We start from the raw sequence: 70,794 nt of genomic DNA, 5'->3' as shown, positions 1-70,794 counted from the left end.
ATATGTATATATATATGTATATATATATCCCATTGAATGGCTCTCCACGTTTTGTTTATCCCTTCACCAGTGGATGAACACAGGGGTCTATCCATTTTATGGTGATTAGGAATAATGCCACTATGAACACTCATGTACACAACTTTCTGTGAATGTATGTTTTTGTCTCTGTTGTGAATATTCCTAGGGTGGAACTGAAACTTCTGAAGTGGCTGCACTGTTAAAGAGTCTGCATTTCTAACAAGCACCCAGGTGATGTAGCAAAGTCTGGCCAGGGACACAAAAGCAGGATGTTTTAGCCTTCCCAGGGCCTTGGTGCCCCAAATCTAATACTAACCTGTATTGCACCCATACTTACTCTTCTAGCCTTTAAATTCCTTGGGCAAATGGATACACCAGACACCCAAAGGAAGGAAAAGAGTAGCCATGTTCAGCTGAATCAGGCAGCTCTACACTGGAAATCCCCTTACTGGCAGCGTGTGAATGGAGGTTTTTGATAGTGTTCTGCCAACATCTTCCTCCTTCATAGGTGCCTTCAGAGAACGAAGGGGATGCTGGGGAAGCATGCACACAAGTACACGCTGCACCCTGCAGTGAATGTTGGGATAGAGCGGGGAGACGCCAGGAAGACTTCAGGAGACTGTGACTCCTGAACTCGTTCCCCTTATGCAGCTAAGATTTGGCCTAGTGTGGGAGACCTTGGTTCTGTGCCCCAGTCAGGGTTTGATAAGGAAGACCAGGTGGGCAAAAGCAAGTATAATGCCAGAAAGGGTGGTAGGGGTTCAGGTGATGTAGAGGCTTCTTGTGTTTGTATGAGTAAGGGTAGAGGAAGGTAAACATTAGGATTTTTTTTAAAAGATTTTCTTTCTTTATTTGGAAGAGTTACAGAGAGGCAGCGGCAGAGAGAGAGAAGTCTTCTGTCCACTGGTTCACTCCCCAGGTGACTTCCAAAGCTGGAGCTGTGCTGCTCTGAAACCAGGAGCTTCTTTCAGGTCTCCCACACGGGTGCAGGGACCCAAGGACTTGGGCCATCTCCTACTGCTTTCATAACAGAGAGCTGGATTGGAAGTGTGAAATAAGCCAGGATTTCAGAAAGGGGTCCATGAGAAGGATGTATTCCAAGACAGTGGGGCAGAAGGAATTAAAATTCTGAGGCCATGGGATGGCAGGACATGGATCACCGTCCTTAATTGAATTGCTACCTGCTGCCCAGGTGCTGTGCTAAGCCTTTGGTATACAAAAGAGAATGTTATAAACATTAGCATTCAAAAATATTTTAAGTATACTACAATGTGATCTACCTTAGAAGGTGTGTTAGGAGGTATAAAAGTGTTTTTTAGGAAAATAGAGTTTTCCTGACCAGCCTTTGATTTGTTGGCCTTCACACAGTGGTGCCTGGAGTGAGAGGAGTAGGATTCGTGAGTGTAAAGGTAGATTGGGGTGCTATTTACTGCCGTCCCCCTGGGCAGAAGTGGTCTGAAACCCTAAGCATGGCTAGTAATGAGGAAAGGAAGAGAGCAGGAGTCTGGATTTTAGGTCTTTTCTTCCCTTAGTGCCTGTGTGACACTCACTTGTGGTTGAAGTCTTTAGTGGAGGTGCAAGGTACTTCATCTGGTCTTCAATGTTTATAGATAAATTATCTCGGCCGGTGCTGTGGCTCACTAGGCTAATCCTCTGCCTGTGGCGCCGGCACAGTGGGGTTCTAGTCCCGATTGCTCCTCTTCCAGTCCAGCTCTCTGCTGTGGCCTGGGAGTGCAGTGGAGGATGGTCCAAGTGCTTGGGCCCTGCACCCACATGGGAGACTGGGAGGAAGTACCCGGCTCCTGGCTTCGGATTGGCGTAGTGCATCAGCCGTAGTGGCCATTAGGGGAGTGAACCAACGGAATGAAGACCTTTCTCTCTGTCTCTCTCTCTCACTGTCTAACTCTGCCTGGCAATAAATAAATAAATGAATAATCTCATATACTCTTAAGGGCCCAATTTTCTTAACCGTAATTGGACATTGTCAGCTCTCCTAATGTTTGATTTACAGTTCATGGTTGTTCACAATGATGAATCATTTTAAAACTACTGAGATTTTTTCAGTTGATTTAAAGGGAAGACAAAAAAACTCCCAGCTGCTGATTCATTCCCCCAAATGCCTGGTAACAGCTGGGCTGGGCCAGGCTGAAACTGGGAACCAGGAACCCACTCCAAGTTCCCCCTGCGTGAGAGGCGGGGACTCACCCATTGGGCCATCATATGCTGCCTCCTCGAGTGCACATTGGCAGGAGACTGGGCCTTGAAGCAGGCACTCCTGTATGGGATGCAAGCCCAGGGGTCATTACCAACTAGAATGTCAAGTGCACACACCACCGGGAGACCTGGATTGTTTTCTCCATCCCAGTAGATAACATTACCGGACAAATTGTCTATGAGTGACATTGAACAGGCTTTGATGTGCCTCAGGAACTCTGTGTGCCTATTGCTGTATAACAAGTTACTCGCCAAAATGTAGCTTCCAACAAACATTGCGTATAGTTAATCTGGATCAGAATCCAGCAGTGGCTTAGCTGAATGATTCTGCCCATTCTCCCAGGAGGCTGCAGTTATCTGAAGGCCTGACAGAGGGTTTGATGTGGAGGTGGCTTGGTCGCATGCCCTGGCAGTTAGTGCTGGCTGTTGGCAGGAAGCTGCAGTTCCAATCAAGAGAACCTCTTCACAGACTGTTCTTGTACCATGCAGCTAGCTGCCCCCAGCCAAGGCACATAACCTAGGAAGCCACCATCATGTCTGTAGTATCCCGCGTCACATGGCTCAACCCTATGCAGTGTGGGAGGGGTTACACAGGGCCAGAATACCAGGAGCTCAGAACTACGGGGGCCATCTTGGAGGTTGGCTGCTGAAACTTGGAATGAGTTTGGCACTATTAAATCCAAGTTTATAAGCCTGACCCTTGACACTCAGTAATGTCTACTTATAGTTCCTGCCATATATTTTCTTGAGATTTATTTGAGTGACAGAGGGAGAGGCAAATTTTTCATCCACTGATTGACTCCCCAAGTACCCACAACAGCCTGGGTTGGGCTAGGCCAAAGCCAAGAGCCAGAAACTCTTATCCAGATTTCCAAGAGGGGTAGCAGGGACTCCAGTGCTCGGACCATCATCTACTGCCTCCCAGCCACATTGGCAGGAAGATCAACTGGAATAGGAGAAGCCAGGATTCACACTGGCACTCCCACACGGGATGCAGGCATCCAAAGCTGGGGCTCAGCCCACTGTGCCACGGTGCACACCCCTAGGAACAGGCATCTCCCTAAGACACAGGTGAGTCCACCCAGGGGAGTTCTAGTATGTTTCAAGTGTTTATGAGGTGCTCGGTCAGTCCTTGCTCAACCAAACTCCCAGAGTGAGGCTGCTTTTCCTCCTCTTTAGGGCTGATTTGCTAGGGTAAAGGCAGGAATTGGGAGTGATCTAGAGAGGGAAAAGTGGAGTCCAGCATCACACCCAGGTTTTCTGGTTCCATTATCTGAGAGGTAGTAGCTGTTTTCCAAGATAAGGAATGCCTGGGTTCAAGCACACTGAGAAATTCGAATACAATTTCACATTATCTCCGGAGATGCCAGAAACCTAGGGCTTGGTCCAGGCACCCTTAGTCTGGAGTTGAAGTGAGAGATTGGGTCTGTGGGTAAAACTCCAGGGAAACGGGGGCAGCACTAAACCCGTGGGACAGGAATTTCAAAGAGGCAAATAGCCAACTACCAAATATGGCCGAGAATTGCAAGAAAGGTGGTGGTGTGTGCGCAGTAACTGGTATTGTTATGGACTTTCCATAGGCACCTTCAGAGAGACCGTGGGAAGGAAAGCAAACTGCTAATGAATTGAAGACTGTGGGGTAAGAAAGCAGAGTAGTGAAAACTATTATTTTAGATTGATTTATTTGAAAGAGTTACACAGAGCAGAAAGAGAGAGGACTTCCATTCGTTGGTTCACTCCCCAGTTGACTGCAATGGCCAGAGCTGCACCAATCTGAAGCCAGGAGCTTCTTCCAGGTCTCCCATGTGGGTGCCAAGGACTTGGGCCATCTTCTGCTTTCCCAGGCCATAGCAGAGAGCTGGATCAGAAGTGGAGCAGCTGGACTTGAACTGGCACCCATATGGGATACCAGCACTGCAGGTGGCGGCTTTACCCACTATGCCACAGCACTGGCCCCAAGAACTACTCTTAAGCTTACCAAGAAAGGGAAGAGGAACTGAGTATCACGGGAGGGCCTTAGTTTGACTTGGCAAAGGCTGACTGATAGTGGGAAGGAAGGCTGAAGATGGAAAAGATGGTGCCGGCGTCGTGGCGTAGCGGGTTAAGCCAATGCCCGTGACACCAGCATCCCACATGAGCACCAGCTGGAGTCCACGGCTGCTCTGTTTCCGACCCAAGTCCTTGCTGATGTGCCAGGGAAAGCAGCAGAAGATGGCCTGAGTGCTTGGAAGTTCTTGGCCCCTACCTCCCACATGGGAGATCCTGATGGAGTTCCAGGCTTCTGGTTTTGGCCTGGCCCAGCCTTGTCGTATTTGGGGAGTAAACCAGCAGATGGAAGAAATCTGTCTCTCTCTCTCTCTCTCTCTCTCTCTCTCTCTCTCTCTCTCTCTAACTCTGCCTTTTAAATAAATAAATCTTAAAAAAAAAAAAAAAAAAAAAAAAGGAAATGACCACTGAATCGAGGCTCCAGAGAAGACGGGGTGAATGGAACAAAACCCATCTGAGGCTGGAGGTAAGAATATGTCAGTGTGCAAGGTGAGAAGGGGATGTCTAAAAGCTCTTGAAGTTTTGAATGCTTTACATACTGCATTTTTCAGGAACTAACAGTTCCTTTGAAGTCTGGAAGGAGAAACACTAAGTTTCCAAAATTGATTTTATTAATTGGAGAGACAGAGAAAGTTTCCTAGATAGTTCACTTCCCAAATGCCCAAAACAGCCAGGCAAAGGCTGGGAGCCCAGAACTCAATCTGTCTCCCACGTGGGAGAACCCAATTACTTGAGCCATGGTTTGCAGGACCTTGGAGTGGGGAGCCAGAGCTGGATATCACAGCCAGGTACTCCAGTGTCAGACATGGGCACCTTAACTACTAGGCTGAACGCCCACACTGTGGATTGTTTTAGCACAGGTGTCAGGAAGTCCTGTTCTACTGAGCAGAGTAAATCGCTGTCTTCCAGCTCATGAGACTAACGTGAGGCCTTGGGCACACCCTCCGCCTCTCTGCTCTCGCCTCTAGAAACAGTGCTCCGGTGTTCTCGGAGGCTCCTTCTGCCTCCGTGTTACCATGACTGCTCCATTGAAATCACGCCTCTGAATAACTCTGCTCCAGGCATTCAGTGCGGCCCGGGAATGGACAACTTCCACGTCTGCAGTGGCAATGCCTTTGAGTTACTCCTTCGTGTAAAGTGTGCTCACATAGGCTCTGTGTATATTTGGCAAAGCATGAGTCTCAGCTCTGCTCTGTGACTAGGAAGTCAGCTAACCCGGCTGAGCCTGACGCCTCTAGAGTGAGAAGGGGCTAGTAATGATTAGTCCTGTGTGTCTGTGAAACCTTTCCCTGTGGTGCTGCAAACTGCAAGACTTCACTACCGGGAGAGCCGGAATCCTGTGTTCAGTGTCCTTGTGGCCACATGTGGTCATGAGTTCAGAAACTCAGCTTCCAGGAGATATCACACTTCCACGTGTGTGATCCCCCAGCGTCCGCGAACAGAAAAAAACCACAGGTAGCCCCATGTTAGTTCAGGTTTTGCCTCAAGTGACTTTTATACCAAATACAGAAATGTTATTTTGGTTCTCAGGAACTGCTGGGTTTGGGCTGGTGCTCATCAATCAGCTGTGTGTATTAAGCCCTACTGTGGGCAGCTGTTTCACACTCTGGCTGCGGCAAACAACATAAACCTGGAGTCTGTCTGACTGCTCTAGTCTGTGCTGTTTGGGCCATTTGTTAAGAATCCCTCATGAGACCCGGATGGAGTTCCTGGCTCCTAGCTTTGGCTTGACCCAGCCCCAGTCATTGTGGCCATTTGGGGAGTAAGCTTGTTGATGGGAAACCTCTTTGTTTTTCCTTTTCTCTCTGTGTAACACTGCCTTTCAAGTAACTTAAAATAAAATGTAAAGAACCCCTCGGGGCTGGCGCTGGTAAAGCTGCCACCAGCATCCCATATGGGCACCAGTCTGTGTCCCAGCTGCTCCACTTGCAATCCAACTCTCTGCTATGACCTGGGAAAGCAGTGGAGGATGGCCCAAGTCATTGGGCCCCTGCACCCATGTGGGAGACCAGGAGGAAGCTCCAGGCTCTGGGCTTCTGATCAGCTCAGCTCTGGTCATTGAGACCATTTGGGGAGTGAACCAGGAGATGGAAGACATGCCCCCCGCTGCTGCCGCTACTGCCTCTCTGTAACTGTGCCTTTCAAATAAATAAATAAATATTAAAAAGAGAGAGAGAGAGAGAACCCCTCCTGAGGCACAAATTGGAAGAAAGCCTGGGTAACTCACCTGGGGGAAGACATGGCTGTGGCATACCGTGCGTGGTGATAGTCCAGTGGTTTCCAGACATGGAAGATGCTGACCTCATTAGTCATTCAGGGAGCTGTCCGTGAAATGCTGCTCTGTGCGGTGGGGCAGCTGAGAGCGCAGAGCAGTGGGGACCCTCCCGCGTTGCTGGTAGCACAGCAAATCAGAACAGCTATTTGGCAAAGCAGTTTACCTGGTAAACTTGGAGAGGCGTGCTCAGTATTGTGTGACATTCTCCCATGTGTCAGGATGCATAAGAATGTTGGCTGCATCTGTACATGTCCAAAGCTAAAAACAAATCATACGCCAGGAGTAGATGCATTGTATTTTCACGTAGAGAACCTCTGCTACGTACTTACAATGTTGACCAGAGAGGCTGAACAAGAGGAACAGAATGGGTCCACATGGGAACACAGCTATAAAGAAAAGCTAGGAAGGGACTGTCACCCACATTAGGCCAGTGGCTACCTCTGGGGAGAGAGAGCCGGAGGAGCGCGATGTGGATGGGAAACTCACAAGACCTCCAGAGTTCTATTTTTGGCCAATGTGGTGATTCCATAGGTTTTAGTTATTTGTTACTTTGTGCCTTTCATGCACTTTTCTGTATTGGTATTGCTTCACAAAAAGGTCTTTTTAAAAATTTATAGGGCTTTGGAGTCAAGTTTATGTCAGAAATTAACTTTGTGATTTTTAAAATTTTCTGTATTTAGTTGAAAGACAGAGACAGACATCTTCCATCTGCTGGTTCATTCCCCCAAATGTCTGCACCAGCCAGGGCCCAGGCTGAAGCCAGGAGCCGGAAGTGCATCCTATTGGTTTCTGCTGCACCTCCTGGCTGCTGCCCGAGGGCGGAGTTGAGGCGGAGTCCTCCACTGGGGAGGAGACCGGCAAGGGCTTTTGCTCCCAGAAGTGGGTGTTACTGGGGGACCTGCGAGCCACAAACAGCCCTCCGGAGGAGGGGCACGGATGACCTGTAAGCAAAGCAGATTTAAAGGGAGCGATTTCTCCAAATCATAATTAACAAACTCACAGCAGATATCAGAACTGGGGCCTTTGTCATTTAAGGCATCACTCCTCCCGTCAGCATTTCCTGCTTATATTTCAGTTAGAAGACTGTGGGGATGGAGAACCTTCCAGAACCCAAGGATGGAATTGTTTAATGCGTATTCCGCATGAAATGACCAAGATGTTTCCAGTCATCCTAAATCTATAAAGGCCTTGGATGAAAGGCGGTTTGGTCTCTGGGCCTTCTGCACAATTCATTCTGTGAGAACCTGTGTTTAGAACTAGTCCTAGACACGTGGGGAATATACCGAAGTACAAGCATGCTGATCAGTTCTCCTGGCTCCAAGTCCTTCGCTCTGTTTTGTAAAATGTGCTTTTGGGACTGATGTTGTGGCATAACAGTTTAAGCCACCACCTGCAGTGCCAGCATCCCATATGGGCGCGGGTTCAAGTCCCAGCTGTGCTACTTCCTGTTCAGCTCCCTGCTAATGTGCCTGAGAAGGCAGCGGGAAATGGCCCAAGAGCTTGGGCCCCTGCACCCATGTGGGAGACCCAGAGGAAGCTCCTGGCTCCTGGCTTCAGCCCAGCCCAGCCCCAGCCACTGGGGCCATTTGGGAAGTGAATCAGCGGATGAAAGATCTCTCTGTCTCTCCATCTCCCTCTGTAACTCTTGTCTTTCAAGTAATAAAATATTTTTAAAAAGTGTTTTCACTTTTTTATTTGAAAGAGATTTTCCATCTACTGGTTCACTCTCCAAATGCCTACAGCAGCCCGGGCTGGGCCAAGCCAAAGTCAGGAACCTGGGACTGAATCCTGGTCTCCACATGGGTGGCAAGGGCTCAGATAGGTGCCTTTACTTTTTCTAGTATGCCAGACATTCCTTATAAGTGTTTGTTGACAGTGGGAAAAATACAAATCTTTAAAGGCGAGGGGACAGAAAAAGCTACAGTAAAGATGTGAATTTAGACCATTGCCTATGCTGACCACCAGGTGGCCCTGTTCTCACGGGTAATAGGCCCTGTTTAATTTCTAGAACAGTTAAAACCACTGGTGCAGTCTATTTATGAAACTGTCAGACTAAGTAGCCCATAAACATTTTCTGTCTACACATTCTGAAGATTAAAATTTTGTTTTTACTTTGATATTCGCTGTTTTGAACACTGTGTAAAGGAATGAGCATCAAACTCGAAACTTTCCAGCTACATGCTCCGCCGCCAGGCTTGACTGATAGTTCCTAGCATTCAGAAGCCGCCAGCTTTCCCTTCCAATTTGGGGCTATTGGAATTTCTTACCAAAAGACAATTTTTGTTGAAATCTACCCTGTTGTAAATGCTTATGACATTTACAATATCAATAACCAGTTCTAACTATCAAGTCGCATGAGTCTGGTATTTTTCAGAAGATTCCTTTAACAATTTTTTTGGTTTGAGAAAGAGACAGAAAGAATTCTCATCCCCACGTGCCTGCGGGGCAAGGGCTGGCAGGACCCAGACCGCAATCCGGGTCTCACACATGGGAGGCAGGAATCCAATTACTCAAGCCATCACTGCTGCCTCCTAGGGTCTGCACTGGTGAGAAGCCGGAGCATGGATTCGGGGCCAGGAACCCAAACCACACACCTCAATGTGGGGTGCAGGCATCTTCAGCTCTAGGCCAAGCACCTGCTCCCCACCTTTGGGTTCCTTTAGACGCCAAGACACATTTCAATAATTTCAACCCGATGCAATCAAGCCTTGCTGTAAGCTCCCAAGGCCAGAAGAAAGAAAGGGGACCTGCTGGGGGAAGGCAGTGTAGACTTTTTCACTTGCTCTCTTCTCTCTCCCCTCCTCTCCCTTTCTGCTTCTCTCTCTCCCTCCTTTCCATACCACCTTTTTTTCACATTTCTCCTCTTCCCTGTTAGAGTGTGATATACCTTTAAGTTTATTCCCACATTTTATTGTAAAATTTTCTAACTTAAAGAGTTTTCAGGCTGGCGCCATGGCTTACTAGGCTAATCCTCCGCCTGCGGCGCCGGCACACCAGGTTCTAGTCCCAGTTGAGGCACTGGATTCTGTCCCGGTTGCCCCTCTTCCAGGCCAGCTCTCTGCTGTGGCCCGGGAAGGCAGTGGAGGATGGCCCAAGTGCTTGGGCCCTGCACCCGCATGGGAGACCAGGAGAAGCACCTGGCTCCTGGCTTCGGATCAGCGTGGTGCGCCAGCCGCGGCAGCCATTGGGGGGTGAACCAACAGCAAAGGAAGACCTTTCTCTCTGTCTCACTGTCCACTCTGCCTGTCAAAAAAAAAAAAAAAAAGTTTTCAGTAACTATCCCTATACCAACCACTTAGATTCTGCACTCAGTATTTCACTACACCTGCTGTAGTTTGTGTCGTCCATCCCTCCATAAAGCAACTCACCACATTCATGTGGTCAGTTAGTACCGTATGAGACAAATCTTTGTGCTTTTTTCCTGGGTTCCTGCCACAGAACTCCTAAAGCCCTTGGAGTTTCCTGAGTGATAGGAGTGTCTTTTGTTTTTCGTAAGGTACACAACCTTCCTGTTTATTTATTTATTTATTTTTAAGGTTATTTATTTATTTGAAAGGCACTTCCATCTGCTGGTTCATTCCTCAGATGGCTGCCTTGGCTGGACTAGGCCAGGCCAAAGCCAGGAGCCGGAAACTCCATCTGAGTCTCCCACACGGGTGGCAGGAGCCCGAGTACTTGGGCATCTTCTGTTGCTTTCTCAGGCACATTAGCAGGGAGCTGGATCAGAAGTGGAGCAGCTGAGAACAGACGCAGGTGTCACAGTCAGTGGCTTAATCTGCTACACCACAACGCTGGCCCCCACCCCCCTCATTTTTAAAGGTTTATTTATCTGTTTATTTGAAAGGCAGAGAGAGAGATGTCTTTCATCCACAGGTTTACTCCCTAAGTGGCCTCAATAGCTGCGGTAGGTCAGGCGGAATCCAGGAGCCAGGAACTCCAGCCAGGTTTCCCACATGGATGGCAGGGGCCCAAGTACCATCATCCACTGTTTCCCAGGCACATTGGCAGGGAGCTGGATGGAAGTGGAGCAGCCAAGGGCGCTCTGTTATGGGATGTGTGTATTCCAAGTGGACCCCCCCAAGGTACCTCTTTTTGTCACACCTGAGTTTATGCTAATGAGGTGAGTTACAGGAGGGCCCCTGCCTACCCTCAGGGTGGGACTGGCCCCCAGAAAGACCTGTGGCTAGAGGACTGGAACCTCAGGCCCAACCCCAGTCTCCAGGAAGGGTCAAGGGTTGGAGATTAAGCTCTGAAACTAATCTTCGGCAACGTACTTTGGTTCCTGCCACCCATGTGAGACCTGAATGGGGTTTCCGGCTCCTGGCTTTTCAGCCTGGCCCAGCCCGGGCTGTTGTGGACATTTGAAAGGGGAACCTGTGGATAAAAGATACCTCTCTGTCATCCCACCTTTCAAGTAAATACATTTAAAAAAAAATGAGATTTGGTGACCCCTGGGTTTGTGGGCAGCACACTAAGCAAATTAGTAAACCCCTTAGTGGCTGCTCAAGGGGGTGGGGGCTGTGGTGCAGCAGGTGAAGCCGCTGCTTAGGATGCAGGCATCCCCTCTCAGAGTGCCAGTTCCAGTTCTACCTCCACTTTTCTTTCTTTCTTTGTTTCATTTTTAAAAGTGTATTTATTTATTTATTTATTTGAAAGAGTTACAGAGAAAGAAGGGAAGGCAGAGAAAGAGATCTTCCATTTGCTGGGTCGCCCCCCAGATGGCCTCAATGGGCTGGGCCAGGCTGGAACCTGGAGCCAGGAGCTTCTTCTGGGTCTCCCATGTGGGTGCAGGGGTCCAAGCACTTGGGCCATCTTCTACTGCTTTCCCAGGCCATTAACAGGCAGCGGGATCGGAAGTGGAGCAGCCAGGACACAAACCCACACCCAGATGGGATGTCGACGTTGCAGGCGGTGGCTTTACCGCTATGCTGCTCCCCTGACCTCCTCTTTTATCCAGTCTCCTGCTACCCTGGGAGGCAGCTCAAGTGCTTAGGTCCCTGCCACTCACACGGGAGATCTAGAGAGAGTTTCTGGCCCCTGATTTCTACATGGCCCAGGCCTGGCTGTTGCAGGCATTTGGGGAGTGAATCAGCAAATAGGAGCTCTGTCTCTCTATCTCTTCCCCTCTCTCTGTTGCTCTGCCTTTTGAATGACTGTAAGTAAATAAATAAATAATAATGACCTAAAGGCCATCATAGGAACCCAGCCTGCAGCTGTATTGGATATTTCTAGCCAGCATAATGTTTAGGTCCCAAACCCTGGCAAGCTGAGTTTGCATAGAAGGGGTGGGGTGTGGGTGGGACACATGGGACTGTGGGGCTGGCCATCCTCAGCTCCTCTTTGTCATCCGTGATCCACCTCCCCGCCCACATCAAAGACACCCGTGATGTGTGGCCGACCTCCTTCCATTTGACGGGGCTTAGGGGCTTCCTTTCTTGCTTGTTCCTGCCAACACCGTGATGCGTCAGGCGATGTGAGGTGTTTCCTTGGCAGACTCCCTCCTTGGGGGTCCATCCCGGGTGCGAGGCTGGGTTAGTCACTTCGTGGTCACCCAGGCAGGTTCCTTGCCTTTGGCTGAACAAAGTCCTCAATCACCACCTGCCCTCTACACTCCGGATCTGGCCTCTCCCACCTGCTGTGAGTTTCCTAGAAGAAACTCTGGTACCTTCCCACATGGATTAGGGAACAATGGCAGCTTCCTGAACAGAGCGTGTTGCTATGGGAACCTAAAGTTATTTGGAGTTGCAAAATGAGAGCGAGTAATCAGTGACACAACCCCAAACACTGGGTAATCGTCCCCAGAGAAGAATAGGGGAATGCTGTATCCTTAGATGAGGGTACCTAGTGCTTCTGTCTTCTGGGGAGCTGTTGGGCGAGGGAGCTGGGGCCAGGAGAAGGCAGCTTCTGGTGGCTGAGAGTCCCCCCCCCCCCCCCCCCCGCCCCGCCGTCCCTGTTGGATTCTTCCAGGGCTGTTTCTTCTTTTCTGGAAAGTAGGGTGTCAGTCTAGAGCCGCCAGGGGCCTTAGCGATCATCTGCAGTTGTGTCTCTCTCTGAAACAGATGATGTTTGCACACTTTGCCGGGAAAAAAGCGCTGTAAATGGAGAGCGGGCATTTGGCGGTTTAGTCACTGGGCCGTCGGCGTCCCATTTCCGAGTGCCTGGGTTCAGTCCCGGCTCTGGCTCAGATCCAGCTCCCTGCCGATGTGCACCCAAGGGGGCAGCAGGCGACGGCTCAAGCACCTGAGTCCCTGGCACTCCTGCGGGAGATGGGATGGAGTTCTAGACTTCCGGCTTCTGTCCGGCTCAGCCTCGATTGTTGCAGGCTTTTGGGGAGTGAACTAGTGGATGGAAGATTCTCTCTGCTTTTCAAATAAAATGAAGATAATAAATAAAAACATAAACATGCTGCAAACGAGAAAGCAGCAGCAAGGGGGCATGCCTGCCACTGCCTGTGTCTCGTGCAGCCCTCCCACCCCTTCATAATCCTTGGACAGCCCTTGTCATTTTAACCTCAGAAATGCTGCCCTCGGCGTGGCCTGTGACTGGTGCCATTACCTACAGCCTGCTTTTGACCTGTGGTTCTTGGTTTGAGAAGTTAATGCAGTTTCTTTTTTTAAAAAAAGATTTATTTATTTGAAAGTCAGAGTTACACAGAGAGAGAAGGAGAGGCAGAGAGAGAGAGAGAGAAGTCTTCCATTCGCTGGTTCATTCCCCAACTGGTTGCAATGGCTGAAGCTGCCCAAACCAAAGCCAGGAGCCAAGAGCTTCCTCTGGGTCTTCCCACGTGGGTGCAGGGGCCCAACTACTTGGGCCATCTTCTACTGCTTTCCCAGGCCACAGGAGAGAGCTGGATCAGAAGTGGAGCAGCTGGGACTGGAACCAGCGCCCATATGGGATGCTGGCACTGCAGGCGGCAGCTTTACCTGCTATGCCACAGTGCCAGCCCCTAATGCAGTTTGAAAAAGATATCTTTGTTCCAATATAGTTAAAACAAAAGTGTTTGGACTTAAAGGAGTATAGGAGATGACATCAGAAATAGCAAGGTCTCTAGAACCTTAAAACCTGCTACAGGGAGTTTTGAAGAGAAACGCGCAGCTGATGGAGGGCTTTGAGCAAAAATATGACTGTCCCACTTCACCGCCACCACGGTGGCTTCTCTATTTCTTTTTGAAGCTCTGGACATTGGGCATTGTCTACCTCTGGCCTTTGCACTGGCTTCTCCTGTCTGGATAGCTGCTTTTAATTTTTTAAATATTTATTTATTTATTTGAAAGGCAGAGTGGTGAGAGAGAGGGGGAGAGACAGAGAGAGAGAGTGAGAGAGAGAGAGATCTACCCACTAGTTCACTTCCCAAATGGCTGTAACAGCTGGGGTTGGACCAGGCTGAAGCCAAGAGCCTGGAACTCCATCTGGAATCTGTGGCAGGGGCCCAAGCACTTGAACCATCTTCTGCTGCTTTCCCAGGTGCATTAGCAGGGAACTGGATCAGAACTGGAGCACCCATATGGGATACTGGCGTTGCAGGCTGTGGTTCAACCCACTGTGCCACAATGCTGACCCCATGGTTAGCTATTAATACAGACATCTGCAAAGCTCACTCCCTCACTTCCTTCAGGCCTGTGCTCACCAAGGCCTGTCCTGACTGCCCCATGGAAGGTTGCAGCCTGGCTGGGCTGTCCTGGCCCTTGCTGGGCTGGTCCAAGCCCCCTTTCCTGCTCTACTCTTCTTTTTATTTTTTAAAAGATTTATTTATTTATTTATTTGAGAGAGAGCTACAGACAGAGAGGGAAAGAGAGAGAGAGAGAGAGAGAGAGAGAGAGAGAGAGAGGTCTTCCATCCACTGGTTCACTCCCCAGATGGCCACAATGGCTGGAGCTGATCAGATCTGAAGATCAGATCTGGTCTCCCATGCAGGTACAGGAGCCCAAGAACTTGGGCCATCCTCTACTGCTTTCCCAGGCCATAGCAGAGAGCTGGATCGGAAAGAGGAGCAGCGGGGACTTGAACCGGCACCCATATGGGATTCTGGTGCCCCAGGTGGAGGCTTAGCCCACTGCGCCTGCTCTACTCTTTCAACAGCACTTACTCCCTGGCTGGCCTATGGCAGAAGTGAGCCTCTTGTTTGCCTGTGTCCCTGCACCTGCTGGAACGTGTGAGCACGTGGAAGGCTTTGCACACTTGCTAAAAGAAGGGCTTAAAGGAATAAGCTTTGCCTCTGCGGAGGATGACCTGGATTCTTTGGTCTTCTCTCACTGATAGTGAGTGCCTCTGCAGACTGAGGATGCTGGAGAACCCTTGGATGATTTCAGACAGGTTTGGGTATGTCTCTCAGAGTGTGTCTAACCAAACCAAGATGGTAGGCTCGTATTTTAGGCATCCTTCTAGTACTTTGGAGTGACGTGAAAGGTGTCTGGGTCACGTATTTTTGTTATCATTTATTTTTACATGATTCCAAACTTGCAGAACAGCTGTGGGAATACTGCAAAGAGCCGCACACACCCCGGAGCCAGCCGCTCGGCGTGGATGTGCCCCGTTGGCATTCTCATTCCCGCAGAGCGTGCTTCCTGAGCCTTGACACTGTGTCCCCAAACCATGAATATTTCAGCGCTATCCTTTAAAAGCAAGAGCATCCTCTTGCAAAGCCACAGGACTTGTTACGGAACTCAGGAAATTGAACATTGATCACTATAATAGTAACGAATCCACAGCCCAACTTCAAATTCATCACTGTCCCCATGAAGTCATTTTCAGCTATTCTTTCCCCGATCTTGGATCCAAGCCAGGATCACACAGTGCATTTAGTATTCGTCTCTTTTAATCTAAAATCTCCCTTAACCCTTCGTGCTTTTCGTAGCAGAGTACAAGCTGGTTATTTTGTGGATTCTCTCAGTCGGGGTGGTCTTGGCATTTTCTAATGACTGAGTTAGATGATGCACATATTTAGCAGGAATACGCTGAAGTGATCTTTTTATTTATTTATTTTTATTTTTGACAGGCAGAGTGGACAGTAGGAGAGAGAGACAGAGAGAAAGGTCTTCCTTTGCAGTTGGTTCACCCTCCAATGGCCACTGTGGCCGGCACACTGCGCTGATCCGAAGCCAGGAGCCAGCTGCTTCTCCTGGTCTCCCATGTGGGTGCAGGGCCCAAGCACTTGGGCCATCCTCCACTGCCTTCCCGGGCCATAGCAGAGAGCTGGCCTGGAAGAGGAGCAACCAGGACAGAATCCGGCGCCCCGACCGGGACTAGAACCCGGTGTGCCGGTGCCGCAGGCGGAGGATTAGCCTATTGAGCCGCGGCGCCGGCTGAAGTGATCTTTTTAAATTATTATTATTATTTTTTTAAATTTGAGAGAGAGCAAGCGAGAATGCTGCTGCTGGCCAAAGCCAGGAGCTGGGACTCAGTCCAGGTAGCAGCTGGGATCTGCTAGCAGAGTCAGAGCCGAGTGTCCAACCCAGCTGCTCTGATCTGGGATCCGGGCACCTTTAACCGGCGTTCCACCAGTTTGCTATACACGCTGTCCCAGATTCCTGACCAGCGTTCGCCTCAAAAACACATCCACGTGAATGGAAAAGGTAGGCTGTAAATGACTGGAAGGTAGAAATAATTAGGTAAGAAAAACTGCTTCGGGCAGTTTTCAGTAGCCAAGACACCTTACACTCTGACGTGGGTTAAAATAGAAGCGAAGCAAAGCAGAGCCACTGGGCAGTGGTCGGGAGCTCCTGCCTCTGGCGGGAGAACGCTGTCTCCTTAGGAACAAGGGAAAGGTCTTCGCTGTGTCTTTGCTGTGGAGCTGCTGCCTCCCTGGAGCCGAGGTTAGGAGCACGAAGAGGGTGGGTGGGAGGGTGACAGCGCAGCGTGAAATCAAGTTGTGCGGGAAAGAGTCGGGTTTTTTTGTTTTAAGATGTATTTATTTGAAAGGCGAATGAGAGAGAAAGAGAGGGAGAGAGAGGAGAGAAGAGAGGCTCTTCCATCCACTGATTCACTCCCCAAATGCCCACAACAGCCAGGGCTGGGCCAGGCCAAAGCCAGGAGCCAGGAGCTCCATCCTGGTCTCCCAGGTGGGTGGCAGGGACTCAAGTACTTGGGTCATTGTCCACTGGTTTGGCAGGGAGCTGGATAAGAAGCACCAAGTAGCAGGGACAAGGCACTCCAGTATGGGATGCAGGCATTCCAAACAGTGGCTTCACTCTTTATTTACTTAAAAGGCAGAGTTACAGAGAGGCAGAGGCAGAGAGAGAAAGAGAGAAAGAATGGGAATTTCTTCCAACCGCTGGTTCACCCCCCAAACGGCCAGCAACCGCTAGAGCTGGGCCGATCCGAAGCCAGGAGACAGGAGCTTCCTCCAGGCCCCCATGCAAGTGCAGCAGCCTAAGCACTTGGGCCATCTTCCCACTGCTTTCCCAGGCCATAGCAGAGAGCTAGATTGGCAGAGGAGCAGCTGGGACTTGAACCTGCACCCACAAGGGATGCCGGTACTGCAGGCGGCAGCTTTACCCACTACACCACAATGCTGACCCCAGCTTTCTTCATCTTTATCGAGCACACAGCCTTCTTGGATCTCTGACGAAAGCTGTGGGACATTTCTCATCAAAATACACCTAAAATATTAGGTACAAATCTGGGGAAGCATCCAGAAATTTATCATGGATCCTAGATCTCAATGATCACTTTTCCTATAACATTGCAATTAAAGCAGAGTATGAGTCTCATTCTCTGAGACGGGTAGAAGCATGGTTGGTTTCACTGTGAGCGCCACAGAAAGATTTTATTTTACTCAGATGCTTCTCTGATGACTCCACAACTTCCCGGTCAGAGCTTCCCTTCCTGATGTCACGGAAAAGAGCTGAACTGGGGACTAACTTTTTTAATTGTTATTTGAGAATAAGAGAAAGAGGAAACTTCCATCCACTGGTTCATTCCCCAAATGCCCAAAGCAGCCGGGACTGGGGCAGGCCAAAGCCAGGAGCCCAAAACTCAATCTGCATCTCCCACATGGGTGACAGGGACTCAGGTACTTGGGTACCAGACACTTGGGTACCAGATACTTGGATACCAGGTACTTGGGACTCTGCTGCCTCCCAGGGTGCGCATTAGCAGGAAGCTGGAGTCAGAAGCCGAGCGGGGAGCCAGGCACTTTGATATGGGAGAGAAGGCACAACTCAGGTCCTTCAAGCCGGCGGCAGACACCCAGTCACTTCAGCTGTCTGCAGGGGCAGGAAACTGGGCTCAGACACTGAGCCAGGATTCAAACTCAGACACTCCAATAAAGGACGTGGGTGCAACCCTTGGCCACGTACCTGCCGTGAGTCGCGTACTCTTCATAGCAGGATAGCTATCTGCATGGATTGGTTACCGATGCCCTCCTCTTTGCCAGTCTATAGTTGGAAGGCCTTGGCTTGCCGTTTTGAGAGTGACCCTGACTTAATCAGAAATGACCGCCCCTCCCCCTTTTAAGATTTATTTATTTGAAAGTCAGAGTTACACAGAGAGAGGAGAGGGAGAGGAGAGAGAGGTCTTTCATCTGCTGGCTCACTCCCCCATCGGCTGCAACGGCCAGAGCTGTGTCAATCCTAAGCCAGGAGCCAGGAGCCAGGAGCCTGTCCCAGGTCTTCCATGTGGGTGCAGGGGCCCAAGGACTTAGGCCATCTTCCTCTGCTGTTCCAGGCCATAGCAGAGAGCTGGATCGGAAGTGGAACAGCTGGGACTCGAACCAGCAGCCATAAGGGATGCCGGCACTGTAGGCGGCAGCTTTACCTGCTACACCGTAGCGCCGGCCCCTACCAGTCCTTCTAAGGAACTGCGTTTGACTGTCTTGGAGCCAGTTGTTTTAAGAAAAAACTCTCCCAGGAACTCTGACTTGGTCAGTAGCTTGTGCAGTTCCTAGCCTTACAGGTGAGTCACTTCCTGGCAGGCCCCAAGAACCTTAGATATTCAGAGAACTCAAGAATAGAGAAATGTGGGCTGGTCATTTGACACAGTGGCTAGGATGCTGCTATGTATGCCTGTGTCCCCTACTGGGGTGCCTGGGCTCAAGTTCCAGCCCTGCACCATATTTCAACGCCCTGTTGATGCACAGCCTGGGAAGCAGTGCTGATGGCTCACGTTGAGTCCCTGCCACCGTGTGGGAGATCTGCACTAAGTTCCCACTGCCCAGTTTCAGCCTTAGCTGTTGCAGGCATCTGGGGAGTGAACAGTGGACAGAGCAGGTCTTTCTCGTCTCTTTCTCGCTCAAATAAAACTAGCTAATAAATATATATTTTTAAAGATTTTATTTATTTATTTGAAAGGCAGAGTTACAGAGAGGTAGAGGCACACACAGAGAAACAGAGGTCTTCCTTCCACTGGTTCACTCCCCAGATGGCCGCAACTGCTGGAGCTGCCCGAACCAAAGCCAGGAGCTTCTTCCGGGTCTCCCACACGGGTGCAGGGGCCCAGGGGCTTGGGCCATCTACTGCTTTCTCAGGCCATAGCAGAGAGCTAGATCTGAAGTGGAACAGCCAGGACTAGAACCGGTGTCCATATGGGATGCTGGCACTGCAGGCAGCGGCTTTACTTCCTTCGCCACAGAGCCGGCCCCAATAAATATTTTTTTAAAAAAAGAGAAGAATGTGTCCAAATATAAAGTCCAGTCTGAGATTCCTTATGAAAATTTCTAATAAATGTATAAGGTCTATGTGGAGATCAACATTCTTGCTACACCTGTAGCAAGAATAATCAGGCCAGACCTAAAGAGACCAACCTGATTTTTTGATCAAAAATAATTTTTCTGGGGCAGGCATTTGGCCTAGACGTTCAGGTGTCATTTAGGATACCTGTGTCCCATATCGGAGCGCTTGGGACCGACTCCTGGCTTCAGCCTCCTAGTCCAGCACCTATCTGAGGAGTGAACTAGTGGATGGGAGATCTATCTCCACCTTTCAATAAATAAAAATAAAGCAGTAAATAATTTTTAAAAGATTGTTAAATTTAAAAAAAGAATCTTTAGCCTGAGATTATTTTTTCCAAAAGATTTAGTTACTGATTTATTGAAAGGCAGAGGGAGACAGAAACAGAAGCGGAGAGATCTTCCACCCACTAGTTCACTCCTCAAATGGCTGCAAGGGCAGAGGCTGGTCAGACCAAACCAGGAGCCAGGAGCTTCAGCCAGGTCTCCCCAGTGGAGACGCAAGGACTTGGGCTATCCCCCACTGCTTTCCCAGGTGTATTAGCAGGGAGCTGGGTCAGAAGCAGAGTAGCTGGAACTCAAACACCGGTGCTCCGTTGTGGGATGCCGGTGTCACAGGCAGTGGCTTAGCTCACAGCGACTCAAAGCCAGGCCCTGAGATGGCTGTGTTATCAAAGCTCTGTATTCGGTTCCTTTTGTTACTGTGACGAATTATCACAAACTTGATGGCCGAAAACAATACAGTTTTCTCCTCCTGCAGTCCGGGGGTCAGAAATCCAGAATGGGTCTCCCCAATACCAGAGCTGGGTAGGGCTGAACTCCTCGGGGAGGCTCCCAGGGAGAATCTGCCTCCTTTAGGGCTTGGGGACTCTGTCATCCTCAGAGCCAGCAATGGACACTCAGGTGTTTCTCATGTTGCCACCTCTCGGTCCTGCCTCTTGCCTGCCTCTTTCCCGTGTAAGAACCTTTGAGATGGCACCAACTCCCCACAGCATCCCGAGTGCCCTCCCTGTCTCAGCCCTTTGATTGGCAACCTCGCCTCCCCATGACATGTTCACTGATTGGACGCTGTAGGGGGACAGGCGGAAAAGTCTGCCTCAATAGAAAACAGCATTGCCCAGCGCAGGAGCTGGCAGACTGTGGCGAATCCAGCGGCCCACAGTTTCCGTATCCATCCTATGATCGGATTTTACATATTTAAAGGGTTGAGAAAATTAAAAAGAAAAAGAATATTTTGTGGCATATGGGAATTATATGAAATTCCAGTTTCAGCGTGCATAAATAGGTTTGTTGGAACACAGCCATACTTGTTTGTTTATGTATTATCTGGGACTGCTTTTAATACGAGGACAAAAGTGAATAAGTGAAGCAAAGACGACATACATGGCTCTCAGAGCCTCAGATTGAGAGGTGTGCTGACTCCTGGTCCAGCACATACCCTTCCAGGCATATCGGCTGCTGGCTGTTCACAGCTCTGTATGCTGTAGAGAATTGATAACAAAGTCTAGCAACTTAGAATCTCTGTCTGGCCAAGGTGCCATCGACTTTGCTCCCTGACCGCGGAAGAAGCCGCTTTTGCTCCCATTTGCACGTGGATGTCGATATTCCTGATCTATAAATGTCTCTGTTCTTTGACTTCTCCTTGGAAGCGGTTGTAACACCTTACCAGTTTCCTTAAGATTGATTGATTGCTTTATTTGAAAGTCAGAGTTACAGAGCAAGAGAGAGAGAGAGGGAGAGGGAGAGAGAGAGGGAGATTTTCCTCCACTGGTTCACACCCCCAAATGGCTGCAATGGCCAGGGCTGGGCCAGACCGAAGCCAGGAGCCAGGAGCTTTCTTGGGGTCTCCCACATGGGTGGCAGGGACCTAACACTTGGGTCATCTGCTGCTGCTTTTTCCAGATTGTTAGCAGGGAGCTGGATCAGAAGTGGAGCAGCCGGGACTCCAGCTGGTGCCCATATGGGATGCCAGCATCACTGGTGACAGTTTAACCCACTATGCCACGACACCAACCCTACCAGTTCCCTTAATAATGAATTAAGGGGTGGACACTTGGCGCAGTGGTTACAACGCTGCTTTGGTTGCCTGCATCCCACACTGGAGTGCCTGGGTAGGTGTCCTGACTCCATTTCCCACTCCAGCTTCCTGCGTCCCTGCACCGGGGGAGGCAGTGGTTGGGTCTCTGCCACCCACACAGGAGACCAGGATTAAGTTCCAGGCTCCTGGCTTGGCTGTTGTGGATATTTGGGGAGTAAACCAGTGGTTGGAAGATTTCTCTCTCCATCTCTGTATCTCTGTCTTTCAAATATAAATAAATAAGTACATAAATAATTTTAAAATGATAATGAGTTAAATTTTCGTATCTGTTTGCTCTATACCTGAATGAGCATCGTGTGGCACCCTTTGAAATGGCCCTTTCTCACGGCTGTGCGGTGAGGAACGTAGAGATGGGTGAGGCCAGGTCTCTGCCTGGCACTTGCAGAGACCATGCTGCTGTGGGTCTCCAAGGCCCCAGGGCCTGCACAAGGGAGCCCGCAGGGGACACTGATCACTGGAACCATCCAGGGACACTCAGCAGCAGTCTGGGACCCAAGCGTACAAAAAATGAGGCAGAGCTGATGGGCCTTGGAGTCAGACCGGCCTGGTTCCCGCCCCGCTCCGGCGCAGTGGCACGGCTGTGGCTTCTCAGGGAGCGTGATACGAATGGTAGGGTTGTCATGAGGACAGCATGAAGGGACCTGCAGCTGGTCCAAGGCTCCTCACGTGCGAGCCTTCAGCAAGCATCAGCTGGCATTCCCAGGGCGGAGCAGCAGCCAAGGCTCACAGAGCACATGAGCACGGTGTCTGATGATAGTCACCATGGTGAGCAGTTCTGAATCCTTACAAGGAGACGGATGCTCACTTGGTGTGCACAGCATCCTGGGAGCAGGGCTACACCACGGCGCTACTGCAGATGGACAGTTTCTTGGTGAAGCACCGCCACGGGGAACGTGCTGGCTTGCCCTCGCTGCCCCCCACCCCAAGTCCAAGCTAACCCCAGTTGCTATAAGTTGCAGGAAGCAGCGTTTGGTTTGGGAAAAAGATTTTTTTTTAGTATCTGAAGCTGTCACACCCTGGAGAGGGCTGATCGATGTGAGGCAATGAACTCTCATACAGCGTCCACGTGGAGGCTGTACAAGGTTCAGATGCCGCTGAAGACGAGACCCGTGGGCTGGGGATGGAGGAATTCGGACTTACGTGGTGTCTGGATTCCTGTCCCTTCAGACTCTGGACTCTGTGGCTTCTCACTTTGTCACTGATCCATCTTATCGCCTTTTTTAGAAATTATTTATTTATGGGGCCAGCGCTGTGGCGCAGTAGGTTAGTCCTCCGCCTGCGGCACTGGCATCCCATATGGGAGCTGGTTCCAGTCCCGGCTGCTCCTCTTCCAAACCAGCTCTCTGTTGTGGCCTGGGAAAGCAATAGAGGATGACCCAAGTCCTTGGGCCCCTGCACCCACATGGGAGACTGGGAAGAAGCACCTGGCTCCTGGCTTTGGATTGGCTCAGCTCTGGCCATGGTGGCCATTTGGGGAGTGAACCAATGGATGGAAGACCTTTCTCTCTCTCTCTCCCTCTCACTGTCTGTAAGTCTACCTCTCAAATAAATAAATAAATAAATAAAAATCTTTTTTTAAAAAAAGAAGTTATTGGCCGGCGCCGCGGCTCACTAGGCTAATCCTCCGCCTTGCGGCGCCGGCGCACCGGGTTCTAGTCCCGGTCGGGGCACCGATCCTGTCCCGGTTGCCCCTCTTCCAGGCCAGCTCTCTGCTGTGGCCCGGGAAGGCAGTGGAGGATGGCCCAAGTGCTTGGGCCCTGCACCCCATGGGAGACCAGGAGAAGCACCTGGCTCCTGCCATCGGATCAGCGCGGTGCGCCAGCCGCAGCGCGCTACCGCGGCGGCCATTGGAGGGTGAACCAACGGCAAAGGAAGACCTTTCTCTCTCTCTCTCCCTCTCACTGTCCACTCTGCCTGTCAAAAAAAAAAAAATTAAAAAAAAATAAAATAAAAAAAGAAGTTATTTATTTATTTATTGGAGAGATCGGGGAGAGAAAAGTAAGGAGGAAGGAAGGGAGAAAGAGAGAGAGAGAGAGAAAGACAGAGAGAGAATGCAAGTGCACTGGCCATGGTTAAAGCGGGGATGGATTGAAGCCAGGAACCAGGAACTCAATCCATATCTCCCATGCGAGTGACAGGGACTCAACACTTAGGCCGTCGCTGCTGCCTCCCGGGGCTCGTTAGCAGGAAGCCGGAGTCGGAGCAGAGCTGGAGCTGGGAATCAAGCCCAGGAGCTCTGATCTGGGGGGTGGGGGAGCATTTTGGCTGCTGGGCGAAACGCCTTCCCCTGCCTGGAAATCTGGGTCATTCTCTGCCACTCGGAAGGTGTCCGCTCTGTGATCTCTGACGAGTGTCCTCCTTCGGTGCCCCCCCTTTGTTCTCTTCCACAGTGGGTATGAACTGTGGGCTTCCTGGGTCCCTGCCAGTTGTGCCCCTTCCTTTCCATCCCTTTCCCCACCACAAGCGAGAGTTTGCGACCCAAGCTACACCACTCATTATTGCACCCCTGGACACAGTGCACCGTCCAGGTCCAACACATCGCTCCCTAGATTTTTTTGAACTGAACTTTGGAAGAAAAGTTTTGTTTTGTTTTAAATATTTACTTATTTATTTGAAAAGCAGAGTTAGAGAGAGGGAGAGAGAGAGAGAGAGAGAGAGAGATCTTCCATCCACTGGTTCACTCCCCAAATGACCACAACAGTGGGAGCTGGACCCTTCCGAAGTCAGGAGCCAGGAGCTTCTTCCAGGCCTCTCGTGTGGGTGGCAGAGTCCCAAACACTGGACCATCCTCCCCTGCTTTCCCAGGCTGTTGGCAGGGAGCTGGATCAGAAGTGGAGCAGCTGGACTCGAACTAGTGCCCATACGGGATGATGGTGTCAAGGTGGCAGCCTTCCCCCCTGCGCCATGATGCTGGCCCCACGAAGTTCTCTTTCCTCTTTCACACTAAAGGAGGCGAGTAGGGGCGGGCATTCGTCCTGGCAGTGACGTCATCGATTACGATGCCTGTGTGGTGGCATACATGGCAGGCACAGGCGCTGGTTCTAGTCCTGGCTGCTCCACTTCCAATCCAGCTCCCTGCTAATGCACCTGGGAAAGCAGTGGAGGATGGCCCAAGTGCTTGGGCCCCTGCACCCATGTAGGAGACCCAGAAGAAGCTCCTGACTCCTGGCTTCGGTCCAGCAGATGGAAGATCTCTCTCTGTGTGTCTCTCCTCTCTCTGTAACTGTACTTTTCACATTAAAAAAAAAAAAAAATGCCTGTGTCCCACATCAGAATGCCCGGGTCCAAGTCCTGGCTCCAGCTCCCGATCCTGCTCCCCGCCTCCTGCTAATGCAGACCATGGGAAGCAATGGTGCCGCTCAAGTACTTGGGCACCTGCCACCCACGTGGGAGATCCGGGTTGAGTTCCCAGCTCTCAAGGTCAGCCCCAGCCCAGCCCCCCTTTGCAGACACTTGGAGTCCAACAGATGGGAACTCTTTGTCATCTGTGTTTTTCACCTTCTCCCTCTGTCTGTCTCACAAATAAATAAAAATTACGGAAAAAAAAAAAAAAAAGCAGAAGGGTAAAGTTAAGGTTGCACGTCACCCTGTCCCCAGTGTGTGGGAAAATTCTTTATTAGGTAGGATAGAACGAGGCAACAAATGCTAAGCAAAACAAAGGCAGAGGCCAGTTGCCCCTTCCCCTGTCCCATCCCCCCTAGGTGGAGCGACCCATTTTTAATGGAAGTAATTTGGTCCCTGGCAACCTTAGGAGTTCTGCAGCAGGCCCACCCGTTAGTGCACGCAGAAGGAGACATGCATTAACATATCTGAGGTCTCATTTACATCACAATTCTCCCCACAGTCAGCCCTCCTCCACACCCCTACTCTGGCACCAACGTCTAACTCCATCGCCCGACCTGAAAAGTCGGAGAGGCCGGGAGCTTCCTGGAGAGCAGAGGCTGCTCCCCCTTCGTCGTCACAACACGTGCCCTGTGCCGGACACATTCAAAAAAGGCAAAGGTTGGGCCCCACAGAGTGAGTCCAGGCCAAGGTCTGCTGCGGTCGGGAATCCACCGGCCGCTGAAAGTGGCGGGGGGGGGGGGGGGGGGGGGGAAGCGCTGCTCTGGATTCTGCCGCCCCTCCCGGAGGCCCTGAAGGTCACAAAGCTGCAGCTGCAGCTTCAGCACGAGCCGTTCCAGGCCCTGCACCGAGGTCTGTATTTGCAATTCTGCGTTCTGCACTTGAAGAAGACCCTCCAGACTAGATAAGCCCTGACACGCACGCGGCCCAGCCCGGCTGGCCCTGCTCTGGGCCTTCGTTTCCAAAGATGGGAAAGGAACGGGTGGTTTTAGATATTTTTGATGCTCCCTTCTGGAAGGGGACGGTCTGAGCCTTTCCTCCCCTGCCGCCGTGGCCAAGCTGGAGTGCTCCCCGGAGACAGGACAGTGGGAGAGCCGCGGAGCCACGGGGGGAGAGTGCCCATCATTTCAAGGCCTGTAGGATGCTGGCTTGCAGATAAACAGACCTCCTCCTAGCTTTATGGCCCGGGATCCTAGATTGCCCTCCCCCACTCCAGCTCATGATTTGCCCACTGGAACTCAGTAGCATGAGAAATGGCACAGCTGTACAGGAAACATGGGACTGTGTAAGTGACAAGGGGTGGCACCTGGATTCTGGGAAATCTCCACCTGCTTCCCAGGAAAAACCTACCCTCTGTTAGGACACACCTTTCTTCTCATTAACCGATGCCTATACAATTTGGAGATGGGGCCACGCCCCCGGGAGTGAGCCAGCACCCCATGGAGTGAGTGCTTGCGCTTGCATTCCGTGATTTTCTGACTTGCTCACAATTTCCTTCTTGGAGCCTGGGTACCAGGCAGCCCTCTCTGCGCACCGCCACCCAGACCACTGATATCTGGGGGAGAGGACTTCGACATTGGACATTTCATAAAGAAACCGCATATCCTGCCTAAAACACATCAGTGTTTCCCAGGCCCTCCCAGGCCCTAAATAGACAGTTCTTTTTTTAAAGATTTATTTATCTGAAAGGCAGAGTGACAGAGAAAGACACACACACACACACACACAGAAAGAGAGAGAAACTTCCATTCGCTGATTTGCTCCCGAAATGGCTGCAGCAGCTCGGGGTGGGCCAGGCTGAAGCCAGAAACATGGAACTCCATTCTGTTCTTCCACGTGGGTACAAAGGCCCAAGCCCTTGGGCCATCTTCTGCTGCTTTCCCAGGTGCATTAGCAGGGAGCTGGATCGGAAGAGGAGCAACCGGGACTGGAACTGGCGGTCTGATAAGGGGACCAGCATTGTGGCGGAGTGGGTTAAAGAGCCCCAGTGCCCCGCTGCACCACAACACCAGCCCCCCAAAACAGGAATCCTTGCTTTGGTTTATGAAGCCCATCTTGGCCTGGCCTCTGCCTCCCTTTCCACCCGCACCTTGCTCTGTGATCTTCTTCCTTCCTGGATCTCAGCCACTCGGGTCTTCTCTCAGGGCTGCGCCCACCAGACTGCACAGCATTCGCACACACGATTCTCTCTGAAGTCGTTTTCCTTTTTCCCTGGGTGGCAGGCGTTTGGCACACTGATGGAGACGCTGTCTGGGACGCCTGCGTCCCAAGTCCTCCCTCTGCTCCTGATGCAGGCAGGGAGGAAGCACTAGCGGGCAGGAGCCCACACAGCAGCCCAGGCCCAGGCTGCTCAAGCCAATCCCCACCCCACCCCGCCCAACCCTGCTCTAAGCACTGCCCAGACTCCTCTTTTGTGCAGCACCCAAACCCTTCCTTGCCGAGGAGTGGAAAATTCCAACTTCCGTGATTTTGCAACTCAGAACCAGTGCCAGACAGAAGCAGCCAATATGGCTGCAGGCTGTGTCCATCACGGCCAGTACTTGTGCTCCCATCACACACCTGACACTGAGACACTTCCGCAGTGTCCAAGACAGAGTGAGCAAACGGCTAGCGCTGTGGCCCCGCCTCAAACTGTTCTCTTTGCATACACAGTTAAGCCCCGCCCCAGACACCACCCTGTGCCTCCAGATTAGATTGGACCTTGCGGACTGCAGCGCCCTCTCCCGAGCTTGCTCACCCCCCCCCCCCACCAATTGCTGTACTTCTGCTTTGCATGTAAATAAACCTTGCTTCTATGCTGAGCTGTATCTGTGTCTCCCCGCTCTGTGGAGGCAAGAACCCGGACCAAGCCTAGCCAGGGGCCACCGCACAACACTCCCAATTCCTGCTTCCTATTAGGGCCACTCTGGGAGGCAGCAGGCACTTGGCTTTCTGCCACCCGTGTGAAAGGCCCAGACTGATTCCCTGGCTCCTGGCTTTGTCCTAGCTAAGTCCCAGCCATCGTGGGCACTTGGGGAATGAACCAGTGCACGGGAGATCTCTGTCTCTGTCTCTCTGCCTTTCAGTTAAATAATAAATTTTTTAGCAACGAAGATTTTCTTTTCCTTTCTTCCTTTCTTCCTCTTCCTCTTCTTTTTTTGCTTGAGTTACAGAGATAGTGAGGCCTTCCATCTGCTTGTTCACTTCTCGAATGGCACAATAGCCAGAGCTGAGCCAATCCTAAGCTAGCAACATCTTTCGGGTCTCCCAAGTGGAGTGCAGGGGCCCGGGGCTTTGGCCATCCTCTGCTGTTTTCCCAGGCGCATTAGCAGGGAGCTGGATAGGAAGTGGAGCAGCTGGGACTGGAACAGGTGCCTATATGGGATGCTGGCACTGCAAGTCAGGGCTTTAACCTGCTGTACCACAGCACCTACCCCTGGTTCGTCTTCTTCTTCTTCTTTTTTAAGATTTATTTATTTATTTGAAAGCCAGAGTTACACAGAGAGAAGGAGAGGCAGAGAGAGAGAGAGGTCTTCCATTTGCTGGTTCACTCCCCAGATGGCCACAAAGGCTGGAGCTGAGCCGATCCAAAGCCAGGAGCCAGGAGCTTCTTCCAGGTCTCCCACATGGGTGCAGGGGCCCAAGGACTTGGGCCATCTTCTATTGCTTTCCCAGACCATAGCAGAGAACTGGATCTGAAGCAGAGCAGCCAGGATACGAACTGGCACCCATATGGGATGCCGGCACTCCAGGTGGCGGCTTTACTGGCTACAACACAGCGCTGGCCCCACCTCTGGTTCTTTACCTAATGAATTTCCACACCTTCAAATCCAAGCTCCTCCCTGACCTCTCTGAGCCTGAGGAGGTCAGGTCCTCTGGGACATGGGCCTGTGTTACACCTGACCCTCCAAGTGGTGCTTATCGCCGTTTTAACACCGGTGATCTCCGAGATTGCTCACTTAACGTCTGCCTCCCTCCCTGGGCTGCCAGCTCCAGTTAGGGCAGGGGTGTGTCTGCTTCTGCGCTTCCTCTAGCAGCCTAGTGAAGTGACTCCCAGCAAGGGTCAGTTTTGGCCCCAGGGGACACTTGTCAACATCTGGAGACATTTTTGGTGGTCGAGACGGAGCGATGCTACTGAACGTCCTCTGGGGTGTGGGGCAAAGAATTTTCCTGCCCAAAGTGTGACTAGTGCGTAGATTGAGAAACCCCAGCCTAACACAATGTGTGGCCAACAGATGGAACCTGGGGAATATTTGTTGAATGAGTGAACGAGAGCAAGCCGCCCAGCTTTTGGGAGTACATTCCTTTTGAGTGCTTCCCCAAATTGATCTCAAAGACATGACTTGAACCTTGCCGGCTGACGGGAGGAGAAGCTGGTAGGGCTGGAAGTAGACCAGCGTCAGCTGCTTCTGCAGTGTGAATAGACACGTTATGTTGGGACCACCTGGGGAGGACCTCCCCGCGTGAGGGTGCCGCCAAGCGCCAAGCTCACCTGCTGATGCAGGAAGTCTGTGCCAGGAAGTGAGACAGAAATCAGTTCTCACCTCCCTGGTGTAAAAAGCCCAGAAGCCCAGCCGGCCAGGGCACCAGGCAGAGGAACAGGACAGAGCGGGAGGCTCTCCCGCATCCCAGCCCAAGAGCTCGTTCCCCTGAGGCTTCCTCACCCCGACAAACCCTCAGCTGAGCATTGTGAGGGCTACCCCCCTTTTACATGTCATCCTCCCAGCGGCTGACCTGCCACCAGCTCTATCCCGTCTCTGAGATGTCTTAAATCCCATCTGCTCTTGCCACAACCGCCATGTTCGAACTGGTTGTCCTTCCCGCGTCATGGTAATAGCCTGTCCCTGTCTGCCGCGGGCCATCCTCTCCTAGCGGAGACTCAGCAGCGAGCCTTGAGTGAATTACTTACATTAGGACTTCTTTCCATCTGTAAGCCATGATCGCTCCAATTACGTCATTCTGATTCCTTGAGCCCTTCTGGCAGATAAAGAATCAGGTTTTAAAGGGGGAGGGGGAATGCATCAGGTAAGAAATAGGAATAGAATTGAATTCCAAGTCAGAGTTAGAGAATTATGATGGCGCCTAGCACAGGATGAGTGTGTTGGGTGGGTGGGCGGAACACAAGATGAACATGTGAATTAAGATGTTACAATTAATCTCACCCACTTTGCCGATGAGAAAGTTGAGGTCTAGGGAAGTTAAAATTGCATTATCTTTTAACAATATTTATTTACTTATTTTTGTTTTATTTGATGGCATAGAGAAAGAGATCAATCTTCCATCCACTGGTTCATTCCCTAAATGCCTCCAACAGCCAGGGTTGGATCAGATTGAAGCCAGGAGCCTGGAACTCCAGCTGGGTCTCCCAGATGGAACCTTAGGGACCCAAGTACTTGAGCCATCACCTGCTGCCCCCCCAGTACATTAGCAGGAAACTGGAACTGGAAGTGGAGGCAGGTCTTGAACCCGGCACCTGAATACAGGGTGCAGGTGTAACAAGTACCAAGCAGCAACTTTAACCACAGCACCAAACACCTGCTCCTAAAGTGGAATTGTCTTGAGAGCAAACGCTAGGACTTGAATTTGGGACTTCTGATTCTTAGCCTAAGGCTAAAGATTGAGACATTTTCACCACATACCTGGCTTCTTCCTCTTTCAGGAGGGCTGGGACACAAAAATCTTTATTTATTGACAGGCAGAGTGGACAGTGAGAGAGAGAGACAGAGAGAAAGGTCTTCCTTTTGCTGTTGGTTCACCCTCCAATGGCTGCTGCGGCCGGTGCACCGCGCTGATATGATGGCAGGAGCCAGGTGCTTATCCTGGTCTCCCATGAGGTGTAGGGCCCAAGCACTTGGGCCATCCTCCACTGCACTCCCTGGCCACAGCAGAGAGCTGGCCTGGAAGAGGGGCAGCCGGGACAGGATCGGTGCCCCGACCGGGACTAGAACCTGGTGTGCCGGCACCGCAAGGCGGAGAATTAGCCTCGTGAGCCGCGGCGCCGGCCACAAAAATCTTTTAAGATTTCTACCTAAAGTGGAAACTGCTTTAAAGAAAAGGTTAAGATTCAGTTTCCGGATAATTCCCCATGAATTCCTCCAAACATGCAGGTCAAGGATGCATCATTGCTACCACTTAACCTGCTAGGCCAAGTGAGTCATTTTCACTTGACTGAGCTGTTGCTGGTGGCTTGGGAATTGAGTCAATTCGCATCCGCTGGTAGCAATCTTCCAGGTGTGACCAACACGTTCACACGGTCTCCTTCCTGATTCCCCTGTAAATGCCCCCGTGGCTTTTGGTGTTTTCCGCATTCCTCAGCCACTTCCACGTCTATGAAAGGCAGGGGACACTCCAGAATCCTGGTCCAGGGCAGATCTCCCCTGTTCCAATCTTTGGAGGGTCTAGGCTTCATCCAGCCTGCGTGTAGCAAAGACTAAATTAACAGCCTGGGTGGCTGCAGGGAAGGAAGAGGGCACCGAGCAGCAGCTCTCCACGTGGCCAGGTAAACCGACCCCTCTCCCCCTCCCAGATGGCACGAGAGGCTTGAGGCCGGCGCCTTCTACTGTAATTTTCTTTAATTAAAGATTTATTTATTTATTTGAAAGGAACAGTTAGAATCTTCCATCCGCTGGCTCACTCTCCAAATGGCTACAGCAGCCAAGGCCAGGCCAGTCTGGAGCCAGGAGCTTCTTCCCTATCTCCGACGTGGGTGCAGGGGCCCAAGGACGTGGGCCGTCTTTTGCTGCTTTCGCAGGCGCATTAGCAGGGAGCTGGGTCGGAAGTGGAGCAGCCAGGGCTCGAGTCAGCTCCCACGTGGGGTGCTGCTGCTGCAGGCTACGGTTTACCTGCTGCCATAGCGCCAGCCTCTTTTTACCGTATTCTTGTTACAGGAAGCTCTGTAAGGCAACTCAGGGCCAGGAAGGGGAAAGGCGTCTGTGGCCTAATTGTTATTTCCCAGCAAATAGGATGAAAACCACAGAGAGAGAAACCAGCTCCTCATGCAGAAGGCATGTTCTCCTGCAGGAGGCCCGTGTCCAGCTTGTGGGGGGGGGGGTGCCTCTGCCTGGGCTGGAAGCACCCGCAGCTCCCTCCCTCATCCCGAGACCTGGGCTCACCCTTAGCCTTGCACAGGGAGGAGAAGCGAGGCAGGGGGTGTCGGCAGGACCCCTTGCTTTGCCACCCAGGATACATCCGAAATGCTAACAGCTGAACAAGGCAGCTCGACTTCCTCTGAGGTCTTGGCAGGACGGAGAGAGACAGCGGCTGTGAAACTCGGTGACCACCCAAGAAGAGTGTGCCCGTCTTTATCTTCGGTTGTTTGTTTTTTTTAATTTGACAGGTAGAGTCATAGACTGAGAGAGAGAGGAAGGCCTTCTTTCCATTGGTTAACCCCCCAAATGGCCGCCATAGCTGGCGCTGCGCCGATCCGAAGCCAGGAGCCAGGTACTTCCTCCTGGTCTCCCATGCGGGTGCAGGGCCCAGGCACTTGGGCCATCCTCCACTGCCTTCCCGGGCCATAGCAGACAGCTGGACTGGAAGAGGAGCAACCAGGACCAGAACCCAGCGCCCATATGGGATGTGGGTGCCGCAGGCGGAGGATTAACCAAGTGAGCCACAGCGCCGGCCCCATATCTTCGAGTTTTTTTAACCTCCATGCTACTGACCTTTTGGGCCAGATGATCCCTTGTTGGAAGCCACGGCTCCATCAGAGGCGCAGGTGGGCTGGTTGAGACGCTAATGAAACCCAGGCCTCAGAGCCCCGCCCTACACCAGCTCCTCCCACAGACCTGGCCAAGCTCCTACAACCTGCTCCCAGGGTAAACACCTCCAGAAATTTTGCAAAAACAGGATACTTAAACTGCAATTGGTGACATCACTCATCGTCTCCCTGTAAACATTTGTTACATTTTTCATCATTTTCACAAAGATGGTTCCCCCAAGTAGCCAAAGCTCCAGGCTCTAACACATCCCAGATCTTGACCCTGGAGTGAGGCAAACCTGGGTTCAAAATCTGGCGCTGCCCCATCCTAAGTTACTGTAGATCTTTTGACCTCTTTGGGCCTCCGTTTCCTCTCATCAGCGGTGACTCCTGGGATTCCTGTGCGAACTAAGGAAGAAAATACACGTGCGCTGCTCCGCTCCTGGTCCACAACGACGGAACTCGGTCAATGGTAGCGATGGCGAGGACGGTGATGTTTTCTCTTCTGATTGGTGGAGGGCAAATGTGGTGCCCACTTGAGTGGGGGTAGGCACCGGTTTCCAGGAGGTGGGGAGAGCGTGATGACGTGGAGAGGCTAAAACATTGGGCTGGCACCGCCACCAAGGAAAAAGTCTGGCTTTGAAAACAATAATGGGCCGGCGCCGCGGCTCACGAGGCTAATCCTCCACCTGCGGCGCTGGCACACCGGGTTCTAGTCCCGGTCGGGGTGCTGGATTCTGTCCTGGTTGCTCCTCTTCCAGGCCAGCTCTCTGCTGTGGCCAGGGAGTGCAGTGGAGGATGGCCCAAGTGCTTGGGCCCTGCACCCCATGGGAGACCAGGAGAAGCACCTGGCTCCTGGCTTTGGATCAGCGCGGTGCGCCGGCCGCAGTGGCCATTGAGGGGTGAACCAACTGCAAAGGAAGACCTTTCTCTGTCTGTCTCTCTCACTGTCCCCTCTGCCTGTCAAAAAAAAAAAAAAAAATCATAATGAACTCTGAGCATCCATTTTAACTTGCACTGTAGAGAAAGAACCCAGAATTATCTTCATGGTTTGGTTGTGGAACCCCCCTTCCCCAACCTGAGCTTGCTCATCTGACACAGACATTGACACTGGGCTGGTGGAAGGGAGGAGTTTATTGTTATAAATAAATAAATAAGAGGCCAGGGGAGCCTTGGGTTCCTTGAAGGGTCCGGGGTGAGGGTTCTGAGGACTGAAGCTGGGGAGGGGGGCGTGTTCAGCTCTGACAGGTCCCTGGTTGGTCCCAGCACTGCTCTTGGCTCTCCTTTGGGCAGTCACATCGTGTTCCTTTGGCAATGGTCACGATGGCCCCGGGGGTTCTTGGCAGTCAGGTGGTAGTTAACTTTTTTTTTTTTTTAATTTACTTATTTGAAAGGCAGAGTTACAGAGAGAGAGGGAGAGTCGGAGAGAAATCTCCCATCTGTTGGTTCAGTTCCCAAATGGCCACAATGGCCAGAGCTGGGCCAATCCAAAGCCAGGAGCTTCTGGGTCTCCTATGCGGGTGCAGGGGCCCAAGCACTTGGGCCATCTTCTGCTTTCCCAGGCCACAGCAGAGAGCTGGATCAGAAGTGGAGCAGCCGGGACTCAAATCCGTGTCCATATGGGATGCTGATACTGCAGGCGGCGGCTTTACCTGTTATGCCACAGTGCTGGTTCCAGTAGTTAACTTTTTGCTCAGAGCCTAGCATTCCTGGAAAAACCCTCGAAACGAGATGTAACCGGAAGGTGTTGTCTTCAGGAGGTGATCGATGGCCTCAGGAGTCGTCCTGGGATCCAGGACCCTGTGGAGCCAGCTGCACCGCACCCTCAACGTAGTGAGCAATTTTAATAAAAGCAGACAAGGAAACTTGACATCCTGTGGAATGTTCTTAAGCTTAAAAAACAGAGGCAGCAGGAGTCTTGCTCGTCTCTGTTCACTGTAATCTCTCGGAGCTAAACTCCCACTCTCGTGACGTGGCCCCTGCAGGCTCTGAGTCTATTGGAAGTCGTTCCCCGACCAGAGAGAACACGAAGACCCTGGATCTGACAGCGGTGTGAACATGTCCCCGATCAGCAGCAGAATGTATTTCTGTCCTGACGTCTAAGACGGAAGCTTAATTGCCGATAAGTGGCTGACGACTGGTAGATGCGTTTGGGGAGGATTGGAGGAACTAAAGCTATAACGGGCACCAGAAGCCACTCTGGGAAGCCGGGCTTCCAGGGAGTGAAGTGGGGGCCGGCAGGGGGCCGGGGGATGTCAGCCTGGCTGGGGAACCTGGGGGTGCAGGCCCCGCAGACCTGCCCGCCATAGCCCCGCCCCAAGAAGCGGTGACGGACACAACCTATGCCACTTACAGTGCCCAGACCCCACGTGGATTGTTTTTTTTTTTCTGGCCACATGGTGTTCCTGGCAATCCTGCAATAATCTCTAATGATAAACTATAAACAATAGTTTATTAAGAACTTAATATGCGCCAGTCTCTATGCTAGCTTGGGATGCCAAATATTTCATTTAGTCCTCACGAGTCTTTTTTTAAGATTTATTTATTTATTTGAAGGGCAGAGTTAAGAGAGACAGCACAACCTCCCATCTGCTGGTTTGTTTTTGTGTTTTAAGATTTTATTTATTTGAGAAGCAGAGTTACAGACCAGGAGAGGGAGAGACAGTGAGGTCCTCCCTTTGCTGGTTCACTCCCCCAAATGGCTGCAATGGCCAGAGCTGGGCTGATGTGAAGCCAAGAGCCAGGAGCTTCTTCCAGCTCTCCCATGTGGGTGGCAGGGTCCCAAGTCCTTGGGCCATCCTCTGCTGCCTTCCCAGGTGCATTAACAGGGAGCTGGATTGGAAGTGGAGCTGCCCATATGGGATCCCAGCTCTGCAGGCAGCAGCTTTACCCAGTACGTCACAGTGCCGGTCCCCTCACGAGTCTTTTTTTTTTTTCTTTTAAGATTTATTTGTTTGAAAGTCAGAGTTACACACAGAGAAGGAGAGGCAGAGAGAGAGAGAGAGATCGATCGATCTACCATCCACTGGTTCACTCTCCAATTGGCCGCAACAGCCGGAGCTGGGCTGATCAGAAGCCAGGAGCTTCCTCCAGGTCTCCCATGTGGGTGCAGGGGCCCAAGGACTTGGACCATCTTCTACTGCTTTCCCAGGCCATAGCAGAGAGCTGGATGGGAAGTGGAACATCGGAGTCTCAAACCAGCGCCCATATGGGATGCTGGCACTGCAGGTGGCAGACCCTCTCCTCCCAAGTCTTTAAGGTTGGTTCTATTATTACCCCCACATGACAGATGGAGAAACTGAGGCACAGCTGCCCAAGTTAAGTAGCTCAAGTGTAGCTACTCGGCGGTCTTCCAGGATAGCTCGGAAGGAGGCGCTGTTATCATTTGCACTTTGTGGATGATGAAACGGAGGCTCAGTGGCCGAAGTGGCTTCCCTAGGGCTTCACAGTATGTCAGTGGCAGAGCCAAGGTTCAGCCCCAAAGCCCACGCTGCTGGCCATCACCCCATGGTGCCTCTCTGGGTGAGAGGCCCGAGGGTTACCCTGTGCCTCGCTCTGTGCTGGGAGCAGGTGGAGAGACACGAAGCAGGAGGAGGGGTTGTAGATGTCTGGGCAGGCAGGACCTGGTTTTGTCCTGGGGCTATCCCTGAGTCACTGTGTGACCTCGGGCGAGTCGTGGTCCCTCTCTGGGCCCCCAAGTCCCATTGGTAAAGGAGAGGTGGCGTGAATGCTGAGGCTGTGGCCGGGAAGAGTGGGGACCTGGAGTAAGAGCTTGAGCCCGGCAAGGGGCAGGAGAAGAGGAGGCTTCCCTTGAGCCGTGCTTTCCAGCTCCCGAGGAGGACAGAGGATCCCCAGGCTGCAGGTGCCTGGGGCTTTGGTGGGAGAAACCCCTTCTCACTGCCTCCCCACCTCCTCCCAGGAGAGAAGCACCTGACCCAGGGAGCGGGGAGGGGCACATTAGATGCCAGTGACTCCTCTCCACTGCCTGCGCAGTGGCTTCTCTCAGTTCCGGAGACCAGAGGTCCTTGGTCAAGGTCAGCAGCGCCTATGCCTTTGGGAAGCTCTGGAAGCAGATCTGTTCCTTGCCTCTTCGGACTTCAGGGCGCTGTTGGCAGCCCCTGGCGTGCGGCCGCTTCTCTCTCCGCTCTTTCATGGCACCTTCTCCTCCGGGTGCCCATCTCCTGCCCCTCTACCCTTCTCTAACAGCAGAGGGGTAGGAGGGGACGTCTAGCCCACAGGTTGCATAAGGCCAGCAAAGTCACTTGGTCTGGCCCTGTCAAGGCAACCACAGGCAGGACTCGGAATTCCACAACTCTACAGCAGGCTAATTTTCAAGTCGATCATTCCGTATGGCCTGCATATGACATTGTCAATATCCACATGGCCCTTGGAGGAATCAGTTTCCCACTTGTGACTGCACACAGGGCCCATGTGGGGAACCCAGACACTGTCTTCTCAACCTCTGACTCCTATCCTGAACTAAATCTGCAGACCCTTTTACAAAACAGGTTCGTGTTCTCAAGTTCTAGGAGTTAGGATAACGATGTGTTTGGGGAGATCTAGTTAAGCCTACCACAGAGGGAGATGTGGAAAAGAGAAACAAGTGGGGATGGGAGGTGGGGTGGGGCGCCATGAGCATGGTTTTAGGGCCCCCCCAATCTGTGCCAAGATGCCTGTAACTGAGGCCGGCATTGTGGCACAGCAGGTTAAGCTGCCGCCTGATATGCTGACATCCCGTTTGAATACCAGTTTGAGTCCCGGCTGCTCCACTTCCAATCCAGCTCCCTGCTAATGCACCTGGGAAGGCAGCAGAAGATGGCCCAAGTGCTTGGGCCCCTGCACCCATGTGGGAGACCTGGATACAGTTCCAGGCTCCTGGCTTTGGCCTGGCCATTCCAGCCATTTGGGGAGTGAACCAGCGGATGGAAGACCTCTCTCTCTGTAACTCTGCCTTTCAAATAAATAAAAGAATTTTTTCTTTTGAAGTGGCTCATCGCTGCCCTCTCCTGCCATGTCTTGGTCCTTTGTGGGTCTGTACAGGTCTGTAGGGGCTCTGTTCTGAGGCCACACGGGGCTCAGCTGCAGGTGTACAGGACTTGCTGCTGCTGTGAACCCCAGCAGACACGGTGGCACTGGGACAGACCTGGCTCTGGGTCTGGCTGGCCCACGGGCTCCTGGGGGCTTGAGCTGGACCCTGCTCTTGCCCGAGCCCCGCTCCTGCCTTGTCTGCCTCTGGTCCCACTGCGCTCCCCACCCAGGCCTCCTCTCCTCCCTGTCTCTGTGTTCCAGTCTCGGCTTGTGCACAGTGTTCCTTCCAGAAAGCTTTCCCTGACTCCCAGGTGGGGCCCGTGGCTGACACCCCGACAACCGGTAGGCGCGCTCTGGGTGGATCAGAGGAGCTGCGTCTGTAACAGCCCTGAACGCCTGCTTCCTGGTGTGCCAGCTGTTCATGCTCACCTGACCACCTCACCTCAAGGCACTGAGACCCGGGGGCCTGACTTCTGGTTCTAATCCAGGCTCTGCCTGTTATTATCTGTGTGGTCTTAGGAAAGCTATTTACCCATTCCCTGCCTCAGTTTCCTCATCTGTAAAATGGGGGTAGCAATAGCATCTAGCCTTCTGGTCATCATTAAATGAGCTTTCGTCTGGGGCGGGCATCTGACACAGCAGATAAAATGCCACTTTTGACACCCACATCCCATCTCAGAGTTCCTGGGTTCAAGCCCTGGCTCTGTTCCTGATCCAGCTTCCTGCTGATGTGCACCCTGGGAGGCAGCAGGTGAGGGCTCAAGTACTCGGGTCCCTGCCACCCACGTGGGAGATCTGGATGGAGCTCCTAGCTCCTGGCTTTGGCCTGGCCTAGCCATGGCTGTTCTGAGCACTTTGGGGAGAGATCCAGCTGTCTTTCTCTGCCTTTCAAGTAAGTAAGTAATGAGGGGGAAACACCTACACAATAAGCAAGTGAGCTGTTATCCGTAAAGTGCTTAGGAGAGAGCCTGGCCTAAGGCCAGCACACGTTGAACACCGATTCTCACCATCACTCCCAGGAACTGTGGCATCAGGGCCTGGCACTCCCTGGGCACTCGTGGAAACGCTGATTGGAGCTGGAGGATTTCCGGGTTATTTCCGGTCCTCCGTATTTCCCGATTTGCGCCAGGGTGCGGTGGGGTGAGGGCCTCCGGGCCGCAGCCGTGGTGCAGGGGAGCACATCCGAGCTCGGGGTCCGGTGGGGAGCGTGGCTGAGATCTCCCCAGGATCCTGCTTCTCCCGGGAAGAACCCTCTCTGCGTATCCTCAGCCAGCATCCCAGCCCCTTTGGGTGTTCGCAGGGGAGCCGCTGACAGCTGTCAGGAGCCTGAGCCAGTCAGCAACTGGGTGGCCTTGGTGGCGAGTGACCAGGAGGAGAGCAGGTGGGACAAAGAGGCTGCGGCCTTAGAAGAAGGCCTGGTCCACTGTGACTGAGCAGGTGCCCATCTCTTTTTTAATTAACTAAAGGCAGAGTGATGGAGGGGGGGAGGGCGAGAGAGAGAGAGAGCGCGCTTTTATCCACTGGCTCACTCACTGCCCAAATGGCTGCAACTGCCAGCGCTGGGCCAGCTTGAAGCCAGGAAACCAGAGCTCCATCTGGGTTTTCTACATGGATGGCAGGGACCAAGGTACCAGAGCCACCCCCTGCTGCCTCCCGGGATGTGCATTAGCAGAGAACTGGAATCGGTTGTCAGAGCCAGGACTTGAACCCAGGCACCCGGTGTCCCAAGCAGCCTCTAATATTTAATAGTTGCCAAATGCCCACCTCAACCCATGTCTTCTAAGGAGCATTTGTTTTTTCTTTAAGGCTGCCGAGGTTGCTCCGGTTTCTGGGAGGCAGAGTGACAGCTGCACCTGCTTCGGGACTGCTGTGGTCTGAATGTCTTCCTAGAGTCATCTGTTGAAACAGCCAGCCCTCAAGGCGACAGTGTTCAGAGGTGTGGCCTTTGGATTCGATTATGGAGATAATGAGATTAGTGGCCTTTATCACACAGGCCTGAGAGTGACCCCTCAGCCCTTCCACTCCAGGGGGACACGGCGAGAAGGTGCCGTCACTGAACCAGGAAACCGAATCTCACCAGATACTGCATTGGCCAGTCTTGGACCTCCCAGTCCAGAACTGTAAGAAATAAATGTCCTTCTTCAAAAACTGGGGCGAGGCCAGGCGGAAGCCAGGCGCCTGGACCTCCATCTGGTCTCCCACAGGGGTTGGCAAGAACTCAAGGACTTAAGCCATCATCTGCCTCCCGGGTGCGTTAGCAGGAAGCTGGATTGGAAATGCAGAGTAGCTGGGACTTGAACCAGACACTTTGATGTGGGATTTGGGCATCTCAGGTGGCAGCTTAACCTGCTGTGCCACAGTACCCACACCGGGACTAAACCCTCCTGAGTTCAAATGCCAACTTTGCAGTGTGTGGACAAATTGCTGTCCCTCCCCGGGCATCAGTTTCCCCATCTATAACAGGGGGCCAATGCCACCTGCTAGACTTGCTCTGATGACTCCCTGGGATGCTGGGGTCCAGTCCCCCTGCAGCTGTCACTGTTCTTAGGCCGTGTGGGTGTGACCCTTCCATTCTGCATGGTCCATCTGGGAACTGAAACGTCTTCCATGGGAGTGGGAGCAGGTGCCCAGTGGCTCCAAGGACAGAACCTGCGGTGGAAAACCTCTTCGGATGTGGCCAGAATGAAACTAAATGGAGTGTTTCATGTCTGCAAAGTGCTGAGGCCAGTGTCTAGTGCATAGTGGGAGGGGCCCCAAGAGTGAGAGGGCTCCCTGATGTTGACGGTTCGACAAGCTTCCTCACGCAGACTTAAAATCATGAGCGCCGTGTAAGCAGCCTGGATCCACGGAGGGAGGGCTTCTATCAAGGGACCTTGCGCAGCTGCCATCTCTCTGCTTACACACCTTCTCAGGGTCCATCTCTGTGCACCTTAAAGAAAAGTTACTTTTCGGCAGTGTCGAATTTGTAACTGGAAAAAGGGATAAAATCCTGGAGCCGATGTGTGATGTTGCCATGGAAACGATCGAATGTCAACTTTATTTTACAGCACGCTGAACTAAGCAACTGGTCAGGAGGGGGAGGGGAGAAGCGAGAAGCAATTTCCTCCAAATAGAAAAGTGACTAGGGAAAGGCTGGCGGACGAAGAGAACTCCTCCTCCACTCAGGGAAATGAATGATGGTTCAAAGGCTCATACTTCCAGCGAGGGCAGCAACTGTGTGGCTGGGACTTCTTCCTTTCCTTGCTTTTTTTTTTTTTCTGTCTATGGATTGAGAGACCTGCAAGAAAGCTAGGAGTGGAGAAAGAAGCGGGAACAACAAAGCTACTTAGCACTCCCAGCTATAAGAAGACAGTCCCACGGCTACAGGGCCCATCGACTACGGGGCCCACCAGCTACGGGACAGTGTGGTAGTTAACAAAAGCTGGCGGGGGGTGGGGGGCGCCGCTGTTGCGTGGCAAGTAAAGCCACTGCCTGCAGTGCTGGCATCCCATAGAAGATGCCAGTTTGAGTCCCAGCTGCTCTACTTCTGATCTAGCTTTTTCTAATGGCCTGGGAAAGCAGTAGAAAATGCCCCAAGTCCTTGGGCCCCTGCACCCATGTGGGAGACCCAGAAGAAGCTGGATCAGCCCAGGTCTGCTTGTTGTGGCTGTTTGGGGAGTGAACCAGTGGACGGAAGACCTCCCTCTCTCTGCCTCTGCCTTTCAAATAAATAAAATAGATCTTTGAAAAACAAAAAAGAAAAAGAAAAGCCCTGGTAAGGCTCCTGCTGCCAAGGTGCCACCAAGCCTCATGCAGGTGTCATGCAGGTGTCAGGAAGTCGTGGGCTGTCAGGAGTTGAAGAACGAATCAGCGGCTAGGCCAGACACCCACTGCTGGCTCAGTCTAATTCTTGCTCTAATTGCATACATTTCAACAGCATATCGAGCATGTACATGTTGATAGTGTTTCATTGGTCTTTTGCAAAGCAAGTTTCCTCTATTCATTAACCACTCATTCACTAACGAGCCTCCTGCGAAGGTTTTGCACCAGCAGCCAGTTGACACATATTCAGGGAGTGTCTGATGTTTTCCAGGCCTGTGTTAGGCCTACAAGTACAGAAGAAATAAATGAAAGTGGGCAGGGCCTTTTCCCTGATGGATTTTATAGTCTAGGAGGGGAAGCAAATACTCAGTGAAAAATAACTGCACTATCGCTGCGGCAAAAAGGACAAACCCAGCGATGCACGGTCCTGTGGGAACAGAATACGAGAGGTGGCAGCCAGAAGCTAGCACTAAAGCATCACTCGGGGGCGGGCCTGGGGCACTGTGGGTCAAGCCACCTCTTGGGACACTTGCATCTCCTGTTGGAGTACCTGGGATCAAGTCCCATCTTTGCTTCCAGTTCAGCTTCCTGTTAATGCGCCTGCGAAGGCGGCAGATGATGGCTCAGGTACTTGGGTTTCTGTCACCCACACGGGATACGTGGATGGAGTTCCTGGCTCCTGGCTTCAGCCTGGCTCAGCCCCAGCTGTTGTGGACATTTAGGGAAGTGAACCAGAGCATGGAAGACTCGCTCTCTCTCTCCTCCCTCCCTCCCTCTCTCTCTCTCTCTCTACCTTTCAAACAGATAAAGCTAAGAAAAAAATAATAAAATTTAAATATATTATTCAGAGCATGAGTTTCAGAACCCTAAAGCATGACTAACAATAACTAAAATCCTACTCACCTGCTTTCTGGATTCAGCAAATTTGAATTTGTATTTATGTGTCCATTTACTTATGTCACTATCCCTTTTGTGCACGGTACAAAGCAGACGTGATCCTTGCGCTCAGCGAGCCTGCGCTCCAGGTGGAGACAGATGTTGGAAAGCACCTGCGAGCGTCTGTTCCTTGCTAACAGTCAGTCTCCCAGGCGGCTGGCATTAAGCTAAGTACTTGCCTGTATTATCTCATTTAATTGTCCGAACAACCCTCTCAGGTCTTATCATTGTCCCCATTTTTCATATGAGGAATGGAGTCACATCTTTTTTTTAATGTTTTATTTTATTTGAAAGGCAGAGTTACAGAAAGGGAGAGGGAGAGGTAGAGGGAGAGAGAGAGAGAGAGAGAGAGAGAAGTCTTCCGTCTGCTGGTCCATCCCCAGATGGCCACAACAGCTGGAGCTGGGCTGATCTGAAGCCAGGAGTTGTGCACTTCTTCTGGGTCTCCCACGTGGGTGCAGTGGCCTAAGGACTTGGGCCATCCTCCACTGCCCTTCACAGGCCATAGCAGAGAGCTGGATCGGAAGTGGAACAGCTGGGACGTGAACTGGTGCCCACATAGGATGCTGGCACTGCAGGAGGCAGCTTTACCCACTATACCACAGCGCCAGCCCCAGGAGTCACATCTTAGTGATGCAGCTTACTTGGGGCCACAGCACTAGTGAGCGAGGGAGCGGGGATCTGAACCCAGGCAGCCGAGGGCTGCTGACCCAGCTGTGTGCATTGCTCTTTGAGGCTGCTCTGGGTGATGGGTAAGGAATTTGCAAACCTTGTACCATGTGAGCAGTGGGAACAGCCAAATTCAGAACAGAAATCTATAGGACTCAGAGGGGCTTCTGGGTAAAAAGAAAATTTCGTCTATTCCCCAACCCTGGAACTCACCGTTCCCACTCCTCATTTGTCAGCTGAGCCACCTGCAGACCTGCTCTGGGAGCTCAAGGGAGAGAGACCCTGACAAACCTCAGGCACTGGACGGGAAGGAGGTGCATGGGAGGCCTGGCTTGGCTGGGTGCACGCCAGGAGCACCGTGCAGAGCAGCCACCAAACACAATGGGCCTGGAAGGAGAAAAGACCCCTGGGGGCCCTGGGAAGGGGGGCACAGAGGTGACAGCCTTGGGTTGGGACACTCTGAGGGTCCTGCTTGTCGGTGACCAGCTACGTGACCTCAGGCAGTCCCTGTCCTGCTGCCAGTCGCACTGCTTCCACAGTGCCGTGTTCTCCAGCAGCCAAAGCGGGAGAAATGGTGGCGAGCTATACGAGCATGCTCGAGGCCCCACGGCCTGGGACATGAGGAGCCTGTCACAGCCCGCCCCGTGCTAGCGCTGTGTCAGCGTCCCCAGACAGAGCACCAGCTGGCTCTGGGGTGGTCCTGCTCCCTCCAGACCACCCCCAGAGCTGCCTGATGGCCAGAACTGGGTGCCTGCCCTTGGCACACACAGCACGGGCCTGTGATTGATGGATTCGACTATTTCCCTGAGAAGTCATCAAAAGCAACCAGCAGGGCCCTTGTGGTCTCAGCTGTCAGGGTGGCGAGTGCCACCTCGGCTATTTCTGAAATAATTAATGGCTGAGCCCGTCTGATCGCACTTGAGGTGTGAGGAGCGGGAGAGAGGGCAGTGCTGCTGCCTCTGCCCTCCAGGGGCACGGACAGTTATTTTTATAAACTGGGCTTTGGCGTCTGTGCGGAGCCAGCCCCTTCTCTGACTGCCTCATAACAGTAATCGACGAGAGCCAGTGTGCAACCCAGAGGAGGGCTATTGGGGGCTTGGGCCGGGCCCGGGAAAGACAGCAGGGCGGGACCCCCAGGCCGGCTCCTTGAGGGGAGCCTGCAAGGGTCTTGATCAGGTGGGCGGCCTGGTGCTCTCCCATGGGCACACAGCACCTGGATCTGCACCCCGCTGGCTGTTCTGCACAGGTGCTCTGCCTTGTTTTGCACACAACAGGCTCACAATGACAGGGTTGTTCGATTCCACCACCCGAGAAGTCAACCATGTCAGGAATTGGGCAATTCTGAGCATGCGCAAGGGCTGGGGACGTCCCTGACTGGCAGTATGGGGGTCTTCCATGGTTAGGGAGTGAGTGGGTGCTTCTCTCTCTCTCCCTCTCTCTCTCTCTCTCTCTCTCTCTCATTTGTTTGTTTGTTTGTTTGTTTGAAAGATAGAACAACAGGGCTGGGGCAGGCCAAAGCCTGGAGCCAGTAATTCCATCCAAGTCTCTCATGTGGGTGGCAGGGACCCAAGGGTTTTGGTCTTGCCCTGCTGCTTTCCCAGGCACGTTAGCAGGGAGCTGGATCAGAACTGGGGGGCTCTGATCCAGGATGCCAGCATCCGCTGTGCACAGGGCCAGCTCCTGTGCACGCTTCTTTGCCCCTGATTGGGTTGGAGCTGGGCAGAGTGACCTGTGGTTGAAGATGGGTACATGTCAGGTCCCGAGAGCTTGGTTTTGTGGGTCCTGCCTCTGTCCTGTCTCGCTTCTTTCCTGCTTTGCAGGATCTGAGATGGCAGCAGCTCGCCTGCCGCTCTGGCTGAACCGGGCCCTGTGGTATCCCCTGAAAAGACAGTTCCAGACAATTTGCCCTCAGACTCAGGCCCCTGCATTCCCGCATGAAAGTCCTGTGCCCTGTTCCTGTCTGGTTCACACCCGGGAGGTCACTCCCAGGGCCACGGTACAGTCAGAGCCAGAGGCATTGCTGCCACTTCATGGTGGTGCCTCGTACTTGCTGTAACCCCATTGTGCCTGAAGCCAGCGGGGAGACTGAGGCCCGCAGGGACTAAGGCACCAGCCCAGAGTCTCATTTGTAGGATGCGGCAGAAGCAAGGTTGTAGACCAAGTCTCTGGGCCCCGGCACTCTAAACTGATCACGCAATCTGGGAGAGCCAGCCGGCCAGTGGGACCCAAGGTGGTGGAAAATCCCACTGAATCCAGTCCAGCCGTTCACAGTGCTCCTGTGACAGCAAAGTGCCACTGGATGTCACCAGAAGGAGACCCAGCAGCCATCTCCTGCCTCAGAAGCATGAACATGCGACCCTCAGGGCCCCCTGCCCAGGCACTGCGGGAGCCAGAGGGGCTCCTGCCCAGGCACTGCGGGAGCCAGAGGGGCTCCTGCCCAGCCTGCCCTGGGCCTGGAGCTTCCACGCCCCACCCTGTCCACACATCCCTACCTACTCGTGCTTGTACTGCCCAGAAGTGGAATGACTGGGTCAAAAATGAGCGTGAGACATTTGGCGTCGTGGTTAAGACTCCACTCATTCCGTGTGGGAGGGCCAGGTTGGAGCCTCAGCCTGGCTTCAGATTCCAGCTTCCCGCTAACAGTGCACCCTGGGGGGCAGTGGCGATGGCTCAAGGAATTGGGTCCCGGTCACCATGCAGGAGACCCAGAGGGAGCTCTGGACTCTCGGCTTTGGCCTTGTTCAGTTCCTGCTGTTAAGAGCGTTTGAGAAGTGAACCAACAGATGAAAGATCTCTCAGTCTCTGCCTTTCAGGAAAAAAAAGTAGCATGTCTTAAAATTTTTAAGAAGATTTATTTATTTATTTGAAAGGCAGAGTTGTGGAGAGAAGAGAAAGAGATCTTCCATCCAAATGTTCACTTCCCAAATGTCCACACTCCCCACATGTCCACAAATGTTCCAGCCAGGAGCCTGGAGCACCATCTAGGTCTCCCACATGGGTGCAGGGGCCCAAAACACTCGGGCCATTACTCGCTGCCTTCCCAGGTGCATTAGCCGGGAGCTGGATCTGAAGCGGAGTGGCCAGAACTTGAACCAACAGTTATGGGGTGCTGGCACCACAGGCGGAGTCTTGACCCACTGTGCCGCAATGCTGGCCCCACATCTCACATTTTAATAAATAAGAGCTTCTCTCCACAGGGTTCGTCCACTGTGGTCAGCTTAGCTGCATTGCCCGAGCCCCTGTGGGTTCTTTGTCTCCTTTTTATTCTCAGCATGAGACTTTGGGATGGCTTTTTGTTATTAGCTCTTGGTTTTTTGTGAAACATTTCTCTCTAACCTATTCTTTTGACTTTGTTTACAATGTCATAGAGAAAAGTTTATCTTTTGTGTAGTCAAATATGTCAAGTGCAACGATATTTTAAGGAAAAGAAACTTATTTTTATCTTAAAAGAGACCCATTTTTAGTTTAGAGGGTGTACTTTCAAAGTGAAAGTTGATTTTCTTACTTGCCATATGTTTTACTATTCTAGGTGATATGAAAAATAGAAAGAAACAGGTCAATAGACACATCAGCTTTATTTTTAAAATATTTGTTCATTTAAGAGGTAGAAAGAGCACAAGAGTGTCTGCATCGCCTGTTTATGTCTCAAATGCACGCAGTGGCTGGGGGCTGGGTCAGGCTGACGCAAGGGGCTAGGAATTCAGCCCAGGTCTCCCACGTGAGCTGCAGGAGCTCAATTACTCGGCCCGTTTCCTTGAGCCATCGCTGCTGCTCCCCAGGGTCTCCATTAGCAGGAAGCTGGGATCAGGGGAGAGCCTAGAGTCCCGTCACGCATGTGGGAGACCCACGCCCAGCCCCAGCCCTGGTGGGCATCACCCGGTGAGTGAACCAGCAGGCAGGAGTGCTTTTTCTCTTTGCCTTTAAGATAAGTAAATAAATGCCTTTCTTAAAAAAGAAATATAATTCACAGATCACAAATTCCACCTTTTTAAGGGGTACAGTTTGGTGATTTTCAGTGATTCACAGAGTCCTGCAACCATCTGCGTGACTTAAATCCAGAACATTTTCAACCCTGCACGAAGACACTCGGGCAGGTGCTGTTCTCCGTTTTACCAGTGAGGAGGCTGAGACACAGAGGCCCGGGAACCCGGTCGGGACAGCACAGCCAGGTCTGGCCTTGGACCCGAGTCCCATTGCCTGTGGTGGTGTCCTTCCCAGCGAGAGTCACCCTTCTCGATCTGAAGCCAGGAGCTTCTTCCGAGTCACCTACGTGGGTGCAGGGGCCCAAGCACTTGGGCCATCTTCCACTGCTCTCCCAGGCTGTTAACAGGGAGCTGGATCGAAAGTGGAGCAGCCGGGACATGAACTGATGCCCATATGGGATGGTAGCGCTGCGGACAGAGGCTTAACCCACTATGCCACAGCACTGGTACCAAAATTAACTTCTTTGAGGTTAGTTTTTATTTACTTATTTTATTTGGTTCTCTTACCCAAGTGCTTGCAAGCTGGGAGCCAGGAACTCAATCCCGTCCACCATCACTTGCTCCTGCCCAGGGTGAACATTAGCAGGAAGCTGGAGTTGGGAGTGGAGCTGCCCTTGTTTACAGCATCAGGCACTCTGGTAAGCAATGCTGGCGTCCCAGTGGGTGTCTGAACTGCTAGGCCAAAATCTCTGGTGTTGAATACAATTCAATCTAGTGGCTACAGTTGCAGTCTAGGCAGGGGTGCTAACCTGGGCTCATGCACCCACAGGAGCTCTGTGGACAGAGTTCACATGGGGCATTATCTTGGCTAGGGAGTCATTACATCTGTGTTTTAAATTAAAAAAAAAAATTAGTTAATTTTAATTTTGAAAGGGAGAGATTAGAGGTGAGGAAGAGAGAGAGAGAGAAAGAGAGGGAGAGCGATCTACCATCCACTCCCTAAGTACCCTCACTAGCAAGGCTAGGCCAGACCAAAGCCAGGAGCCAACAATTCAGTCTGAGTTTCCCACAGGGGTGGTAGAGACCCAGGTACTTGCACCACTACCTGCTGCCTCCCCGGGGCCTGCATTAACAGGACCTGGATTGAAAGCAGAGTACCTGGGGTGGAAACCAGGCACTCCAATATGAAAAGCGATGACCCAAGCGGTGATTAACCACCATGCCAAGAGCCTGCCCCATGTCAATGTTTCCACTGTTGTCCACCTGAAAGTTAGCACCACTGCAGTTATGAATGAAGAACCAACCCCGTGTATTATTAGCAACTCCTGTGGCTTTCGTATTCGTGCAAATCAGCAACTTTTATATTGCATTATGGATATTGCAGATACTGTGACATTTTTCATGCTTATAATCACTTTGGAGTTGAAGCGTTATTAGACCAGCTGCTAGATCTTGTTATTTAATGAATTAATAAAGAAGCCTTTTTATTTTATATCAAGGATTTGCTGGGCTTTTAAAAATAATCTGATCATTGTATTTTTTTCAAGATTTATTTATTTGGTTTTTTTTGAAAGGCAGGGTTACAGAGCGAGGTGGAGACAGAGTGATCTTCCATCTGCTGGTTCACTGCCCAAATGGCTGCACCAGCTGGGGCTGGACCAGATCAAAGCCAGGAGCCTGGGATTCCATCCAGGAGCTCCCAAATGCGTACAGGAGCCCAAGCAATTGGGTTGTCATCTGCTGCTTTCTCAAGCACATTAGCAAGGATCTGGATCAGAAGTGGAGCAGCCAGGAATTGAACTGGTGCCCATATGGGATGCTGGCATTGCAGGTGGCCCCTTAACCCACTGAGCCACAATACTGACCCAATGATGTATTTTATTATAAATTTTTCCTTGGAAATTCTATGCATTTTACTTTATGCATTTGAAACACGTTCTGAGGGGTGGGCATGTTGGTGCAATGGTTAAGCTGCTGCTTAGACACCCAGATCCTGTATCAGAGTGCCTGGTTTGAGTCCCAGCTACTCTATGCTTCCAATTCAGCTCTCTGCTAATGACCCTGGGAGGCAGCAGATGATGGCCCTAGTGCTTGGGCCTCTGCACCCACGTGGGAGACCTGGATGGAGTTCCTGGCTCCCGGCTCCTGGCTCTGGCTTGACCCAGCCCTGGCTCTTGCAGGCATTTGTGGAGTGAACCAGCAGATGGAAGATCTCTATCCCTCTCTTTCTCTATATGTTATTACTCTTTCAAGAAAATAAATAAATCTTTTTAAAAATGTTCTGAGGAATCCATAGGTTTTACCAGGCTGCCAGAGGTCTCTAGCACACACACAGGTTAGGAGTTACTACTGTAGCCCTGTTTGAGCTGTGATACCCGGAATCTAATTCTTGGTGAGCCTCAGTCTGCGCATCTACAGAACAGGCACACAGAGGGTTTGTCATGCTGAGACGAAATAAACAGAGGCAGATGTTTGGCTCAGCAGTTCTGTTGCCGCTTGGAACGCCAGCATCTCATACCTGGAGTTCCGGGTTCAAGTCCCAGCTACCCTGCTTCTGACCCAGCTCCCTGCTAGTGCACACTCCGGGAGGCAGCAGATGCTGGCTCACATGCTTGGGTTGTTGCCACCCACGTGGGGGACCTGCACAGAACTGCTGACTCCCAGTCACCTGACCCTGCCCTGTGACCCAGTGGATAAAAAATCTCTGTCTCTCTGCCTTTCAAATAAAATAAAAACAAATATATATTTTTGGCAGGTGCCGCAGCTCCCTAGGCTAATCCTCCACCTGCGGCACCGGCACCCCGGGTTCTAGTCCCGGTCGGGGCACCAGATTCTGTCCAGGTTGCTCCTCTTCCAGTCCAGCTCTCTGCTGTGGCCCGGGAAGGCAGTGGAGGATGGCCCAAGTGCCTGGGCCCTGCACCCACATGGGAGACCAGGAGGAAGCACCTGGCTCCTGGCTTTGGATCAGCGCAGCACCGGCCATAGCGGCCATTTGGTGGGTGAACCAACGGAAAAAAAGGAATACCTTTCTCTCTGTCTTTCTCTAACTCTGCCTGTCAAAAAAAATAAAAATAAAAAAAATATATTTTTAATAAAGAAATGAAACAAACATAGCATCCAGCTTGCAGATTCACACAGGGGGAAACTGTGTGTTTATCTCTCTTCCTTCGTCTCCAGCAGGTGCTCACTGGTGGAGCCGCTCAAAGCAAGGGATTGATGCCAGACTTCCCGGGTCCAGAATTCCGTCTCTGCCGCTTTATTGGCTGTGTGATATCAGCGAAGGGATTTAACCTCTCTAAACATGTTTCCTCATCTTTAAAATGAGGTCATTTCTCTCTAGCAGCGTTACAAGGATGAAAGATTGTCTACAAGGGGACTTCACAGAGTTCAGCGAGAAGCAGAATTGAAAGATAAGTTTATTTTGATGCAAAAAAAAAAAAAAAAAAAAAAAACCTTGATATCCATCCACAGTTTTTTTTGGTCATTTCTCCATGAATTTCTTGAAGATCGCTTTGTCTATGTAAAATGCTGCCCGCAGTGACAGCGAGCGGGTTTATAGACAACAGAAGCTGCTGTCATCCGGTTCCTGCACGAAAATAGCTGGACACGACACGGCCTGGCTCATGCTCCTCTTCTCTGCCAGAGAATCGTCTCCATGCTCCACTGTCCCTTCACTGTCCCCGTCACCTCTCCTAGTGATGGGCGAGGGTTGGAGATTTCCGCTACTCACTCTCAGGTTGTATCTGGTGACAGTTCAGTGGAGGCAAACCTGGTGCCACCTTTGCGCACACAATCCCAGGAGGTTGGCGTTGATACGGCCTCGGGACCTTGGGCTATGGATGGGGAAACTGAGTCCCAAAGGGGTGAGGGGACTTGCTCAAGGTTGTGCAGACCTGCTATGGGGACAGACTCCGGTTGCTTCCTCTCCTCTCTGCGTCCTTCCTGCTTGCGAAGCAGGTGGACCGTGGACCGTTGGGAACGGGTGGGCCAGTAACTCCGAGAATGAAAACCAGAGCCAAGCCCTAGGTGTCCATGTGCCTGGCCTCACCTCTCTGCTTCCCACTTCAGCCTGGGGATGGGCGTGCCTATCCCCGCCTTAGGGCAGAGGAAACCCCAGAGAGGGTCGCACACCACGCCCAAGATTGCACAGCTGGGCCAGGCTTGGAGCCCAGAGCCCTGGGACCCAGCAGGCGTGCTCTCTCCACAGTGACATCCCAAAGCCCCTCATGCTTCTCCCCGCTGGGTTCCAGCGACCTTGTGGCCAGCACAGCCCCCACAGCGTCCCTGCCCCCTGCGGCCTCTCCTAGTACAGTGGTGGGCTGTGCGCCCGCCTTGAGCAAAGTTGGTGCCTGCAAGGGCCCCAGTATGCGCCACTTGGAGCCCTGGCTCCCGGGGTGGTCCGAGCTGAGCTGACCTGCTGCCTGGGCCCCGGGACACCACTCCCTTGCCTTCAGGATTGCAGGATGGGCACGGGCCTGCTAACTGTGTGTGTAGTGGGGCGATCGGTATTTGTGCTCAGTATGCAGCCACACAGCCCCATCAGGAAAGCAGATGGGCACCTTGGATCTTTGAAAGAAATATAATTAGGGCAATTTAGCATCTTCCTCCAAAGATGCTTCTCCTCCACCCGGGGGAAAATGTTTGTGGAGCTGCTGTAGAATGTCTGTGGTTGATGCTGCGGCCCTCACAGCTGGTCCAGGCTGGGGAGGTGGAGGAGGGGGGAAGGTGGGGGTGGGGCATTTTCTTTTGCCTGGGACAAGAGAGGAGACATCCACTCGGGGTGGCAGGGTGACTTGCTTTGTGATTTTGAGCCTCAGGTGCCACATGTGCTAAAACACACACACACACACACACATGCGCGCGCGTACACTCACACACTCACCCCCCTCAGCAGTGATCTGAGAGCAGCCCCATGGATTCAGAAACCTTGGAGACACTGAACAAGTCTTACAGTGATCATGACTCAATCTTGGCTGGGAAGCCTTTGAAATAGAAACATTCTTTTATTATTTTTAAAAAGATTTATTTATTTGAAAGGTACAGCAACAGAGAGGGAGAGAAGCAGAGGGAGGGAGGGAGGGGGAGAGAGAGAGAGAGAGAATCAATTTCTATTCACTGGGTTATCCCCCAAATGGCTGCAGCAGCGAAGGCTGGGCCAGGCTGAAGCCAGAAGCCTGGAACTCCATCCAGGTCTCCCACATGGGTGGCAGGGGCCTGAACTCTCGGGCCCTCCTCTGCTGCCTTCCCAGGTGCATTAGCAGGGAGCTGGATAAGAAGCAGAGAATACAGGACTTGAACTTGCACTCGGACATGGAGAAGCACTTTTTGCTTCACTAGATGTGTTTAAAAAAATCCCAGGTGGTCAGAGGGAGGCAGAGAGAAAGAGCCAGGCAGCCAGGCAGACCCCAGCCACGGTTCCTTCCTCAGCTGCCCACAGCGGCAGGGGCTGGGTCGCGGTTGGCGCAGAAGCCTGGAACTTCATCTGGGTCTCCCGGGGGGAGCAGGGACTCATCCATTTGAGCATCACTGCTGCCTCCCAGGGTCTGCATAGTGGGAAGTTGGAATCGGGAGCCAGAGCCGGGAGTCAAACCCAGGTATGCAGGCATCCTAACCCGTGTCTTAACCACTGGGCCAAATGCCCACTCCTGTCTGTAGGCCTGGACAGCGAGAAGTAACTTTAGTAATTTCGTTCACCTAATGTGGGGCCTGAAGCTTGGTGAGGTAAGACAACTTGCTCACAAGTTTGTAATTCCAGTTTTATATGTATTTCACTTAAATCACACAAGTGAGGTGTCCATGAAAAATGCCAAGAAGAAACTGTACCTAAGCGGGTAAAAGGCAGCAATTTTTACACCTGTCCAGCCCAGACAGGAGGGAGGGGAGGGGAGGGGAGCGGAGCGAAGGGTTCTTCCATCCACTGGTTCATTCCCCAAATGCCCACAACAGCCAGGGCTGGGCCAGGCTGAAACCAGGAACCTGAACTCCATCCACCACGAGAATGGCAGGTCCCCAAGTACTTAAGTCAGCACTGACTGCCTTCAGGGTGCACTTTAGGAGGAAGCTGGAAGTGGAAACAGAGCCAGGACTGGCACCAGGACCCTTGATTGGAATATGTGACATATCTCAACTACTGTGCCAAGCACCTGCCCTTCTACTGAGCGATTTTTAATTGCTTTATAATAGTTCTTAATGCAGGTATAATATTTATTTAATCAAAAGGAATTCAAAGACATTTAGGTCTTCTTCATCTTTTTTTTGACTATTCTAAACAATCTGTGTGCATGTGTGACAGTATTTTTATAAGATGATATTTAGCAATAGAATGGACAAAAAGCAGCATGCTTACATAAAATGTTTACAGATGGGGCCGGCGCCGCGGCTCACTAGGCTAATCCTCCGCCTTGCGGCGCCGGCACACCGGGTTCTAGTCCCGGTTGGGGCACCGATCCTGTCCCGGTTGCCCCTCTTCCAGGCCAGCTCTCTGCTGTGGCCAGGGAGTGCAGTGGAGGATGGCCCAAGTCCTTGGGCCCTGCACCCCATGGGAGACCAGGAGAAGCACCTGGCTCCTGTCATCGGATCAGCGCGGTGCGCTGGCCGCAGCGCGCTACCGCGGCGGCCATTGGAGGGTGAACCAACGGCAAAAAGGAAGACCTTTCTCTCTGTCTCTCTCTCACTGTCCACTCTGCCTGTCAAAAAAAAATAAAAAAAATAAAAAATAAAAAAATAAAAAATAAAAAAATGTTTACAGATGGGGCCAGCACTGTGGCTATTATAGTGGGTAAAGCTGCTGCCTGCAGTGCCGGCATCCCATATGGGCACTGGTTCGAGTCCTGGCTGCTCCACTTCTGATCCAGCTCTCTGCTATGGCCTGGGAAAGCAGTAGAAGATGGCTCAAATCATTGTGTGCCTGCATCCACGTGGGAGATCTGGAGGAAGCTCCTGACTCCTGGCTTAGGATCGGCCCATCTCCAGCTGTTGCAGCCATTTGGGGAGTGAACCAGAAGATAGAAGACACCACCCAACCCAGCTTCTGCCTCTTGTAATTCTGCCTTTATTTTTTTTAAGATTTTATTTATTTATTTGAGAGGTAGAGTTAAAGACAGAGGGAGAGACAGAAAGTTCTTCCTTCCGTTGATTCACTACCCAAGTGGCGCAATGGCTGGAGCTGCACAGATCTGAAGCCAGGAGCCAGGAGCTTCTTCTGGGTCTCCCACGTGGGTGCAAGGGCCCAAGGACTTGGACCATCTTCCACTGCTTTCAAAGGCCACAGCAGAGAGCTGGACTGGAAGAGGAGCAGCTGAGACTAGTACCGGTGCCCTTATGGGATGCTGGTGCCGCAAGTGGATGATTAACCTACTGCAACACGGCGCCGGTGCCCTGCCTTTCAAATAGATAAATAAATCTTTAAAAAAAAATGTTGATAGACATTGCAAACGTGTTCTCCAAAAAAGCCTTCTCCAATGTGCATATCCTCTGGTAGTGCATCCTGGGGCATTTCCCCAGACTCTAGGCAGTGCTAAAATCTACCAATCTTCTTTTTAAATTTATTACCTATTTTCATGTTACTGAAAGCCAGAGAGACACAGGCAGGCAAACACAGAGAGATCATCCATCTGGTTCATTCCCCAGATGCCTGAAATAACTGGGGCTCAGCCAGGCCTAAGCCAGGGCCCCAGACTCCATCCAGTTCCTCCGCATGGGTGGCAGGGATTGAAGTACTTGAGCTGTCACCTGCTGCCTCCCACAACAGCAGGAAGTTAAATGGGAAGTAGGGCTGGGACATGAACCCAGGCACTCCAGTATGGGGTGCGGGTGTCCCAAGCATTGTCTTACTGCTGTACCAAACACCCACCCCTATCAATCTTTTTAAATTTCTCCAGTCTGATGAGTGAAAATCAATTCTAATATTTCAGAATCGTCTTTCTAATGAAAGTTGATAGCTATATGATATTCAGAGGTTCTTTATGTTTTGAAGGGAAAACCTAAGATTTAAAAAAAATACTTAAGCATCTCAAATGCACTTGTCAATTATCCATTCCAGAAAGTTCTCTTGAATTTCAGAGACTGTCAAACTGCCTTGCCTTTGGTGAGATGAGAGTTGCTCGTCCCATAATATCTGAAGGTTAAATTTGGAAGCAGCACTTATGTATTTTTTTTCCAAGCCATTTTTAAGAATTAACTCCTCCTTCCAGCCTCGCTGGGTCCCTGTGGGAGTAGGATGATGGGATTATAAAGTGATGAGACTAGTATGTGTGTGGGTTTACAGCAGCAGCCCAGTTTCTCTCTGTTCCCCTTATCTAGCAAAGGAGAAAGAACCTTCTCCTGGCCAGATTCCTCTCTGTAATCAGATTAAAGACACACACACACACACACAGCAGAAAAATCCTTCAGGAACCAGGGGCGAATGCAGGGTAAGGCAGGGCAGGAACTTTCCGGAGCTGTCTGTCTGCAGGGGCCGGGCACCTTGGGGGCTCCTCTCCTGAATCCCCCTTCATCTTGGTTCTGGGAAGCAATCCCCTGCCCCATGCTCCTTTGACGCTTCCCTGTGAGTTACCTGCCCACAGGCCCTCCTCGCTCCTGCCAGGTAGATGTCACTACTCCCATCTTGTAGCTGGAGACAGCGACTCAGGGCAGGGGGCACAGGCCCCAGACCCAGGTGCCTGTGTTGGCATCCCAGCAGCGTGATTTCCTCACTGGACCTTTGGCGAAGTCTACCCTCTCTGTGTGGTTTCCGCATGTTGATCACGGGGAGAATTAGGGGCCTGGGCCTCGTGGATGTTTGGGAGTCAGGAGGGCATGGTAAAAAGTCTGGGGGGGCGGTGCTGAGGTTTGGCACAGCAGTTAAGTCACCACTTGGACGCCTGCACCCCGTATCAGGGTTGCTGGGCTCAAGTTCTTATTCTGCTCCCAAGTCCATTTCCTGCTAATGCATACCCTGGGAGGTGACAGACAATGCCTTGGGTACTTGGCTCCCTGTCACCCATGTGGGAGACCCAGATTGAGTTCCAGGCTCCTCGCGTTGGCCTGGCCTAGCCCTGGCAATTGTGCACATTTGGGGGAGTGAACCAGCAGATCGGGTGGAAGATCTCTCTAGCTCTTGTTCTCTCTCTCTCTCTCTCTCTCTCTCTCTTTCACTCTACCTTTCAAATAAATAAATAATTATATTTAAAAAGTTGGAATCTGGGGCTGGTGCTGTGGCACAGCAGGTCAAGCTGCAGCGCTGGCATCCCGTATGGGCGCAGGTTCGAGTCCCGTATGTTCCACTTCTGATCCAGTTCCCTGCTAATGTGCCTGGGAAAGCAGCAGGACAAGGCCCTCGTGGTTGAGCCTCTGCACCTACGTGGGAGACCCAGATAAAGCTCCTGGCCATCGCGTCCCGATCTTAGCCACTCACTCAATTTGGGGAGTGAACCAAGGATGGAAGATTCTCCCCCTCTCTCTCTGTAATTCTGACTTTCAAATAAATAAATAAATAAATAGATCTTTTTAAAAAAATTGGAATCCATGTGCAGTTTTTGATAATATGCATTTTCCACAGCTTCTTGGAGATGCCGCCTATGGGATGGAAAGTGCTTGTTTAAGGCAGTGCCTGGCTTCCAATAACCCTAGGTAGCGGGCAGCTCTTGTTTTGCAAGTTACCAGCCATAACATTATGACTCACCCACAAAATGGGGGTGATAACTCCCCAAAGGCTGTTGTGAAGATTAATGAAGGGGCTATTTAAGCGCTCTGCCTGGGGCTAGGCATGCACCCGAGGGGGTGGTGGGCCTTGGCACCTTGCTGGCTTTGTTGAGGGAAACACTCAGGGCTGTGTGGGGCTGGGACGCTCTGGTGGGGTGGGGACGCTCTCTGTGTCCTTCCTTAAGTCTGGGCTCCAACCCCAGAGGACTGAGTGGGTCTCTGGGAAATAGTCCTCATCGCTGTCCCCTGGGCTGTCCCCTGCCCAGCCCCCGCCCCACTGCTGACCCTCGTCAGCACCCTCCTGCCCCTGGTCCTGCTGTCTTCTCCTCACCCCAGGCCAGTGTGGACGGAGCAGACCTTTCAAGCCGGCTGGTGTCTGATCCTTACTGAGCCTTGCTGTGCCCCCGGCACCGCACCCAGCGCTTCCCAGCATCACGTTCTGTGCTCAAGTAGCAGTGAGCAAGGACATCGCTGGCCCAAGGTCACAGAGGAGGGAAGCAGAGGGTGACCTCAGAGGGTCCAGCAAGGAGAGGCATGGCCCTGTTGTACACCACTCTATTCCCTGGAGAAGTCATTGCTGTGTCCAGCGTGGACATGCATCCCTCTGGGTCCTGGGAAAAGAGTCACAAAATAAGCAACAGTGGAGGAGATGGATGGTGAAGGCATGTGTGTGTGTGTGTAGTGTGTAGCATCAGGGAAGTGCTGGGAGAGGCATCTGAAACAAGGTATGAGGCTGGAGTGTGATGGAGCGAGGTAGGTGCTCGGGAAGCCCTCAACCAGGAAACCCAGTGATGCAAAGGGAGAGCAGAAATGGGGGCCCAGAGAGATGAAGAGTCCTGGTCCAGGTCACCGGGCCGGAGCTCACCTGACCCGGTGAGGGTGCACTCCGGCCCAGGTCCGGGGGGCTCTGTCCTCTGTCCCTCCCTGCCTCAGTTCTTCCAGAATTCCCCTCACCCCTGATATTTGCTCCTGGCCACTTGCCAGCCCCTGAGCCCCACCCCACTCTCCAGCTCAGTGTTTGGAGTCAGTCTCACCTGCCATTGCCATGGTCCCTGTGCCGATTGTCATGGTCCTGCCTAAAGTCTGCCTCACTGTGATTTTGCAAGTGTCATTGAATAATTTTTTCTTTCTTTCTTTTTTTAAGATTTTATTTATTTGTTTATTTGATAGAGTTACAGACAGAGAGAGTGAGAAAGAAAGGTCTTCCATCAGCGGCTTCACTCCCCAATGGCTGCAACCACCGGAGCTGAGCTGATCCAAAGCCAGGAGCCAGGAACTTTTTCCAGGTCTCCCACGCAGGTGCAGGGGCCCAAGGACTTGGGCCGTCTTCCACTGCTTTCCCAGGCCTTTTCAGAGAGCTGGATGGGAAGCGGAGCAGCCAGGACACTAACTGGTGCCCATATGGGATGCTGGCACTGCAGGCAGCGGCTTTACCCACTACCCCACAGAGCTGGCCTCCACAAATAATTTTTTCTTTATGGTGTGAGTGGCAGTAACGGAATAGCAAACTTGCCCGTTTCGCGGCTGGTTTAAACTTCTTTCAGGGTTCACTGCAGAGTCTAGAACTTTCCCAAGTTCCTGTAGGGAGACCCCTGTCTGGGGGCAGAGCAGGTGTCCCCTGGGAGCCAGCCTTCCGAGCTGCAGCTGCAAACCATCACAGTTCCGCCCCAGACCAGAGAGGCGCCGCCTTCGCTTGCTGCCGGCCAGCAGCCTGGGCCCTGCCTCCCTCGGCTTCCTCTTCCCCAGGGAGGCAGTGCTGCTCTTAATGAAATTCTCTCCGCAGCAATCAAGGCTGGAACAAGCCGAGAGCCCTGTCCTGCGGCTCCGTCTCTTCAGGGGCCGCCTGGAGATGGTATCGCCTCTGCCCCTGGACACCCGGTCCCGGTCCCGGTCTCGCTGCTCCCCGGGATTTCCTGTCCCTGGCTCTGCTCCACCCCGTCTAGCCCAGAGGAAATTGTGCGGGGGTTGTGGGGGATAGATGTTATCAGGAGGCTCGGCCATGTTCCAGTGCGGGAGTCAGTCCCTGGACTCCTGTCAAGGTTGGGGGGAGCTTCCAACATAGGGGGTGGTATGGCAAGAGGCTCGGGAGGGGCCAACCGGGCCTTATCAACGGGAACCTCCCCCTCCCCAGGAGACTCCCACTCTCCCCCCCACCACACCCTAGACTGGAAACAGCACTGCACCGGGAAGTCAGGAGGCCCCAGTGTGGTCCAGATCTGTCCCTCGCTTACTGGGTGGCCGCTCCTGGCACTCAGAGCAGAAAGGGTGCAGGACTGTGGCTCAGTGTACAGCCAAGCCCCACACCTGCAGGCTCTCACCGAATTCTCCCAACTGGATCTGTCCCCGCTCTGCACCCCCGGCCGCTGATGCAAAAACTAAGCTTTAGAGGTTAAGCGACCAACCCAAAGTCACAAAACTGGTGACGGAGCTGAGATTCAAACCAAGCAGTCTCACTCCAGAGCCCAAGCTCCTAACCACCCTCTCCAGTCAGTTCCTCCTTCTCCGTTTCCCACTTTGGAAAATTAACAGGCTTGGTGCACTTGACCTCCAAAGACCAGAACAACTCAGCTCTGACAGTCTGTGCTTTGCTAAGCTCTCATTGTATCACCAGATTATCAGGCCCTGGACTGGGGAATTCAAAGGTGGGTAAGGCGTCCCCTCTGTCCTCAGGTTAGAAAGTCCTTGGGAGCAGAAATCCATCATAATTACTCTGGCTAGCCCCACACCACGCATCACAATCAGGTATAAAGAGAAGGCTACGGGAAGATGTGCTCACCGAGCGCCTGGTGCACGGGGACTCACAGGGACTTCTCCTACCCTGGCAGGAGAAAAGCACTGTATTTCCGTGTCGACTTCCTCCTCTGTAAACTGGAAATGTGCAACGGTGCCTTCCCCGCAGAAGGGGGCGAGTTCCAGGCATGTTGAGAGCCTAGGTCGGGGCCTGGCATCAAAATCCGGCTCTGGGGGCCCGCGCTGTGGTGCAGCGGGTAAAGCCAACCCCCTGCAGTGCCAGATTCCCATACGGGTGCCGGTTTGAGTCCCGGCTGCTCCACTTCCGATCCAGCTCCTAGCTAACGTGCCTGGGAAAACAGTGGAAGATGGCCCAAAAACTTGGGCCCCTGCCACTCAGGTGGGAGACTCAGATGGAGTTCTAGGCTCCTGGCTTCAGCCTGGTCCAGCCCCTGGCCATTGTAGCCATCTGGGGAGTGAACGAGCAGATAGAAGATCTCTCTCTCTCTCTCTGTCTCTTCCTCTCTCTAACTCTGCCTTTCAAATGAATAAATAAATCTTTAAAAAACCAAACTGCTCTGTACATGCTGTTTCCTTTCCTTGGCAGTATCTTCAGTTGACCCCGCCACTCACCTTTGTTCTCCCCAGGTAAAAGCTATGAACTCATGTTCGTGCTGGGGGCGGGGAGCAGACGGGCTGAGCCCGGTCCCGAGCAGCAAGGAAGGAAGGAAGAGTGAGGTGGCTGCGCTTCCAGCTCTCGGGGCAGCCTCCCAGCAGGCTGATTCCCATGCAGATGCCCCTCTGTCTAGACAGCGCTCCCCTGAAGAAGCTTGCAAACCACACACTGTCTGATGACGAAGCTCACCCAGACGCCAGCGCCCGACACAGGCCTCATGCAACACTTTCAGAAGAGGAGAAGCCCGGCTCCCATCTCTGAAGCAGAGGGGACTCTGAGAACAGCAATGACTGGGCTCTCTGCTGTGGCCCGGGAGAGCAGTAGAAGATGGCCAAGTCCTTGGGCCCCTGCACCTGCGTGGGAGGCCCGGAGGGAGCTCCTGGCTCCTGGCTTCGGATCAGCGCAGTTACGGCCATTGCGGCCAGTTGGGGACTGAACCAGCAGATGGAAGACTCTCTCTCTCTCTCTCTCTCTCTCTGTGCCTCTCCTCTCTCTGTGTAACTCTGACTTTCAAGTAAAATAAATAAATCTTAAAAAAAAAAAAAAAGAAAAAAAAAAAAGGAAGCCGGCGCCGTAGCTCAACAGGCTAGTCCTCCGCCTAGCGGCGCCAGCACACAGGGTTCTAGTCCCGGTCAGGGCGCCAGATTCTGTCCCGGTTGCCCCTCTTCCAGGCCAGCCCTCTGCTATGGCCCGGGAGTGCAGTGGAGGATGGCCCAAGTGATTGGGCCCTGCACCCCATGCGAGACCAGGATAAGCACCTGGCTCCTGGCTTCAGATCAGCGCGGTGTGCCGGCCACAGTGTGCCGGCCGCAGCGGCCATTGGAGGGTGAACCAACGGCAAAGGAAGACCTTTCTCTCTGTCTCTCTCTCTCACTGTCCACTCTGCCTGTCAAAAAAAAAAAAAAAAAAAAAGGAATGACTGGGTAGCTTCTTCTTTCATTAATTTATCCATCCATCCATCCATCCATCCATCCACTCACCTACCTGTCCATCCATCCATCCGTCCGTCCATCCATCCATCCATCTTTGGTTGAATGTTGACAGTGTGTCAGATCAGTGCTAGGTGTGGGGTATACTTGGTGAATAAGACACAGCCCTTATCCTCCAAAAGCTCTTATAGGGGCGGGGTTAATAGACACAAAATAATTGTGAAAAACTGCAGCTTCCCAACCACAATTACAGTGATGGGGAACACTCCTGAGGGATCACCTTGTGCCTGGCACTGTGCTCTGTAACTTAGGGCGTGATTTCAATTAGGCCTTCGCCATAACCCCGTGAGATAGCTGCTCTTCATTATGGTCATTTTACAGATAAGCGCACTGAGGTTCCCAGAATTCAGATCCCTTGTCCAGGGTTACACAGCTACTGAGCAAGGAAAGGAAGAATCAGCCCTCGTCTGGTTGTTGAGCCTGCACCTCTAACCTCCACCCGCCTCAGCTCTCCAAGGAGGGAACCCTCCAGAGAAGGGGAGTTCTGACTGGGGCCTCACAGGATGAGTCATGGGAGGCCAAGGAGATGTGGAAGATTCTGGAAATGAGTGATTCTGGTCCATGGAAATGGAGGTCAGAGCCTTTCAGACGAAATACAGGGTGGGGGCTGGCGCCGTGGCTCAATAGGTTAATCCTCCGCCTGCGGCGCCAGCACCCCGGGTTCTAGTCCCGGTCAGGGCGCTGGATTCTGTTCCAGTTGCTCCTCTTCCAGGCCAGCTCTCTGCTGTGTCCCGGGAGTGCAGTGGAGGATGGCCCAAGTCCTTGGGCCCTGCACCTGCATGGGAGACAAGGAGAGGCACCTGGCTCCTGGCTTTGGATCAGCGCGCTGCGCCGGCCACAGCGGCCATTGGGGGGGGGGGTGAACCAACGGCAAAAGGAAGACCTTTCTCTCTGTCTCTCTCTCTCTCTCACTGTCCACTCTGCCTGTCAAAAAAACAAAAAAAAAAAAAAAAAAAGAAAAAGAAAAGAAATATAGGGTGGGAACAGACTGAGCAGAGCCCACAACGCCAGCACGGGCGAGGTGCTGGGACCTCTCCAGGACCTGGCTGTATCCGAGTCTCAGGGCATTGGGCGATGTGTTAGCACGTCTGCTTTAGTGAAGTTCAGAGGGGGCAGGATGCTGATCAGGGAGTTGGCCCAGGACACTGATTTCCTGGAGACTGTGAGGGGCCTGCTGGTGGTAGCCACACAGGAAGCAGAGCTCAGGACGCCAGGCCTTGCCACTCCCTTGCTGAGAGCCCTTCCTGGGCTCCCGGGGCTCTAAGGGTAAAGCCCAGGCTGGCATTGGAGTCTCCTCCAGGAGCTGGCCCCTTCCTGGCCCTCCAGCCCCATCTCCACCCCTCCCCACAACTCTAAAGCTTGTAGGGAGGGAGGGCATTTGGGGCAGTGGTTAAAACACTGCTTGGGACAGCTGCGTCGCCTTCTGGAGTGCCTGGATTCCAGTCCCGTATCTGCTCCCTGTTGCAGCTTCCCACTAATGCACAGCCCCGGAGGCAGCAAGTGATGGCTTGGGTTACTGGGTTCCTGCCACTCACGTGGGAGACCCAGAGTGAGTTCCTGCCTTCAGCCTGGCCCAGCCCTGTTGCAGGCATCTGGGGAGGGAAGCAGTAGAAGGAAGCGTGCTCTCGGTGTGGATCTACCTTTCAAATAAGTAAAAGTTAAAAAAAAAAAATTTGCAGTGTCCCTAACTGAATGCTGTGTCTTTGAACAAGCTATTCCTTCCACTAGGGAGTATCTCCTCTGCTTTCCTTGCCCCTTCTGTGCTTGGATGCCTCCAACTTCACCCTTGAAGACTTAGCACAGGGCCAAGGCTGTGGCATAGCGGGTAAAGCCGCTACCTGCAGTGTTGGCATCCCATATGGACACCAGTTTGAGTCCCAGCTGCTCCACTTCTGACCCAGGTCCCTGCTAATGCGCCGGGGAAAGCAGTGGAGGATGGCCCAAGTGCTTGAACCCCTGCACCTGCATGAGGGGCTCCTGGCTTCAGATTGGCCCAGCTCCAGCTGTTGCAGCCATTTGGGGAGTGAACTAGCTGATGGGAGACCTTTCTCTGTCTCTCCCTCTCTTAGCCTGTAACTCTGCCTTTCAAATACATAAAATAAATATTAAAAAAAAAAAAAAAAGACAGCACAGGGAGTTGTCTTCCCCAATGCCTTCCACACTGGTTGCCCACCACCCAGATGGTGTGGGCTTTCCTCTGAGCCCATTACTGCACCTGCTACCTCTCTCCTGGTCTTCCCCACATTGTGCTATGCCTATGTGTGGGTGGGTGGGGGTGGGGGGGTCTCCTGAGCTCTTTGAGCTGAAGGGCAGAGAGTTGCTTAACACATCCGCTGTCCTGGGGCCAGGGCCCTTCACCCATCTTTCCAGTGTCACGCACCACCTTTGGCTGCTTTTACTGCAATTGTTGTAAGCAGATGTTTTATCGGAAGGTGCTGAAACGCTGTGCGAGGTTTGTCCCCTTCCTCCCGCCCCGCCACTGCTCCTTCCTGACCAGGGAGCTCTGGAGGCTGGCAGTCTCTTTTCTTGCAGGACACACGCTTCGGATGTGCCTGGATGGACTCTGCCGTGCGGACCGTCCAGCTGTAGGCTCTCGGGCTGGGGCCCTGGCAGCAGCTACAGATGCCTCGGCTGTGTGGCCAGCACCGCTGGACGCCGGGCATTGGCAGCATGCCTGTTGTGGGGCACGCCTATATTCTTCCGATTTCCTGCCTGGGGAAAGAGCCCCCGGCAGGAGCAGCGTGGAGAGGGCTGAGGTGTGGGTGCTGATAGTTCCTGTCTGTCCCCCAGTGATTGATTTGCCTGGGACTTGCACTGAGACAAGAAGAACTTCTGCATTATTAATGATCATTGATCACAGCCTTCCAAAAAGCAGATTGAGAGACGGAGGTTTCGGGCCAATCACCGAATAGTAAACCGGCAGGGTGAGGTGTGGAGAGCAGCGGAGGGCCAGGTGGGCTGAGGGTTTTGTGGGGACAGAGGGACACGGAAGGACACAGGAAAGTCCGGAAGAACTGCAGTGCCAGATGTCTAACAGCTGGGCGGGTGCTGCAGGGGCGGGGGTGGGGTGCTGCTGGCCCCTCCTACACCCACCCAGGGAGGCTTCAAGACGGGTTGTGAGCAGAGATGGGGGTCCCTTGATCAGGAAGACATAGCAATCCCAACACCGCATGTATAGCACAGCTTCAAGTAGACAAAACCCCAGGAGGACACAGAAGGCCAGCTCCCCGGGAGCTGCAGCGTGTGCCCGGCGTCTGCGCCTCTCGGTGCAGTCTTCTCTGTCCTCCGGTTCCCTGGAGCCAGGCCGATTCGACTCCGCAGCCCCTACCACCTGCAGGAACCTGTCCCGGAAGGGCGGGCCCTGGAAACCTGCCTTTGTCCTAGGGAGGGAGCTCCGCTTCCCCCAACCTCCCTGCCTGGCTCTTGCTGTTCACTCCGCCGGACGCTGGCTGGGCACTGCCCATCTCAGGATCTGCACCAGCCACTCTCACCTTGGCTTTGCCCAAGGGCTGCTGGTTTGGAGGCCTCTCCGGGAGAGCCATCACCTCCACGCTCTCCCTCCTTTCTCCACCACGCACCTCGAAAAACACTGCGTGCGTTTTATTTATGAAGTTGATTGTGTCTCCTGCTTATCCCCAGCGACCAGAACACGCCCGGCCCAGAGTAGATCAATAACTATTTGTTAGATAGGAAAAAAAAAAAAATCCAACTAGGGGTGAACACAGGGCACAAGGGCGGATGAGGGAGGCTGGGTCTCACCAAGGGTCTCTGGGGCCGGCCCGCCTCCCGGCTCCGCGCGCCCCAGCCCCGGGCCATCCGCTCTCCTACAGGTGGGGACCGGGGAGCGCGGGTCCGAGACCCACGCTTCCTCGGCGCCCATCCGCCCCCGGGGGTGGGCAGGGGCGGCCACGAGGCGGAGGCGGAGGCCGGGGTGGAGGGGGCCGAGCCTCCCTCCCGGCGGGCGGGGGGCGGGGGGCGGGCGGGGGAGGAGCTGGGGGAGGGGAGCGAGGAGGAGCGGCGGGCGCGGGAAGGGGAGCGCGGAGCAGGAGCTGCAGGGCGCTGGGGAGGCGGAGGGAGGTGCGGGATTGCGAAGGCGCGGGCCGGCCAGAGCCCCCCGGGGCGGCGGGCGGGCTGCGCCCCGAGCTCGGCGCGGGTGGCGGCGGAGGCCAGGCGACCGCAGGCGGGCAGACGCGGCGCGAGGAAGCCGGACCGGAGAGGGCGAGCCCGGTGTCCGCACCTGCGTGGCCGGGGAGCTGGTAAGCGCTCGGCGCCCAGGGCCGCCCTGGGGAGGGGCGCGTCCGCCTCTCGCCTGCTGGAGGGAGTCGGGCTAGGGAGGGGCGTCGTCCCCGGGGCCGCGGAGACCCGGGCGCCCGCCTTTTTTTTTTTTTTTTTTGCGGGTCCCGGAGGACCAGCCCGGACCGAGGGGAGCCCGGGACCGAGGGGTGGGCGAAGCAGCCCTCGGGGCGGCGGGATCTTGGCGTGCGTCCGGGGTGCCCCGCCTGGGGCTGGAGGTGCGCCCCGGGGCCGGGGGCCGCGACGCCCCCAGGTGGCCCAGGGCAGCCTAGCGCTGCCCTCTGCCGGCCAGGTCGGTGCGCGGCGCCGCGGGCCCCTTCCCCGGAGCGGAGTTGGAGGAGCGCCGGGCGTGGAGCCCCGGCTCTGGCCCTGGCTTGCTTGCTTCGTGACCTTGGGCAGGTCACTGCATCCTGCACTAACAAGTGCAGTGGCCTTGGCCACTTACTAGCTGCGTGACCCCCAGAACGCCCTGCAGCTCTCTGAGCCTTGGTTTCCTCTCCTATAAGATGGGGGTAAGCACCCCCCCGCCCCCCCCGGCTTGCTGTGCGCATCAAATGGGATCAGTCGTCCCTTTGCTCTGACTTGTAGGAGCGACCTGCCAGTCTCTACCTCGGAATCAGATTCCGGTGTTTTCTAGTCCCGCACACAGTGAGCGTGCCTGCTCTCCTCTGCACGTGCAGGCTTTAGCTGGGGCGTCAGCCCCCCTCACAAGGACAGTGAGGGACCCTCGATGCCAACGGCAAGCCAGGCCCCTTGGGAGGGAGGCTTTGCCTCCTGCCAGCAGGAAGGGAGAAGTGAGTGGGCTTTGTCATGGAGGTATCCAGGAAGCCAGCACTTGGAGGGTGGCATTGGGGGGGTGGGGTCAGGCTGCGGACACGACTGGCAGGGGCGGGGGCCTCCCCTCTCCTCCTCAAGGCACCAGAAGCACCAAGGTCAGCTTGGAGGGATGTTGGAGGTGGGTCCACCGGGCCGCCCCCGCTCCTCTCTCTAGGGCCTGCGCTTTGTGGCAAGGGGGCTGTGAATGTGAGCAGAAGCACGGATTCTCAGAGCTTGGTGTTCCCAGCCCTGAGAAGTCCCGCACACTGCCCTGCTGGCTGCCATCGGAGGCCCGCCGAGCCCAGGGCAGGGCAGTGTCTTCCAGGAAGCTGACCTCAGCCGACCCGCATCTGTTACCGGGGCTCTCCCAGCCACAGGCGGCGCCGTGGACCGCCCGGTTCCTCCGGAGAGGCTCGGTTCCCTTGGCTCCTGCAACTTAAGGCCGTGTGCCTGTCCTCTGTCTGTGGGTGTTTTGCAGGCTCGTTCTCCTCTCTCGGCCTCTGTCCTCCCGTGGTCTGCACTCTGGGGAGCGGGGCTCCACTCCACTGCCTTTAGTTACTACCCCATGCACGTGACTCACGCACTCAGGTCTCCAGCCCAGATCGCTTCTCGGGCTGTTAACCCATCTGTTTACTGCCAGCCTGGCACTGTGCCGGCCCTGGGGATACCGCGGTGAGCTAGTGGAGGGACAAGAAGCTAACAAGCAGAAAAGATCAGGTGGGCTAAAATGAACGTAAGCCACGGAGACAGCATCGGGTAAGAGAGCTCCCTGACCCAGGCTGCTCAGAGCTGTGCCCGTGGGAGACACTTACGGGGGGTGGGGGTGGGGCAGCTGGTAGGAGGTGAGGTTAGAGAGGTGATGGGGGTGAGGACAGATCCTGTAGGGCCTGAGGGTTTTTCTCTGAGTGAGGTGGGAGCCACTGGGGAGTTGTAACTTGGCAAGGGAGCGCTGCCGTTTCGCCCGGGCCCTTGGAAGAGCATTGATCGTGGAGGGACTGCCCAGGGCTCGGGCAGGGGAAGGAATGGTACCTCTTCAAGGAGCTTCCCGCCTCAGGCAATAAGAATCTGGAGTCAGCATTTCAAGAAGAGAGATTTTGTGTCTGGTTGACCAGGGAAGGCTGCCTGGAGGAAGTGGTGTTTGCAAAGGACCTCAGAAAGCAGAGAGAGGATTGCCATGGATAGGTGTAAAGTGGAATGGGGAAGACCACAGTTGCATTCAGAGGGAGCGACACCAATGCCCCGGGTATGAGGAGAGGGGACAGAACCTGCAGGGGAGGAGGTCTGGGCTGCGAACAGCAAGATCCTGGACTGGGTCATTTACTTGTTGGGAGTCTCATCTTCCTCATTCTTGTTGTAAAGTTACTGGGGAGGAGAGCGGGGGAGAAGTCCAGGTGTTGGGGGTGGGGTGAGGAAAAGCAGGAGGAAGGCTGGCATGGGGGGGGCTCCCTTGGGCTTGAAGCCCCTGTGGGACATCCAGGAGGGGTGACCTGAGGTCATCTAGGGTCAGAGGTACAGAGAGGGGGTCAAAGAACGGTAAATCTGTCCCGTTCTCCCGTTCTCCCATCCATCCTCTGGGTATGTCTATCGAATACCTGCAGGTGCAAAGCCCAGATAACCAGCTGTGAACCACCCTGGGCCCCTGCCCCAGGAAAGCAGCATCAGTGTGGGAGAGACCCCCAGGCCCTGGACGGCTGGGTGGCATGAGATATGTAGCACAAATCATGGACGTTGGCCCTGGGGAGGGAGGCTGGACCTGCTCGGGTGGAAGGAGTAGGACAAGTTCCTGTAGAGAGGAGACTGTTGAAGTTGGAACTGGTGGCGTGGCTGAGAGTGCCAAGTCTCCTGACACACATGTCCCTCCCCTCTGGAACTCAAGTCCAGCAGGGAGACAGGTGGCCGGCAAGTGGCCCGGACCTGGGGAGTCCCGTGTGAGGTGTAGACAAGAACCCTGCACCAAGGGCGAGTAGGGAGTGAGCAGTTTGACTCCCAGAGGCAGGCACACCTGCAGGGGGCTGAGGAGAGCAGGAAGAGGAGGGAATAGCCCTGCCGGGACTCAGAGAATGCCCCACCCCCCACCCCGCAGCCTCGCTGTAGGCAGAGGACTCCTGGCGGTGGTGGGGGAGGGGAGGGTGCTGAATCCCAGTGCGCAGGAGGAAGAGAGGACAGAGCTGGACTCGGTGGTCCCTGGGTGGGCAAACTCCAGGAAGCGGCTCACAGGCAGCGTTCTTTCTCCAAGCCTCAGTCCCAGGCGGCAGGTGCCCCTGAGCCTCCCGAGCCGCTGCTGTCTGCCGCCCAGTGCTCAGCTGCAGTGCCACTCAGCGTGGGACCTCCGGGGCCCAGCGGTCACTGCCCCCCTGCTTTCCCATGGCTCCCTGCTCTGCCGTCATCCTCACTTGCACCTGTGGTCCCGGGTTCCAGCAGTGTTTGCCCAGGGCCTCTGTAAGCCGCCCTAACAGCGGAGTCTACGTCCGTGCTGCTCCTGCCAGTGGACAGCAGGCCTGAAGGAAACAGTGAATGGAGGAGGAGACAGACTCAGAGAGGTTGAGTAACTTGCCCAAGGTCACAGAGCTAGCACATGGCAGAGCAGGGAAGCAAGTCCCATCTGCCTGACCCCACGCTCAGCCTAACTCCGAAGCTTGCGCTCTCTGTCTGAATCGCGGCCGTATTGTAGCTCCCAGCAGGGAAAGCAGATGGCGAATGGTGGGTTTGGATCCTGTAAACACTAACAAACTCAGCCTTTGATTTCTAGGAAATGGATTCCTGTTGCTAGGACCTTGTTTACCCAGGCTGGAGAAGACGGCTTCTCCTCTCTCCTGGATGTGATTTTACTATCAGTTCAGGTGCAGCATGTGGGGGAGGGGGAGGCAGGCAGGCTGGGTCCCAGGGCCAGAGGACAAAGCTCTAGGCTTCTTGCAGAGTGTGGTCAGCCCTGCCAGTCTGCTCCCAGGAATACCCCCGTGGTGTGAAAACTCAGATAGGGGGTCGCGGGAGACTTGAAAATGCAGAAAGTGGATGGCGTGCGATGGCCGTGAGAGCTGCTGTCCGGCCTTAATCTCCAATTCCTGCTGCAAGTGGGAGGCAGTAGAAGCATGGGAGGAACTCTGAACACTTGGTTTCTGCCTCTAACTCACTGGGTGATGTTGGGCCAGTGTCTTACCCTCTCTGAGCCCATCGCCCTGTGAGCACTAGAGGGAGTTGGACTAGGTGACTCCTAAGGGTCCTGCCCACCCCAATACTCAGATCCGTCTTGAATTGCAGGGCTGATGTTACTGTCACCCTTTGCACTACTTCTCTGTGCTCCCTGGAGCAGGGGCGGCAGCACCACCCAGCAGCTTGTCAGAAATGCAGGATCTCAGGTGCTGGTCCAGACGCACAGAATCCGAGTGTGTATTAAACCAAAATCTCTATCCGAGAGGCAGAGAGAGCTCCTGTCTGCTGGTTCACTCCCTTAATGCCTGTGATGGCAGGGCCAAAGCCGCAGCCCAGAGGTCTCCCACGTGGGCGGCAGGGACCCATCACTTGAGCCGACACCACTGCCTCCCAGGGTGCACATCAGCAGGAAGCTGGGGTCAGGAGCCAGATGTGGGTACCAGACCTGGGCGCTCTGATATGGGTGGGATGTGAACATCGTAAGTGTAGGCCAAAAGCCCGCCCCTGCATTTTTGGTACGGTACCTGGGTAAGGCACGGGCGCAATCCAGTGTCAGAGGCGCTGCCATGGTCTCTCCCCCACTCCCTTTCCTGTGGGCTGTGCTGGGTGCTCAGTGGTGGCGTGGATTTACCCTCCTGTCCCCAGGCCTGGCAGAGAGAGGCCCCATTCAGGTGAGAGGCACAGAGCCCGGCACATAACAGATGCCCAGTCAGAGCCCTTGAACGTGTGTGGGGCAAGCACCTGTGGGAAGGGGAAGGCGTGGAACTGACTCCCAGCGCCTCGTAGGAGTGGGGCCGCAGGGAGTCGGCTGAGCCCAGGTTCCAGGTCTCGAGCTTTGGGGCCTTAGCCCAGCCGTCTCCCTGAGCCTCAGTTTCGGCCTCTGAAAAATGGGAATAGTAACTGCAGGATGACAGGCTTCAGAGCGTGGTGGTTAGACTTCGGTGAGTTGGTATAGGAGCTGACAGTGGTGGCCAGCACACAGTACGCTCTCCATAAATACTGGCCGGTACCTTCCTGCTGCTGCTTTTCCAGCCTTACCAATCCCTGGGTCGGCCTGGTTCCCAGAACTGTGTCCCCATCCTTCTGGGTCAAGCCCTGAGTTCCCTAAAGACTGAGTCCCAAAGTGACCTCTAGGGGGCGATGTTACCCCTGCTGAGAACCACGATCTTTTGTTTGTTTGTTTTTAAGATTTATTTATTAATTTGGAAGGCAGAATTACAGAGAGGCAGGGAGAGAGAGGTCTTCCATCTGCTGGTTTACTTCCCAGATGGCCACAGTGGTGAAGCCACGAGCTTCTTCTGGATCTCCCACGCGAGTGCAGGGGCCCAAAGACAAGACTTGAGCCATCTTCTACTGTCTTCCCAGGCCACAGCAGAGAGCTGGATCAGTAGTGGAGCAGCTGGGACTTGAACCTGTGCCCATATGGGATGCCAGCACTGCAGGCTACGCCACAGCACTGGTCCCAAACCACTGGTTCTAAGGCAGTGCCATTGAAAATAGAATGTGGCAAATGTCATTTTTAGGTTTAGAAAATGTAGAAGTAGGCAAGTTTAAAAAAGGTGAAATTAATTTTAATCGTGTATTTTATTTATTTATTTTTTATTTTTGACAGGCAGAGTGGACAGTGAGAGAGAGAGAGAGAGACAGAGAGAAAGGTCTTCCTTTGCTGTTGGTTCACCCTCCAATGGCCGCCGCATTCGGCGCACTGCGGCTGGCACACCGCGCTGATCCGATGGCAGGAGCCAGGGGCTTATCCTGGTCTCCCAT

This window comes from Lepus europaeus, chromosome 5 (genome assembly GCF_033115175.1).
Source record: "Lepus europaeus isolate LE1 chromosome 5, mLepTim1.pri, whole genome shotgun sequence".
NCBI lineage: Eukaryota > Metazoa > Chordata > Mammalia > Lagomorpha > Leporidae > Lepus > Lepus europaeus.
The sequence above is the reverse complement of the archived record's forward strand: the minus strand, read 5'-3'. Positions refer to the sequence as shown.